This window comes from Budorcas taxicolor, unplaced genomic scaffold (assembly GCF_023091745.1).
Source record: "Budorcas taxicolor isolate Tak-1 unplaced genomic scaffold, Takin1.1 scaffold233, whole genome shotgun sequence".
In the NCBI taxonomy this organism is placed as follows: domain Eukaryota; kingdom Metazoa; phylum Chordata; class Mammalia; order Artiodactyla; family Bovidae; genus Budorcas; species Budorcas taxicolor.
Window position 1 is genome coordinate 29141 of NW_026291827.1, and position 60948 is coordinate 90088.

The 60948-nt window shown below is 41.6% G+C and overlaps 2 protein-coding genes and 1 non-coding gene across 4 annotated transcripts; 2 read left to right on the forward strand and 1 right to left on the reverse strand.

The window, feature by feature from the left end:
- Positions 1–15360: 15360 nt before the first annotated feature.
- Positions 15361–15433, forward strand: TRNAG-UCC (transfer RNA glycine (anticodon UCC)). The gene has a single exon. It is a non-coding gene; the product is annotated as a tRNA-Gly (tRNA).
- A 6223-nt stretch (positions 15434–21656) lies between these two features.
- On the reverse strand, positions 21657–36186 carry LOC128071155 (COX assembly mitochondrial protein 2 homolog). 2 transcript variants are annotated; one of them, XM_052664121.1, is made up of 5 exons: positions 35950–36186; positions 32456–32491; positions 28764–28876; positions 24572–24643; positions 21657–22034 (listed from the first exon to the last, which is right to left on the reverse strand). In XM_052664121.1, exons 2-5 carry the CDS (start codon positions 32478–32480, stop codon positions 21948–21950), a joined length of 297 nt encoding a protein of 98 aa, XP_052520081.1. In that variant the 5' UTR covers positions 32481–32491; positions 35950–36186; the 3' UTR covers positions 21657–21947. The 2 variants fall into 2 exon arrangements, with proteins under 2 accessions (XP_052520081.1, XP_052520082.1); XM_052664122.1 differs by lacking the exon at positions 32456–32491 and having other exon boundaries at positions 35950–36108.
- A 2168-nt stretch (positions 36187–38354) lies between these two features.
- LOC128071157 (centromere protein N) lies at positions 38355–60558 on the forward strand. Its single transcript, XM_052664124.1, has 10 exons — positions 38355–38525; positions 45913–45958; positions 48451–48510; positions 48783–48859; positions 53051–53227; positions 54328–54429; positions 56449–56512; positions 58018–58130; positions 60120–60246; positions 60476–60558. Exons 1-10 carry the CDS (start codon positions 38355–38357, stop codon positions 60556–60558), a joined length of 1020 nt encoding a protein of 339 aa, XP_052520084.1.
- Positions 60559–60948: the final 390 nt, after the last annotated feature.

Sequence of the window (60948 nt, forward strand, 5' to 3'; positions counted from 1 at the left end):
TCTGGCCCAAGAAGGGAGATTAGGCAACGAGGGCATTAAAAGGTCTTGTTGTTGTTGTCGCTAAGTTGTGTCCAACTCTTTGTGATCCCAAGAACTGCAGTGCATCAGCCTCCTCTGTCCTTCACTATCTCAGGAGTTTGCTCAAACTCATATCCATTGAGTCAGTGTTGCTCTCCAACCATCTCATCCTCTGTTGCCCCCTTCTCCTCTTGCCCTCAATCTTTCCCAACATTAGGGTATTTTCTAATGAGCTGGCTCTTCACATCAGGTGGCCTAAGTATTGGAGCTTCAGAATCAGTCCTTCCAATGAGTATTCAGGGTTGGTTTCCTTTAGGATTCACTGGTTGGATCTCCTTGCAGTCCAAGGGACTCTCAACAGTCTTCTCCAGCACCATCACCAAGTATCAATTCTTTGGCACTCAGGCTTCTTTATGACCCATCTCTCACATCTGTACATGACAACTGGAAAAACCATAGCTTTGACTAGAACTGAATCTGTGAGAAGTCAGCCTTGTGGTTTTGTAAAAGTTAAATCTGAGTTTGAACCAATGTCAGCCCAATTTGGTACAATATGCATATCAACATCAGCCATGGGCTTTTGAGTTATTTTTAAACCTTGATCGTGTTGCTTGACAGCTCTTTGAGTGTGGTTAAGTGATTTCTCTGTGCTTCAATTTTCTTCTTGAAAAAATAGGATAATAGTATCTACCTCGTTGGGATGTGTTTTTAGGATTAAATACACACATTTAAAGCTACTAACACCTTACCTGACATATATAACAAATTGTGGTTTTAAACACTAATGTAATAGGGACAAAAATGATTGATAATGTGTGTGAGGGGCTTCCCTGGTGGCCCAGTGGTAAAAGACTGCCTGCCAATGCAGGAGACACAAGAGATTCGGGTTCAGTCCCTGGGTCGGGATGATTCCGTGGAGGAGGAAATGGCAACCCACTCCAGTTATCTTGCCTGGACAGAAAGGAGCCTGGAGGGCTGCAGTCCATGGGGACTCAAACAGTCAGACCTGTGCTCCTGGCTTTCCCCCTTCTACTGAAGAAAAACTTGGTTAACATTTCCTCCTTCTGCCCCTCTCCACACTCTCTTCCATTCTGGGGGCTTAGTAGGGAAATCTGGCTCATCAGTGTGAAAAGAACCAGAAAAATGCAGGTGAGAATTTCTAATGGAAAATGGCTAAACAGAACAAAACCAAAATCAAGTAAACAATAAAGAAGAAAGAGAGAGAGAGGGAGGGAAAGGGAGAGAGGTGGGGGAGGGGAGAGGAGGGGAGAATTGGGCTTGGACAGTTAAAGAGTATTTGTTAAAATTTTGAAAAGTATATACTCAGCCATTAAAAAGTATACATTTGAATCAGTTCTAATGAGGTGGATGAAACTGGAGCCTATTATACACAGTGAAGTAAGCCAGAAAGAAAAACACCAATACAGTATACTAACGCATTTAGAAAGATGGTAACGATAACCCTGTATGCGAGACAGCAAAAGAGACACAGATGTATAGAACAGTCTTTTGGACTCTGTGGGAGAGGGAGAGGGTGGGATGATTAGGGAGAATGGCACTGAAACATGTATAATATCATATAAGAAACGAATCGCCAGTCCAGGTTCGATGCAGGATACAGGATGCTTGGGGCTGGTGAACTGGGATGACCCAGAGGGATGGTATGGGGAGGGAGGTGGGAGGGGGGTTCAGGATGGGAAACACGTGTACACCCGTGGTAGATTCATGTTGATGTATGGCAAAGCCAATACAATATTGTAAAGTAAAAAAAAAAAAAAAATTTTTTTTGAAAAGTATAGAAAATAAGAAATAGAGTGAGAGATTTCGGAGTTGCTGTATAATGTGAGAGAGGTGGCAACTGAGATCCATCAAGGAAGGGATTGAATTTTATCAATTGGTACATAATTGGTGGTGGTGGTTTAGTCACTAAGTCGGATCTGACTCTTGCAACTCCATGGACTGTGGCCTGCCAGGCTCTTCTGTCCATGGGATTCTCCAGGCAAGAATACTGGAGTGGGTTGCCATTTTCTTCTCCAGGGGATCTTCCAGACCCTGGGATTGAATCCGGGTCTCCTGCATTGCAGGCAGATTCTTTACCAACTGAGCTATGAGGGCAGCCCTGGTATATAATTAATTATCTCAAAATTTGGCAGCACAAAACAAAAATCTTTTATCATCTCGCTATTTCTATGGGTCAAGAATTTGGCAGATGCTTAGCTGGGCTATTCTGACTCAAGGTCTCCAGTGAGGATGCTGTGAAGATGTGAGCCAGGGCTGAAGCCTCTGAAGGCTTTTTATTTCATTTGGCTGCTCCAGGACTCAGTTGCAGCATGCAGGATCTAGTTCTCTGACAGGGAATTGGACCTGGGTCCCCTGCCTTCAGAGCATGAAGTCTTAACCATTGGACCACCATGGAAGCTCCTCCTCTGAAGGCTTGATGGACTGGAAGGCCCTCTTTCAAGACGGCTCACTCATATCGCTGTGGGCGGGAGGTCAGTTCCTCACAAGGGCTCTCCCAAGGGCTGCCTGAGCATCTTCACAACAGGGCAGCTGGCCTCCCCAGGGTAGTCCAGGAGAGAGAGCAAGGAGGAGTCTGTAAGGCCTTTTACAACCCAACCTTGGAAATCAGGCACCATCCCTCCACCATAATCCAATCATTAGAAGTGAGTCATGGAGGCCAGCTCACACTCAAGGAGGAGAGAACTGACCTCCATCTTTTGAAAGGAGTATCAAAGAATTTATGGACATATTTTAAAGCCACCAAAAGGATTTAAGAGAGTGTCACAGTGGACTGTGATTTTAATTCCCCTGAATACTATTGGGGGACTCCTTTTTTTTCTCCCTCTGACTACACAAGTTTTGTTGTCTTGGTTGCTTTAATATGACATTTGTTTCATTTTCTTTATGCCTGAATGACATCCCTTGTCATTTTTTGTAATATAAGTCTGCTGGAGATGAACCCTCTCAGCCTCCTCCTTCTGGGACTCTAATTGCACATAGATAAGATTATTTGATATTGTCCCAAAAGTCCCTGAGGCTCAGTTCATTTTTGAAAATCTCTTCACTCTCTTTTCTCTTCAGCTTTAAAAAAATCTCTGCAATAATGATTGAATCATTATTACTCATCTGTCTTCAAGTTTCCTGACTGTGTCTTCTGCTATCTCAGATCTGCTGTTAAATACATTCAGGTATTATTCATTCCAGTTTTTACTTTCACTTGTAGAATTTCCATTTGTTCTTTTTTATAGTCTTTATTTCTTTGCCAAGATTATCAGTTTACTCTAATTTTCTGATATTTGTAATAGCTGCTTTAAAGCTTTCATTTTCCAAGTCCAATATCTGGGCTACCTTGGGTTTAGATTTTAGTGCCTGCTTTTTTTTTTTTTTCTAGACTAGAAATCACATTTTTCTATTTCCTTGTATGTCTAGTATTTCTTGACCAAAAATCAGACATTGTGACTTATACATAGCAGGGTGTATACTGTAGATTTTGTTATTATCTCTGAAACGTATGGCTTCTGCTGTTCAGTTACTGGCAAACCATCTTGAACTAGTGCAGGTTTAGTTTTACGATGTTAGTGTGGATCTGTGGAAAGCCCAGCCCCTCCAACTTGGTAGGACTCAACTTACACACTCTGCCTTCCAAACTGCAAATCTTGTCAGGACATTATTTTGGGTTTTGTTACTGCTGCTGCTGCTGCTGCTAAGTCGCTTCAGTCGTGTCTGACTCTGTGTGATCCCACAGATGGCAGCCCACCAGGCTCCCCTGTCCCTGGGATTCTCCAGGCAAGAACACTGGAGTGGGGTGCCACTTCCTTCTCCAGTGCAGGAAAGTGAAAAGTGAAAGGGAAGTCGCTCAGTTGTGTCCGACTCTTCACGACCCCATGGACTGCAGCCCACCAAGCTCCTCTGTCCATGGGATTTTTCAGGCAAGAGGACTGGAGTGGGGTGCCATTGCCTTCTCTGAAAAGTACAAATTAGATCTTACCCGAGGGCAGTGTTCTCAACTATGATTCTGCCTCAGGGGACACTTGGCGACCTCTGGAGACATTTTTGGTTCTTACCAGGTGGTGGAGCACTCCTGGCACCTACTGGGTGGAAGCCAGGGATGATGCTTATACACCCGACGCGCACTGGATTAGCCCCACACAAGAAAGAACCAAGGCCGATCATACCAGCGTTGGGAGACACTGCTCTAAGCCTTTACCCCTAAGGCATGGCCTTTCTAGCATCTCAGCTGAATGCCGGGCATTCACAAGCCTTTGATGAAATCTCTCTGTTCTGGCAGGACTAATAGTCAGTGATTCCCAGCACTCTTTATCCTCTAGCACCTATATTCTTCTCTAAACCCTGTGGCTGCCGTTCTCCGTGAGCATCAGGTGGACTTGTTTGCACATGTGTCTTTCAACCACAGATTCAAAGGGGACATCCCCCCACTCAGCTCTCCCTGGATTCAAAGGGGACATCCCCCCCACTCAGCTCTCCCTGGATTCAAAGGGGACATCCCCCCCACTCAGCTCTCCCTGGATTCAAAGGGGACATCCCCCCCCCACTCAGCTCTCCCTGGATTCAAAGGGGACATCCCCCCCCACTCAGCTCTCCCTGGATTCAAAGGGGACATCCCCCCCACTCAGCTCTCCCTGGATTCAAAGGGGACATCCCCCCCACTCAGCTCTCCCTGGATTCAAAGGGGACATCCCCCCCCACTCAGCTCTCCCTGGATTCAAAGGGGACATCCCCCCCACTCAGCTCTCCCTGGATTCAAAGGGGACATCCCCCCCACTCAGCTCTCCCTGGATTCAAAGGGGACATCCCCCAACTCAGCTCTCCCTGGATTCAAAGGGGACATCCCCCCCACTCAGCTCCCCCTGGATTCAAAGGGGACATCCCCCACACTCAGCTCTCCCTGGATGGCGCCCTCCTCTGCAACATGCTGCCCCGTGGATTCCACTTCTTCAGTTGCCCTGAACTCTGACCTCTGCTTCCTTAAGTCGCTGGGACCCCTGTGCTCTGGTCAAATTCCAGTTCTTCATGCCACAGTCAGAATATTGTCCCCAGGCAGAGTGCTAGATGATTATGGGACCCAATCCTCGAGTTTCCTGCCTCTCAGGGATCACGTGACTGCTATATTTGTTGCCCACTGTCTGACAGAGGTTCCCAAAATTTTTATATTTGCGTGTGGTGGCAGGTTTAATCCACACCAGTTACTCTGTGATGGCTAGAAACTGAAGTCCAGTCTGTTTACCTTGGCCTTTCTATTTCCACTTGAAGCCCTGTAGAAACTGAGGAATCTGAAGAACTATGGTAACACACCCACGCTGAAGGTGTTCTTCATTGGCCACTCACCGAAGACATCTATAGTTCAGATCCTCATGCAACAGACATGTCCTGAGCCCCGACTATGGGCCAGGCTCTCTTGCAGAGGACAAATCAATTTGTCCTCATAACAACCCTGAAAAGCGAAAGCCGCTCAGTGGTGTCTGACTCTTTGCGACCCCATGGACCACACAGTCCATGGAATTCTCCAGGCCAGAATACTGGAGTGGGTAGCCTTTCCCTTTTCCAGAGGATCTTCCCAACCCAGGGATCGAACCCAGGTCTCCCACATTACAGGCAGATTCTTTGCCAGCTGAGCCACAAGGGACGCCCAAGAATACTGGAGTGGGTAGCCTATCCCTTCTCCAGCGGAGGGATAGGTTATCCCTTCTCCAAACAATTCCTGGTCAATTCCTGACCCAGGAATTGAACCGGGGTCTCCTGCGTTGCAGACGGATTTTTTTTTTTACCAACTGAGCTATCAGGGAAGCCCAAACCCTGAAAGGTATGCATCATCATCCCCATTTTTTATAAAATAAAGTTGTATTGGGAAGTGCAACTTTCCTAAGATTAAGGGGGAGATGAAACAGATCCAGGGACAGGATATTACTTCCGCAAGATCATATGGAAACATGTCAGTAGTGCAAATCAGGTCTGTCTGATTCCAAGTTCAAGGTCCTTTCCTTCCTTTCCAAACATCCACAGCTGTCTTTCAGAGACTTATCATCTCTCAGAGGAGATCAAATGGTCTCAAAACGTGACTAGCTTGTCCCTTCTCACGCTCATCTGTGATCTACTAATTTTATTCACACTTTTCCTTTCTGGCTAACCTGTGTGTGGTGCTGGGTTTCTTTGTTCACATTTGTCCTGGAACGTTATCTGAGGCGGGACACCGTTTGTCTCCCAGGGAGCCAGGAGTTTACAGTGTCAAGAACATGTTGTCCAACACATATATCACGCAACTTCATTTCCTCTGTTAAAATCTTTAAAACAAAAAAAACAAAAACCCAACTCTCAAATGTTAACTAAGCAGTTACCCAACTTGGATGAGAGAAGATTTAATACTTTCTATAGAACACCAGTAACTACTGATCTATTTATTCCTATTTTTTATGAATCAGGAACCACTTTTTAGGTTGCAGATAAAAGCGTGTCATCTGTTTGCTCTGTAAAATCCCAACAAACAGGGTTGAATGTTGGCACCAAAAAAAAAGTTATGCCTATGTCCTTACTCCCCAAACCTGTGGATGTAATTTTATCTGGGAAATGTGTCTTTGCAGATGTAATTCAGTTAAAGATCGCAAGATGAGACCATCCTGAATATCCAGGGGCCCCAAACCCAGTGACAAGTGTCCTCATGGGAAACAGAAGAGGAGAGACACAGAAACCCCAGGAGGAGACTGTGAAGAGAGAGGCACAGGCAAGAACGATGCCAGCAGCCACCAGAAGCAGGGAGAGCCAAGGAACGGAGCCTCCCCCTAGAGCCTTTGGAAGGAGTGCAGCCCTGCCAGCATTTTTATTTCAGATATCTGGCCCCCCAAAGTGAGAGAGAATAAATTCTGTTGTTTTAAGACACCAAGTTTGTAGCAATTTGTTACAGCAGACACAGGGAACTAATACTCCTGTTCTCAAAAAAAAAAAAAAAAAAGAAAATCACGATCACACCGGACTCTTCGAAGATCTTTTTCCATTAATATTTGGTTTCCTTCTTGTCGTGGGTTTCCTCAGTGGCTAACCTCGCTACTACTACAAATGTTTATAGTACAAATAGGAGAAAAGCTTAAAACCGAGTAAATTAAGAAACACTTAACTTTCCTGATTAGGGAACGATTGCCGTGTGCTTCCATAGCAACCTGTGTGGCACAGAGAGAATGCTTTCAGTGCAGCTCAAACCTCAAGAACATTTACTGGCTCCCGTTCTGGAAAAGCAGAGGTGGGACGGGCTTCAGAGCCAGTGTGATAGTCAAAGGATTTAATCATCTCTGCACTCTGCCATTTACAGAGGTGGTTGCTTTTTAAGGCTGTTCCCCTCACTGTTGGAGGAGGGCCGCCCTGGCAAGTAGGACTATGTGCTTCCTCTTTGGGGTCCAGGAAGAGAGTCAGAGAATGACAGAGAGGCTTCCTGTAGCCCTCTCCTTAGAGAGCGTGCTCCCCAGAAGACTTCAGGAAACCTTGCCGAGTTTAACTGAACACAGCTGGACCACATGCCCTTTTCTAAACCAACTGGTAGTTAAGAGTGATGAGTCCTTAAACTGATGAGTCCATGCCCCACAAACCTGAGGGTGGGTCAGCTTCCCGGAGGCCCCCATAGGATGTATAAAGGGCGAGTAGATCCCTAAATAAAGCGGAGGTTTTGTCAGGAAGGACAGAAGGGAACAGAAGATGGCTGGGCACTGAAGATAAATAACAACAGAATACCAAAGTGGGCACCATCCCATCCGCCTTAAAATAGAAAATACAGCCACGGGTGAAGATCCCTGCAGTCTCATGCACAATTACATTCCCCTTTCCCTCTTTACAGTTACCTGCTAATATAAATTTAGGGCTTATAATTCCCATTTATTTCATTCTATTTTTACTATCTACGCTTGCATGTCTAACCAATATGTTGCATTCTTTTGCGTGTTTTCAAACTTAATACAGGGAATTCCCTCACAGTCCAGTGGTTAGGACTCTGCACTTTCTGTGCCGGGGGCAGGGGTTCCATCCCTGGTCGGGGAACTAAGATCCCGGTGTGGCCAATAATAAAATAAACGTAATACAAACGGGACCATACTGTACATACTATTCTGTAACGTGCTTTTATTGTTCATGATCAGATTAGTGAGATGCATCCACAGGCATATGTGAAGTTTCAGTTCACACATTTTCACAGATGTACCCCAACATATGATGAACGTATTCCTTCATCCTCCTGTTCACCACTTCTTATGCTTTTTTTTTTCCTTCCACTACTGCAGAGAAAGCTGCTGAAAGGTGCCATCGGTACCTGACTGGGTGTCTTCCTAGGGTTTCTTTGGGATGCATAAGCAGGAGTGGCGTCACTGAGTCATAAGGTACGTGCATCTTCAGCTTTCGCTGTTCTCAGCAGAGGTCTCACCAAGCTGTATCTCCACCAGCTGTGCACAACGATTCGGTCCCTCCACACTCTTGCCAACCACATGTCGGGTCCAACTTTGAAATGAGTTGGTCCTATAAATCTTTTTTCAGTGGCCTGTCGCTCCTGCTGGTCTCCAAACTCCGTGTAGGCCAAGGAGTCATTCACTCCCAGCCTCCAGACAACGCATGGCACTTGGTAGGTTTCATGAGGGAGAGCTGGGCCAGATGCTGAGTTTTTTGAGGGCAGGGTCCCAGCCTTCTTCTTCTTCGCAGTGTAAATCCTTTGCTATGCTGTTCACAGAAAGGGGGGAGGCTGGGAGGGTACAGTCTGGTGGCCAGGATAGTCTTGCTGTGGGCTGCATCAATCCACACTCCAGGGATCTGGAGGATGGGGAGAGGATGTCTTTACATGGGCCCCCAGGCTGCTCATCAGCCTTATGGAGGAGTCCTCCTACCCGCCCCCCGTCCACGGTGCTCCAGGTCACCTAGCCCCTCACTGTGTCTCTTCAGGCTCCCCCTCTGCTTCTGGCTTAGGCTCAGTCACTCAGCCCCATCAGGTGTCCCCTTTGATGGAGACAGGGAACAGGGTAGTTGGTGGGAGACCGTGGAGAGGAGACGAAGGAAAAGGAAGAAAGCGGCTTCCTGGTCCCCGCCTCAGCAGCAGCTTCTAAGGCGGCAACTTCTCAGATAAAGGGATTTGGTTTTCCCTCTGCTTTTTAAATTCCACCTTCTACTGTCCTAACTTACAATGGGCCAAACTCCTAGAAAAAAAGACAAGTGTGCACCACACCCAAGACACGTACATCTAAACTTTCTCTGCTTTGTTCCAAATCCATCTTCCTTGCAGTGGTTCTCAACCAGGGGCAGCAGCGCCCTCTGGAGGCAAATGGAAACGTGCCGTGGAATTTTTAGCTGTCTCCCTGCTAGGAATTTAGTGGGTCAGGGCCAGGGATGCTGAAGGCTCTTTGTGAGCAGCACAGACCCGCAGAGAGGAACTATCTGGCCTAAAATGCCCCGTAGCACTCTCGTTGAAAACTCTGTGGGCTCTGGGAGGCTGAGGATGAGCGTGTCCCCAACACTCAGCCTGGGGCCTGGCCTAGCAGGAGCCCCATAAAGGCCTGTTTAGAAGGCACGTTGTGAACCCAGCATTCTATGCCACCGGTCCACAGAGCTCACGTGCCTGCCACGAGCACACTTGGGAAACCAGGGTGTTAACTCATCAGTCAGAGCCAGACAGGAATCTGAAGGAAAAATGCCCTCCCTGTCAGGAAGCCGGAAGTCAGTGAGATTTTCTTTAGAGGTGGGGAAAAGACTGTGTCCCCTGTCCTTGGGAAGCTATTGATACTAGCCCTTCCATAGGCCAACATGAGGACTAAATGAGATAATCCAAGTAAAGCACGCTGCCTGATACTTAAGAAATACCTCATCATTACTGGTGAATGGGACGTAATAAAGCCACTGGCCACCTGAGGGAGCAGAACAGATGCTTGTCCACTGATTTAATCCAAGGACTTAAACCGAAAGAACTCTGTGTTCTTGAGAGACAAATGAAGTGATTTTATTCTGCCTCTAAGTCATCTTGTTCCTTTTTGAATAACACAATGTTGTGACTCATGCTAAATGATAATTGTGTTTCTCTCTCTCTGTGATAATAAATATTTCACTTTTAGGCCTCTTATGCAAAAGAAAGAAAGAAAATGAAGGTCTTTCAGTCAACTTATTCTCCCTTCAAACTTTACAAATTCATTTTTCTTCCTCTGTTCTCCATCTTTTCCCCACCCCAGGCCATTGTTGGCATCTTGCTATTTCAAGGAGTATATCTGTGGTTTATTTCAATAACTTTGAACATTGATAATACTAAAAAACACTTGGCATCTGTTCTTTGTTGAAATGTGAAAGCTTCAGAGCAATATTTACAAAACCTACTTCCCTAACCACTGCTCTCGGATTTGATTAAGTAACAGTAAAACGTGATGTTCCAAATCAGTTACAAGCTGTTCCTGGGCTGTGTTAGGGCCAATCCTTTCTATTTTCAAATTTATGAGTATGCAACTAGAGAAACATCACTTACCCAGCTGATCCAACAAACGTTCTCTTCTCTCACCCCATACAATACAGTTTGGGTCTTCTTGACTCGAATTCCTGTCAAAGACCCCTGGCACCCGTTTTGGAGGCTGCTGGTGATGTGGGCATTATTTCAATATTGGTAGTATGAGGACTGGGGTATATGCATGAGTCAATCAATCTTTTATACAGTTGTTCTGGCATAAACAAATCAAGGTGGGAGCAGGGAAGTGAAGTGAAGTCGCTCAGTCGTGTCCAACTCTTTGCGACCCCATGGACTACATGTAGCCTACCAGGCTCCTCTGTCCATGGGATTTTCCAGGCAATAGTACTGGAGTGGATTGACATTTCCTTCTCCAGGGGATCTTCCCGACCCAGGGATTGAACCTGGGTCTCCTGCATTGTAGACAGACGCTTAACCGTCTGAGCCACCAGGGGAGCAGGGAAGTGTGTTTCATACCGAACTCAAGTCCCTATTCTGAAAGCTGGGACAATTTTCCCCTGGAGAGCATGTGGGCAGGCGGTAACGCTCATGCATCCAGTTACAGGGCTGCATTATTCTGATTGGAAGCTAACCCAAATTATTAAATAGTACTGTGTGTTACGCTGAAGAGCAGCCCCCCAAGACATTGGGTCCTAATACTCGAATGTTACCTTATATGGAAAAAGTCTCTGAGAATATTCAGGATCTTGAGATAGGGGGATTACCCTGCATTGTCTGGAGGGCCCCACGTGTGATCACAAGTGTCCTGATAGGGAGGCAGTGAGATCCACACACAGAAGACACGGCATGTGGCCAGGGAGGGAGAGCTTGGCGCAATGCAGCCACCAGCCAAGGAGTGTCGGCAGCTACCAGGAGCTGGTTTCCCCTCGAGCCCTCCCCTCGAGCCTCGAGACTGTGTGGGAACACAGTCCTTGCAGACACCATGGTTTCAACACAATGAACCCAACTTTGGAATTCTGGCCTCCCAAAACTAAGAAAATAAACTTCTGCTGTTTTAAACTCCTATGCCCATAGCATTTAGTTACAGAGGTGATGGCACAGTAATAATATACCATGCAAATAAAAAGCCAATCACAAGAGAGTCCAGAATTTAGCAATGAAAGAAAGAATTTAACCCAATCCTTCTGTTCTTGTTTTATAGATGAGGAAGCTCAACAGAGAGGCCAAGTACCATAACAAATCCACACACAGTGGGAGGCAGAGCTAAAATCAGGTCTTCTGAGTGATACAGCTCTTTAGGGAAATCAAACCTTTGGTGTGCATGGGTACCCTTCTAACTTTCTCAGAATGCTTCCAGCGCTGTATAATACTGTCCAATATGGTAGCCACTGGCCACATGTGGCTGTTCAAATTAATTAAATTTAAAATTCAGGCCCTCGATCACACAAACCACATTTCAAGAGTCCTATGCTCACAGGGGGTAAGGGGCTACTGAGTTGCATGGCATGCATGCTGCATACTCAGTCATGCCTGACTCTCTGCAACCTCATGGACTGTAGCCTGCCAGACTCCTCTGTCCATGGGCATTCTCCAGGCAAGGACACTGGAGTGGGCTGCCATGCCCTCCTCCAGGGGATCTTCTTGACTCAGAGATCAAACCCATGTCTCCTGCATTGCCAGGTGAATTCTTTACCACTGAGACAGCAGGGAAGCCCAGATACATAAATATTTCCATTATCATAGGAAGTTTTACTGGACAGTGCTGGGCCAGGCACATGGAAGACCCAGTGGGCTGCTCACTGAACTTACAACCTCCAGGTCTGTTGGTTGACGCTCTGTTCCCAGCACTTTGCACACTGGCCAGCATGCCCTGGGGATCCCATAATGATCTGTATGCAGGTGCAGAGTGACCCTAGGGACTGTGACTCCTCATTCCCTGTCCTTCTCGGTAGGCTTTCCTGGTTGCTCCGAGGGACACTGCAACTTGGACCAAGGACCACGTCCTGGGCAGCTCCCTTGTCTGGGCCCAGGAGCAGCACAAGGAGGCTGAGAACAAGACAGTGGGGCTAGGCTCTGCTTCTGACCCTCCCTAGGCCCAGCTCACGCTCCAGCAGCCTACAGAGTGTTCAGGCGTTGCTCCCTGCTTGTTCTGATGCCTGCTGGGATGCCAAGAGGAGCTGGACACTCTCTCGAAAATATCAGTGAGCGTGCGCATGGCACTGTGTGGTTCAAAAGCAATGCCACTGTCTCCTTTGATCCACCCAACAACGGGTGACGTAGAAAACTCCATTTCATAACTGAGAAAATTGGGGTTCAAAGGACAGAAGAGATGACTTGCCAAAGATACGCAAGAAAGCCAAGATTCCAGTGAAACCTTGACTCTAAAACTTTCCTTTCACACCATCTTCCTTCTTCTCTGAACTCACAGACACACGTTTGAGGCCCTGAGGACACAGGCTGGCCTTGCTCATCTGTGTAGCCCAGGCAGTATCTAGAAGTGCCCTCCTCAATCAAGAAAACAGTCTTTAAGCTTAGTTTTCACATCTCACTCTCTTCCCCTGGGGGAATTTGAGAAGACAAACCAAGTCCAAACGAAATGAGACAAACAAATATGTGGAACTGCACTTCTGAGTTGTCAGCTCCAGAAATAGAGGAATTTTGTACAAATGCACTTCAGAGGAATGAATGCCTTACAGTGACACAAGAAGTTATGTATTGCAACTGAGATGGAGTTATAAAGACAGACAGGAGGCATTTGTCTCCAAAGGGCCGTGTTCCTGAGTTTCTAGATTTCTAACACATAGAAACAAGCTAGGATTCTGTGGACACTCACAGCATTCCAAGAACATGATCATTTAAACTCTCCACACGTGAGATACAGTCATTTAATCCTCACTACAACTCTATGAGGTAGGTACTATAATTATTCCCGTTTGACAGTTGAAGAAATCAAGGTTCTGAGAATTTAAGTAAAATTTCCCTCTATCACCACAGTTCATAGGTGGCAGAGCTGGGTTTTGAATATAGATAGGTGTGTCTGATTCCAAACTCCTGATCATGGCAGTATTCTGATAACTCAACAAAATCTGAAATACATATTTTGGAATTATGGGAATTTGTCATGGAAAATAAAGCGCTGGGGAGGAAAAAAAGCCTTCGGAATAGTTACAAGTACGTTTCCGTGTGGACACACATATAACATTATGTGAACACATTTCTATTCCACTCCTAGCATTTCCAAGGTCAACATTTGTCTTTCTTGAAAGGCTGTCCTTGGTTTTCAGCAGAAAAACCCAGAACCTTTCAGTCAAAAAATTCAAGATAAATCTTAAGCATTTAGCAAGAACCAAAGATACTGAGTCCTTTTCTCAGAAAAGCACATATTTATGACAAATCATACTTCTTGCTGAAATTGCTTCTTGACTCTAAAAATCTAGGACTCTTAAAAACATGTTTTATCATGGAAATTTTCAAGCATTCATAGAAGAAGAGAGAAAAGTATAACACAATCTTACGACTCTACCATTCAGTTTCAATAGTACAGACTCATGATCAATCTCATTTTTACCTAATACCCTCAAACTCACTTTGTTAGCTGGTATTTTAAAGTAAATCCCACACCCATCTCTTCCACTATGAACACTTCCAAAACCCATGTATGACTGAAAAGGACACTTTTTAAAATATAATCACAATGTCATTATCACACTTAACAAAATTACAGTAATCTCTCAACATCGTCTGAAATCCAGTCATACTCAAAAGTTCTCCAACTATCCCCACAAATGGCTTTTTTTTTCAGTTGGCTTGTTCCCATCAGAATCCAAGCATGATTCATACTTTACATTTGGTTCTTATGTTTCTTAAGTCCTTTAATCTTACACCACTCACAAATACACATTCAAAATGATTTAAAACCTTAAACATAAGACCTGAAACTGTAAAGTTCCTAGCCAAACGGGTTGAGGGCAGGGAGAAAGAAAAGCTCCTTGAAACTGTGGCAACAATTTTTTGCATGCAGTATCGAAAGCATAAACAAAAGCAAAAATAAACGAGTGGGACTACACTGAACTAAAAATCTCTGCCCAGCAAAAGAAACAATCAATAAAATGAAAAAACAATCAGAATGAGAAAAAAACATTTGCAAACCATATATTTGATAAGAGGTTAATATCCAAAATGTAAATACATAAGAAACTCCTATAACTCAAAAGCTAAAAACAAGCAACTTAAAAATGGGCAAAAGAACTGAATAGACATTTTTCCAAAGACATATGGATGGACAAGTATACAAAAAGATGCTCAACAATGAAGAAACACAAACCAAAAAAGCCACAGGGTATCACCTCACATTTGTCTGAACGGTGTCAAAAAGACAGGAGACAGTACATGTTGGTGAGCATGTGGAGCAAAAGGAGCTCTTCTGCACTGTTGGGGTATGAGCAAATATGAATCCTCCATGTGCAGAGCAAACACACCAGTGAAAAATAAAAGCTCTCTATACAGCCCTCTCTAAAGCCCTCTATACAGAATGCTCCCCTTTCTCAATTTTCTACCCTGCAGAGCTGAGTAGAAAGCAAGTACCCTGAGAATTTCATAATGGCCTTGCTCCAGCATTAACATTTTGCTGTCATTCAATATGACAGTCTGTCACATTAACACTTCCTCAATATATCACCAATAGGAATGTTCTCAAAAACCTCAATACAAACGTCATTTCAGGAAAGCGTTTAAAAATTAACTGGAGAAAAAGATAAAGCCAGAGTCAAGAGTGGTCAACAAGAGTGGAAGAAGGTTTTTGACCTCAAAAAAATAGCCATTTTATGGAATGTAATTAGATCAGAAATAGTCTTAAGTCAAATTTGTATGTGCACACAAATCACCTGGAGATTTTTATTAAAACACGGATTCTCAGGAATTCCCTTGTGGTCCAGTGGTTAGGACTCTGAGCTTCCAATGCAGAGGGCATGGGTTCAATCCCCAGTCAGGGAACTAAGATCATGCTGCATGGTGTGGCAAAAAGAAAGCAAAAATAAAAATACAGATTCTAACTTGGTAGATCTGGAATGGAGCCTAAGACTCCGTATTTCTAACAAACCTCCCAGGTGATGCTGAAACTGATCATTATGGACCAGTTAAGCAGCAAGAGTCCAAACATCAATGAAGGAAGGCACCTGGAAAAGAAGGCTCTCCTACAATCCCTCTCTTCGCCATGCCCTTCTCAGTCCTCCCTTCCTTCCAACTCCTTTCACTCTCCACTCACCCTCTAGGAAAAGTTAAAATTTTATGCGTGGGATATCAGTTCTGATAACATGGCTGATTAGATCATCTGAAAACCTTCCCACATAAAAGCTATTCTAAAATACCAGAAAACAGGGAATTCCGTAGTGGTCCAGTGGTTGGGACTCTGTGCTTCGACTATAGGGGGTCCTAGTTTGATCTCTGGTCAGGGAACTAAGGTCTCACAAGCTGATCAGCATGAACAACAACAAAAAAACAGAACATATTTCAGATGAGGTTTTTAAGTATAGTTGAGCTCACAATAAAATAAAGTCTTGGGGGTTGAAAGCATTGTTAAACTGGAAAGATAAGAGCATCAGGAGATGCTGTGCATCCAGGACCAGTTCCAGTAACCTAGAAATAGGTTTTCATTCATACATAAAAAAAGATGGAAGACACTGGGTCTGTATGAGGAGTGGTGTAAGAAGTAAGAATGCCACATTGTACCAGGACCACCAAAAGGGCACTCACCTCTAAGAAAAAGGAAACTAGAATACATTCACTCAGCAGCATAGGGAGATAGGGGTAAACCCTGACATATCTTGGGTTCTGAGCAGAAAAAATGTCACCTAGAATTCATAACACTGAGTCTAAACCTGAGCAATTTTCACTACTCAAGTGACCCAGAATTCCCGACCAGAAAAATTAGCCTCTGAGTCAGTAATACCTCTGGGGCATGTAGTAGAAGCAAATACAGTAGAATATAACCTCGTTACACTGTACAAAGTTTAATTAAATAAACCCTGCTAAAGATATGCTAACAATAATGAAATTAAAAACACACAAAGGAACAATCAACAATGAGGAAGAGATAGCAAACAGACAAAAACTTCAAATAATTGACTACTGGATAAAAACTATTAAAATAAAACTATTTAAAATAATTGAAAATATAAGAACTATATTTATGAAAACAGAGTGAGTAAACCTGAAAATATACCAAATAAAACTCCTAGAAAGGGAAAATCAGCCGTTGAAATAAAAAACTTGATGGATTGTTTGAACAGTGGAGAAGACAAAGCAGAAGAGATCATTCGTAAACTGGAAAATAGATTTAAGAAAATTATCAAGAAGGCAGGACAGAGAGGTAAGGTGATAAAAATTTTGAAACAGTAAGTCAGAAGATAGTAAGAAAAGGTCTTCAAAATGATGAGAGAAAATGATAACCTAGAATTCTATACCCAGCCAAAATACCATACAAGGTGAGTACAAAATTAATACATTCTCAGACAAACTCTGAAAGAGTTTACAACTAGGAGACACTGACTAAAAGAACCTCAAAGGTTTGTTTTTCAGAAGGAAAGTAATTAAAGTTAGAAGCAGTGGGATACAAGATGGAATGACAAGCAACCTATGGCAAACCTAAACACATACTAAAGTTAAAAACCAAAACAATCACTACTTTAAGGGATAAAAAAGTTAGAGACGTCTCTGGATAGAAAATGGGAGAAGGAAATGGCAACCTACTCCAATATTCTTGCCTGGAAAATCCTGTGGACAGTGGAGCCTGAAGGGCTGCTGTCCATAGGGTCGTGCAGAGTCGGATACAACTGAAGCGACTTAGCACGCACGAATGCATTGGAGAAGGAAATGGCAACCCACTCCAGAGTTTTTGCCTGGAGAATCCCAGGGACAGAGGAGCCTGGTGGGCTGCCATCTGTGGGGTCGCAGAGAGTCAGACACGACTGAAATGACTTAGCAGCAGCAACACGATACTGCAAAGCAATTATCCTTTAGTTAAAACAAATTTTTTTTTTAAAGGGTCCATGGATAGTATGAAAACGGGTGGAGCAGTTTAGCCTCTGTGGACTTTCAAAACCCATCCTCCAGCGTTTGTTTCCAGGATAAGATCCCACCCTGGGGAGGAAATGCAGGAAGCAGAATAAAAGCTGAGCACGACAGAGCAACAGAGACATGGAAAAGTGAGGGCTCAGATAAAAATGGAAGAAGAAAGCAAAGGACTCTCAGAAAGCATAGTATTTGTTTAATATTATGCAAACGCAATAAAGACGTCATACTAAGTCAGAAAAATCATTCGAATCGAGACTCCTTCTTTAACAGTACAGACAAACTGTAATCATCATGCCAAAACCCGGGGAGTACCGTTTCCATGAGACCTTCTTGAGGAATCTGCGAGAACATGCTTCAGACAACAAAAATAACTAGAAATATATTAACATATAAGACTACCAGTGAGCATAAAACACATAACTTATATAATAAAGTACATTAAAAAGGACAGAGTGTAGTATGTGATCGCAGAAAAGTATTTACTACAAGGAAAGGTATTAAGTAACACTACTTAGCTATGGGAGGAGATGAAGAAAACGCCCTCCTCTCTCCCTTGCTCACTGTGTGCCAGCTCCAGAGCACTTTTTCCTTCACAACTCCCTTCCTAGAAGGAGCCGGAAAACTAGAAAGGGTTCATATGGCCAAGGCCTTACGTGTGCATATTACTGTACAGAAATTAGGAACAGCTGGAATATTCAGGGCAGGACATGAAAAGCACTTCCCCAGCAGTAGAAAGAAGGTTGGTTGTTTAGAGGGAAGTCAGACCAGAGAAGGAGGAGTTCTGAGCAGTACTGTGACCCTCGATTTAGCCTCCATACTCCTGAGGGATATGACAGTCCTGTGAGTAAAGGTGGTGCCTTATAGCAGTCAGAAAGAGACGCGAAGGTAGGAAGCTGAGATCTAGGTGGGATGGAACTTTAAAGGGAAAACGACACAAAACAGCAAAAACACCCTGGCTAAATTTCCCCTCACAGCCATAGCATTTTTTTAAATTACAAAACAAAGTTTTCTCCCACTGATTACTTAGTGCTATGTCGGCTTGAGGTAAACAGCACCATATACTAGTCTGACAACCTCGTTTTAAAAATAAGAATTGAAATTCAGGCTGAGCACTGCTTGAGAAGTCACACAGCCAGGAAGATCCCCAAAGTCCTTGAGATGGCTATCATGGTTTGATTATGGAGACGAGGGTTGAGGGCAGGAGGCATCTGAGCTCCTGGACTCTGTTCCTGGGACACAAACCCAACCCTCAGGGCAGAGGTGAGTCTCATTTCCCTCCTAATTCACCTGCCAAGTGGTTATTCATTCCCCTACAAAACGACATGCCCCGGACACTCTCTGGATTCCAGGAGTCTTGGACTGAAGTTACCCTGCCACAGAAGTCACAACACTCTTGCTTCAGTGTACACCTCAGTTACGGGTACTTTCAACTCACCAAACGCTGAAGGTGGGAAAGGTGACAATCAGGGGGCAATCAAGGGTGATTCCTTCTGCGGAGCAGTGGATGTTGTGGGGGTGGGTGTCAGCTCAGGAGGGACCCCAGTGCGCACCTCTCTTCCCTACGCCACCTTCAGCTAGGTCAGCTGGGTACCTTAAAATCTGCCATGGCAGGACTTTCCACCATGGAAAATGGCAAAAGCTACAAATGAGTGGTTTCATTTGTTTGTTTTTTCCTGAGAGTCAGTTATTAAACGTTTGCCAGCTTATCACTGGTCACTGGCAACCATGTTAGTGTGTCTGAGCTTCTGGTGCTCAGAAAGAACCTCTTAATTCTTTGTAGAAGAAACATCACTGCATCCTGCACAAATAGGTATTTATTGCTCTGTGAAAGGAATACTTATCATTTCCTATAGTGCTTCAAGTTTTCAAAGTTTTTAATTTGTCTTCTGGAAAAAAACGTTATCACTGTCAGCCTGAGCCCTGAACCTCATTCATTTTCACAGCCTCAAAGAACTTTACTCCACAAATGAATCCTTCTTTTCTGGCTTTCTTTCAACATATATCCATGCCCAAGTGCCACACTCCACCTTCTTTTGATTTTTTTGAAGACCATCTTTCAATACAACACTGCCCTTCTCTTCAGAGCCAAGACTTTTCAAAGGTGCTTGAATCCTCAGCTCCACCTAGGCTTCCACCCCTTCTCCCTACCCCACACTACACTGTTACAAGGTCACACAAGCCAGAGGAACCAAATCAACTGGCACCTCAGCCCTACTTTGACTCAATGAAACTCCCTCCTCCATAACTCCCTTGACAATCTGAGGCACATTTTCCTATGGTTTATCTTGTACCTCTATGCCTACTCCTTCTCCGCACAGAGCTTCTTCTCCTGACCTGAAATATCTATGTAAATGTATAGAGGAAACTCACCCAACTGACAGCTACAGAGATGTCTGGGGCATTAAGTAATATTGGGGTATAAAGGAGGATGCCTAACTTTTACTCTGTAAAACTTACAAATTGCTTGAATGCTCTATAGAAAGCTGCTACTTACACAAGTTTTAAAAAATTAAGTGACCCCCAAGGTTTCATTCTGCTCTATAAACATTCACAGTTCACTATGGACACTGGCCCACAGGGCATTAGCTGCCACCTGCATGCTGCCATCTCCCAGTTCTGCTCTAGTCTGTGATCCTAATAAGCTCTAGGTTCTAACACTCAGAAGTCTAAAAGCATCCATCTCCACCTGGATCTTACACATACATACTGCAAACTCAGCACTGCACACCACACCTCTGTTGAACTTCCTCCCACGCAGGGCAGGGACCATCAGCATGAAACATAAATCAAATGCCTGAGGCTTCCCTGGACTCTTCTTAAACCATCCACCTAGTCAGAAATGCTGGTTCTAGGTCCAAATTTCCCTCAAAGCCCTGATCCCCAAACCCTTCTTTAACTCAGGCCCTAATTTCTCATTTATGTTGGGGCAAAACCCGAATTGGTCTTCCTGAGTATAATCTCCCATCTCTTTCAATTTATGCCCCGAACCATAACCAGAAAAATATTACTGAAGTACAGAAACACATCATCCTTCCAACTAAGGGCCCCCATAAATCCCCAATCATCATTTCTAAAGCCCCAAGTGGTTTTCAGAGCACTGAAGATAAAATTGGAACAGAATTCAAAGCGGTTTGTGGTCTTCCTTTACTAAATAGTTCTCGTTTTCTGTTCAGGTTAAACAACTTTAAGTTCCTGAGAATGTATTTCATTATCACTGTTTGCCAAAGGTCATCTTTGCTAAGTAGCTTTCTTGGAATGGCTTCTTCCTGAAGGCCGGGCATGGATGCCCTGTGTTTCCATGACACCTGACTAATCATAGTACTTACTATACTACTATAATAGTTAACTTGTCAGCTTACTACAACCTTCTGGAGACACAATGTCTCACCTCTGTACCTGTACTTGGTCTCAGGGAGGCTAGGAGGGGAAGGGGTAACTAAATAAATATTCATAAACCTGAGTCTTAAAAGGGACTTCAGAATTAATTCTGCTTCTTCCTCCATATCTTCAATGAATCTCTGTTACCCCGTTTAACTCCCATGCTAAATGAATGTCCAGCCTTTTCAATGCCTCTTGTGATGGGGAAATCACTAGTAAACACTGATGCTCAACAAGGCCTCCTACCATACATGTACACAGAGTTCACTACAAGGAACTCAAGGCTCACAGTCTGCTGAAACCTTATCCAACAGGAAGTTCAAGCCCCTGCTGTGGCCATGATTGGAAGCTGGCTTCCAGATTCACAGGTCTCAGAAACACTGCATGGCCAAAGGAACATTGCCAGGATGGCTGCTAGAAATGAATCCGGAAAGAAGAACCCTGCACCCAGCAAAAAGGAAGCACACAGGCCCAGGAGATAACTGGCACCCAGGGTGGTCAACCAAATGGAGAAGGTAAGTCTGCTCAGACTTAAATCCTAGCCAGAAGCAATTTTATCAGTGTTAAACATTTAACCTTTTGGAAAAGAGCTCTTTAAAAACAATCAAGTTGGAACATTTTCATAGAGTTAACACAGCTGGGATTTCCCTAAACTCTTGCTATGCTTTCAATGTTTAGGCTCCAGAACTGCCACACTGCAAAAAGAGAAGTCTAGTGGCACCATTCAGCCCTAATTCCAAGACAGTCTAAAAGAACAGAGGAAATATGATTAGAATCAATAGTTTTATTGAAGCTTAAGGTACTCAAATGTTAACAGGTCATAGGCAAGGGGAAGAAACAGAAGTCTCAGATGCGTTGGTAGAGGAGGGAGGGTACAAACAGCTCTGCCCGACAAACATTCCAGATCCAGGGCTTCCATACTTCTCCAAGGCTTGATTTCTCATGGATAACTTTCCATTCAAAGGATTTTAGAGACCAAATGCAATAGGATTCCTTCAGTTACCAACCAAGAGTCTTTGGGTCTTCTCTCAGGCAAGGCATCCAGTGAAAATAAGATCTAGTTTTCAGATTCCTCTGGAGGATTAAAAAGTCTCTTTCGCATTGCATTGCCAAGCTCCCTGCTCTTGTTCCTCTTTTCCATGTACTAGAAAATAAAAGGAAGGGGAGAGAAAAGAGACAGCAGATTATATCGCTATTTACATACTAAGCTTATAATATATACACCAATAAAGATATATTTTAAAGGTGCAAGAGGGGTTCTTAGGTAGAGTGGGAAAAAAGTAAAAGCAGATTCAAGTTGAAAAAACTGAGTACATGTAAACAGCTGGACATCAAAATCTTTCAGCTGTCAGATATAGAAAGAAGCCAAAGAAACAAGATTAGTGGCAAAGCACTGACCAGGAACTCCAGCTTCCATTCCCTGAGCCCTGATGTTCATATCTTTGAGGTACTTACTTGATTTTCTGGGCCAGTAACCTCAAATATAAAGAGTTGGGCTTGATAATCTTTAAGAAGTTTTCTAAGTCTAAAGTTTTGACTCAAGAGTTCTAACATATCTTCTGGAATAGTAGCAATTTTCAAACGTATCTTTTTCTTCATCAAAGGGCCACTTCAAATAACAGATGAAGCACCAGGTCTCTTTAACAAAAACATTCCTTTTATCTGTCCTACATTATTTTTCCTCATAGCCTGCTAGGGGGAGAAGGGTATTTTATTGCTTTAAAAGGTTAAAGAAGAAAATTCTAGAACATTGAGGGATACCTGTTCTGAGAAAAATATTTGATATCTCTCTTCATATCATATGAAGCCTCTAAAATCAGCTTGGAAAGAGGATTCTAAAGGTAAGTCTTCAGAAGACAGTACTTTGTAGCCAATAAAATAAGTCAGAGAACAAATTGAAACAGAGCTTATATTAAAATATATGTTATGAAATCTCCAAAAGGAGTCAAGATGGCCCCTGAATTAAAAAAAAAAAAGATACAAAGGGTGACTATTATGTTATTCACAAAATGCCACTAAACAATGCAGAAACCAAACCAAACAAGTAAAAGGAACAAAAGAGGACACTGCAAAAGTAGTATTAGTGATTATTTCAATAAAAAGGACAAAAGCAGCAACACAGCAGCAAAGACGGGGTCAGAGAGAACTGGCCAGACCTTTTTTCCAGTTAAAAGCTTCAAAGAATGAAGTACTTAAATGACACATGAAGGAAATGGTAGGAGGAGAGCATCAGGAGCAGTAAATGGGAAACTGGGAAGCATTAAAAGCAGAGAGGAAATAAATGAGCACAGGTTTGGAGAACTGAAGGATGAAAGAACAGATAGAAAACAATCTATAAATCAGAAAATGAAGCAACATAAAAACCACAGAGAGGACTAGAAAGTAGTCAAGGAGAAAATCTGAAATTTATACAAAAACAAACTGGAACAAAATAAGAATCTAAAATTTAAAGGATTAAATCTACCAACATTCTTCTACCAAATAGTTCCTGACAATTCAGGACCACCTGGGGAGGAAATTTTCATATGAAGATTTAATTACCAAACCAATGACAAAAATCACTAAACTGTGAGGATAAAAAAACCTAAACTTAGGAAAAAGGCTATCTTACACAACTGAAAGCACGTAAGAAATAAATACCTATACCAAATAAAACAGTATGGGCTTACTTTTCCATAATCTTACTTAAAAAGGAAGACAGCCCTAGGTTTAGTTTCCATACAAAATACCCTTTACATATAAAGAAAAAGTGTTTCAAAAATCAGTTTAAAACATATACCCATTTGTGCACATGAAGAAAATTATCAGAACTCCAGGAAGTTCTTCAAACAGTAAAGATGCTGTAAAGGGATTCCAGGAAGGAAGGAGAAAAAAAGCCCCAAAGTAGAAACCAGGAAAAAATGATTAAAGATAGATGCTGAATGTCTTCAAATATCTAATATCTTTCAATATGAGGCTCATGGGGGGAGAAAGTTCAAAAGTACAGAAAATAAAATTGGAAGGCAGATTTTTAGTTGTTACATATTTTTAAAGGTTCTGGACATAAAATTTCTGATGAATAAAACAGAAATGGAATTAAATTTCTTTTCAAAGATTTAAAATGCACTCTGTTCAGTCTGCGGTACCTACAAAAAGACAATAAACTTTGGCTATTTGCCCAAGTCCAAGTCATAGCTTAAAGCTGTGTTCAGGAAATGAGTCTTTCCAAACAAGTCAAACTAGATCCCTATGGGCTGTATATACTATAATTATAAAGAAATTCCAAGTTTTAAGGCTGGAAAGAGCCTAAATCTAGCCTCCTCATGTTATACAAGGAAATTGAGGCCCAGAGAGTTTTAGTTACCTGCTAGAGCTAAAAGCTGATCAACAATTCTTTCTGCTGTACAGATTCAACTTCTCAAACCTTAAAATTCATCCAGAGGAGTTACAGTGATTATTTTAAGATAGTTGCTTTCATTTATGTACATGCAAAAAAATCAGCAATGTTCCAAAAGATTGTCCCCAGAAGACGCTTTCATTTCTCCTCTTGACTTTAGGGGAAGACATACCTATAAAGTCAAGTTTTGGTGTTATATGAAAACTTGCCAAAAAAAAAATTAATAATGGTAGTAATAAATAATATTGCTCCAAAACAGTCTTTTCAACTGCTCAACCATTTCCATCCTTTAATGTTTTCCTTACCTCATTCTTCAAGCATTTTCTCATCTCCCGATCAAGATCATTGCAATGACCAAAAAATTTCAGAATGCTGTGCTAAAAGGAAGAAAAGGGGTAAAATATTTCATCCCATAATATGCTAAGGTCTCTGGCTCAGAATTGAAATATTTAATGTGTCACCTTGTCAATAAGCAAATGGCTAATAGTTAATCAAACAGTTAACCCATAAGTACAAAATATACAAATAAATGGGCTTACCCTAGCATTCCTACAAAAAAAGAAGAAATGTTCTATAGGTAGAAATGAAAAATAAAAAAGACTTTTCTTTGATAAAAGAGAAGCCTATTAACCTCCCAAAACCTCAAAATGACCTAGTGAAAAGCATTTTATTACCTAATACCTCTATTACAGAGTGATGTCCAAATGCAGTGTAGCCATATTGACATGACAGTAACTTCCTTCATGAGCAAACACCCCTGTCCCATGGAAGAGTTACCTATGAAACGCTTGGTGCCAAAGCCATTTTCTCTATTTGCCTCTATTTGCCTCTATTTCTCTCATTTGCCTCTATTCAAAATGTCATCAAAATAAATTAAAAACACATAACACTAATATTACACAACCTGTATGAGCCATATAAACAAGTCACTAATTCACAATAAAAGGAAATCAATGCTTAATATTCAAAGTCTGCTCTGCTTTGCCATACTTAGTGTGTTTGCACATCGCCATTTTTAAGCGTAGGTCAGAGAGCATGGTGATCTCCTATAATGACATGCCATAAATGCTGAACTTGTAACAGTGAGCACTTTTTCCCTTTTCTTTCTAATTAAGGCTTTCATGGAAACCAGACAACACATAATTAGTAATAGTCATGCTATTTCTTTTTTCCCTGTTTCTTTACCACTTTAAATGTACTTTTCTTGTCTACACTGAGTAAATGATCAGTTTTTCTGGCAAGGATTTAAGGTTTCCTAGTGATTACCTAATGACCTTTTCAGGATAAATAATTCCTGTGCATAAATTGCCTCCTTGACAATACAAAGGGACAATGCTTTTTCATACACCTTCTGGCCAAACAGAAACAATAGACAGGATTAAAATTTTAGAATGTAACACAATATTTCATATTTTACTTTATATTTATTGATATCATCCCATATTCACACACCTTATTTTAAAAATTCAAGATAACAAAAGAATTTTTTTTTAATTCAAGACAAAAGCTAATTTATACTCTCACTTTCACCTCAACATTAAGCCCAAATGAGAATAATACTCTGTGACATTACATGAAAAACTAAACCCAAAAATGCCCCAGTGGCATTGATAAAAGAAATGTCCATGAATTTGGAGGAAAATGGATACTTGTATATGTATGGCTGAGCCTCTTTGCTGTCTACCTGAAACTATCACAATATTGTTAATCGGCTATATTTCAATATAAAATAAAAAGTTGAAAAGTAAAAGAAATGCCCTTGGAGTGTACTTCTCTTGTATACACATGACATGAGCCTCCAGTGCCTGGTGTCTATTTCTAGAGAGCAAAGCTCTCTAGCAGAGCTACTGATTGGGTAAGTGAATCAATCAGGGTCTGGAGGACAGTGTCCCAGCCACTAGGGACACAACAGTGAGCATGGGGGACCTGGGCCCCACTCTTATAGCCAGAAGGAAAAGAAAATATGAAGTGATCACTACACAGCAGCAGTTCTCAAAGTGTAGTCCCAGGACTACTCAAAACCTTTTCAGGAGAAGGTAAAATCTACCTTCCTAATAACTGAGGATCTTATTTGTTTTGTTCACTTTCATTCTCTCACAAGGGTACAGCAGATTTTTCCAGAGGCTACATGACCTGTAATATCAGCACAGATTGAGCAAAGTGGCAGATACGAGAATCCAGCTGTATTCTATTAAACCAAACATTAAAAAGAACTGCAAAACTGTAAAAGCAATGTCATTCTTTACACCCTTTTATTGTTTTGGAAAATAAGGTATTTTTTTAATGAAAAATAACCATTAACGTGTAATGGTTTATTATTGTCATTTTAAAATAAATTAATATTTTTCAACTACTCACTTTTAACTTCTAATTCAACAAATATTGATAGATACAGCCCACATAAACAAAAGTTCTTTGGGGTCCTCAATAACTCTGAAGAATGTAAAGGAATTCTGAGACTAAAAAGTGTGAGAGTAACTGCCATAGAGTTGGAAATAATACGTAAAGTATTACTGAAGTATAGAGTAATTATAGCAAGGGAATCCAGGCCAAGAAAGAAAAGGAAGAGGAAATGACAAATTAAGCAGAATAAAGCCTGGAGGATGATAAAACCTTATCAAGCAAGTGAGAAGTGGAGACAGTGAGAAAATCTTTAAGTTAAACAAAGGGAAAAAGCAAGTAAAAAAGCCTAGGAGACAGAAACACACTCCAGTACAACTGCAGACAGAGCGAGCAGGAAGGATGCGGGGTAGGAGGGTGGTCAAGCCCAAGTGTAAGTAGGGGCCAGTACACGAAGGCCCCAAAACACAAAGAAAGATAGAATTTATTCCACAGGCAAAGGGAGCCATTAAAGGGGAACAATGATTAAACTTAGAGGACTGAGAGATCAGTCTACATGCAGTACAAGCGAATTAAGACAGAGAAAAGGACAAAACAGTCATGGGATCAGGTGACCCCAGTAAGATGTCAAAATCAACTGTGTTAAGAATAAACATATAAATCAGTGGAACAGACTAAAGAGCCCAGAAGTAGGCCCATTCACATATGGGCAACTGATTTTTGACAAAAGCACCAAGGTAATTTAGTGGGGAAAGAAAGCTCTTCAACAAGTGGTGCTGGAATAACTGGGTATCCACAGGGAGAGAAATAAACCTTGACTCATACCTCACAACATACACAAAAACTAATTTGAATCACAGACCTAAATTTCAAAAACTAAATCTATAAAATTTCCAGAAGAAAAAAATAGGAGAGAATGCTTTGTGACCAGGAAATTGACAAAGATCCCTAGAACAAAAAAAAAACATAAACAATGAATGAAAAACCTAGTAAATTATTATAGACTTCATCAAACTTACAAACTCTTTGTAACACATTTTTAAGAAAATAAAAAAGGACACCACAGACTGGGAGAAAATATTTACAACACACTTTGTATGCTGAATGATAAAAAGAATTCTTACAACTCAATAATAAGACTAACACCCAATTTTTAAATATGGGCAAAAGACATTATGTGAATGTCCAGTAAGTACATGAAAAGATGCCTAAAGTCATCAGCCCAAGGGAAACACAATTTAAACTCAAATAATATACTATTACACATACACAGAATGGCTAAAGTTAAAAAGACAATATCAATTCTTAATCTAGATGTATGGTGGAAATAGTTTGCTGAAAGTGTATTGTCATCAACATTCTTTGAAACTAAATATCGGACTTCACAGGTCATCAACATTCCTTACTACTTCACTTTTAGTCTTAAAGTTTTACTCATTTAAATAAGAATCTGATATATCTACAGTTTATGAAGAACATGAAGGAAATAATGCATCATGCAAAGCTAAAGAAAAACACAAATGCTTCTTATAACTGTCTCATACACCAAATATATTAAAAAAAAAAAAAACTTTGACATCTGTAAAAATGTCAAATTTTAATGCACTGCAAAAATGGGCTTATTTTCTATTTTGGTTTTAAAAATGGAATTTTATTTCCATTCCACTAACCAGGAGCGCATGGCAACCTACTCCAGTATTCTTGCCTGGAGAATCCCCATGGGCAGGGGAGGCTGGCTGGCTACAGTCCATGCGGTCACAAAGAATCGGACACGACTCAGTGACTAAGTACACAGCAACCATTAAGTAAACCTGCTAAATGAGGCCAGTCATAATTTAAATCTAGTTAACATGTAATTGTAAAAAATATTTCAACTTCCTTTAAGCACATAATGATAGATGTCATGGAACATGGATTGTAACTACTATGTATCACTTCAGAATCTCCCTAATAAAACTACCAGGCTTGATTTCTACTCATCATAAAAAGGAAGTAGTTTCTAAAAACAAATCACAAGCATCAACTGCTAATCTTTACTACGCTAAGACCCATAATGAAGACATTATCATTTCCTTCTATTAATGGAGATAACATTTTACATTAGTGTATTGTATCTAGGTTTCATTGTTGCTCCAGGGTTATTTTCTGAACTCTTACATTTTTGTGACATTCCTTAAGCAAGTTAATCAAGACGTTGCATTCTTCAGTATGCAAGTGTGGAGATAAATCAGGATGCATCTTTAGGAGGAGATGGAACACAGCAGAGCAACCTGTGGATACAAGAGTGTCTTGAATATGTGTGACTGTATTTGTTAATGCAACCTAAAATTATTTTCCGTAAGAAACTTCAGTGACCTGTATCAGAAAAGAAAGGTGACCTTAGGCAAATTAACCTGAGCCTCACCTTCCTATCCAATGACTTAGATTCCGTGGGTTATCAGGAGTATTTAGAGAACATGCAGGTTCAGAAAAAAGCAGACTCAAGAGACCCGATCCGCGAAATAGGTGCTTAACCAGAAACAGCTTGCCTATGTTAACAAGCCTGACTTCAATTACTTTTCCCATACTTCTGAAATAGATTACAACTTATTTTATTCAGGTAAAATCCTACCAGTGAAGAGAACTGGCCTAAATGTATAAGGGTTAAAGGGCCATTAGTCAGTCTCACGTTAGTGTGAATTAATATACACTGCTTTCTTCCTAAGTAACATCTGGCTGAGAAAATCTAACTAAACCCTGAAGAGAAACAAGAAGCAGATGTGGATTTTTTTTTTTTAATTTAGCAGATCTATCCATAAAATGCAATTATTACAATGAAAACAAGAAGCTAAAAATCCCTGAAATTAGGTTTAATTGGTTCATTCACAAGAAAAGAAAATTAGCATCCAAGGTCTAAGATAAAATATTATTTTAAGGTATTTGCTATAGTTACATTCACCTATTTCTCTATTCACCCATTTCTCTCTTAAACCAATTCTTTATGACCCAGAAGAGATTACCAAAGGAAAGAACCAATTAACTACTTTAGTCTTTTAAAAGTTCCAAGAAAGAAAACCTAGGAGAAATCATGACAGTAGGTTGGGCAAAAGTGAGTCAAATGAAGTCGCTCAGTCGTGTCCGACTCTTTGCAACCCCATGGACTGTACCCTACCAGGCTCTCCCGTCCATGGGGTCTTCCAGGCAAGAGTACTAGAATGGGTTGCCATTTCCTTCTCCAGAGGATATTCCTGTCCCAGGGATCAAACCCAGGTCTCCCGCATTGTAGGCAGACGCTTTACCGTCTGAGCCACCAGGGAAATCCATTAGGTTGGGCAAAGATACATCAAAATCCATAAAAGAATAAATTGGTTAAAACTTATCAAAATTAAAAATTTCCATTTTCAAAATTAAGAAAATGAAAGGACAAGTCACCCTCTGGGTGATAATGACATGTCAATGTCAGCTCATCAATTGTAATTAGCATACCACTCTTGGAGGATGTTGACTGTGGGAGAGAGGCAGGGTATGTGTGGGCAGAGGGGGCCTAGGGGGTCTCTCTGTACTTTCTGCTCAAATTTGCTATGAACCTAAAACTGTTCTAAAAAATAAAATAGTGTGTAGCTCCTCTACAAGCTACACACTAAAGGAAAATATTTGCAAATCATATATGACAAAGGATTTGCACCTAAAACATATAAAGAAAGTTTACAAACAATCCAGTGTTTAAAATATACCCCAAAATGAGCAAAAGATTTAAATAGATATTTCACCGAAGAGGATATAGGAATGGTAAATTAAGCACATAAAAAGATGCTGAACATCACTAGTCATTAGGGAAACAGAAATTTAAACCACAATGAGATACTACTATACATCCACCAGAATAGCTATAATCAAAAAATTAGACAATAGCAAGCACTGCTTACAATGTGGTGGAAAGGGATCTCATACAACGCTACTGGGAAGGTTAAGTAGCACAGACACTTTAGAGAACTATTCAGTAGTTTCTTAAGTTAAACCCAAACTTAACATATGACCTAGAAATTTCTCTCTTAGAACATACCCAAGAGAAATGAAAACATATATCCCCAAAAGATTTATATATGAACGGTCATAGCATTATTCATAATAGTCAATACTGGAAACAATCCAAATGTCTAACAACCAAGTACTGGATAAACAAACTTGTGTATTTATTCAATGGGACACTATTTAGCACTAAAAAGGAATAAACTTATACATGTGCCAACATGGAGGAATCTCAAAAGTACTAAGCTAAATGAAATAAAGCAGACTCAAAAGACAGTACTGTATGATTCTATTTACATGCAATGTCTAGAAAAGGCAAATTTGTAGAGGCAAAAGCTGATCAATGTGGAGGTCCAAAGGTGAGAGTGAGGATTAATTTGCAAATGGCAAAAAGAAAACTTTGGGTGACAAAAATGTTCTAAAATAGGATTGTGGTAATGGTTGCATAATTGTATAAGCTTTCTAAAATCACTTAATTCACTTAGAATGGGCAAATTTTATAGTATGTAAATTATGCCTTAATAAAGGTGTGAAAAAAGTTTCAAGAAATTCAAACAGCCTATCCACCTTCTACTCTTGACAAACGAAATCCTTAAAAATGACTAAACAAATAATTGCAGAGAATTATACCTACTACTTCAGATTTCAACTTATAAAAGTACCAAATCACTGTTCCACTGAGTGACTAATAACCTCAACCCCACCCCCTGCCACACACACAAACATACCACAGCTAAAGATCACAAATCAGGCCATTGTGCCTAGTTAAAATACTTGAGTATTTGAAATGGAAACTGAAAATGCAGCCAAGTTCAAGTTTTATTTGCCTGTCACTGACTACAATCTTTTTAAATGATATAAAAATTCTGCCTCAGAAAAAAGAGGTCTCATACAGTACAGCAATTTAAGCCATCTAATATTATAACAATATTATACACCTACACTTATATATAGTAAAAGTTATCTGGCTTCTGCCTTGCTTATTTTTTCTGAAGGAAGATGTACACTGGTTTTAGTCATCTAGAAAACGTCTTTAACATTTTATTTTTTAAGTATATTTAACAAAACATTTTTGCGTATATCTATGAACCAGCCCTCAAATGTGTGCTTTTACAGTTCAGAAACAAACTTCTGAGGTACTGAAAGCCCTCTCTAATTGGCAAAGTAAATACTTAAGAAAACTCTTGGGTACTGAGATAAACACACATATGCACATTGTATATAAGCAAAAATATATGCCACGGCACACATATTTTTCCCTCCCTTGAAAGCCTACTTCGAGTAGTATGCTGCTACGCACAGCCATGGCGTACTTGCGTCTGCTTATCCCCCCTTCTCCCTGCTTTCCCTAGATGGCTATGTCAAAGAAGAAAATGGTCTCATGCATGGTCGTTTCCTTTTCTTGTTCTTGGTGAAAGCTACTACTTAACTTAAAGCTCTGAACACTTATCCCTTACCGAACAAATTCCTCGTTTTATCAATCATTCCCCTCTTGCCTCTACCCCATTTTTTAGTTAGATATTCTCTTCCTCTCCTTTCCTTCCATCTACCAGCTTCGGCTAACTGTTGGTGCATACACATATGTACTGGGGTACTCTTGGGTATAATATACAAAGTATAACTATAAAACAATAACATTGTTCTTAGAGCACATTTAAATGAGTGCTGACACCTTTCAGTAGTCATCTTTAACAGCCTATTCTAATAACACTATTATAACTCAAGTAACATTTTATGAAATGAATAAAAGTCAAATATATATTCCATATTCTTATTTTTAAAATTTGTTCAAAGCCATAATAATATATTATTAGAATAGAAATAATTTGTTGAATACTTACAATGTGCAGGCACAAGTCTTATCATTCTTCCAATAACTGTAAGAAGCAGGTATCTTTTTAAATTCAGTTAAACCATAAGAAATTGCTTTTTTGTAGGTCAAAATATGTGTTACTCAATATTTTCATAGCAAAACTGAGCCCCAGGTCACACAGTAAATAGCAGAGTTACTGCTAAGTCACTTCAGTTGTGTCCGACTGTGTGCGACCCCATAGACAGCAGCCCACCAGGCTTCCTCGTCCCTGGGATTCTCCAGGCAAGAACACTGGAGTGGGCCGCCATTTCCTTCTCCAATGCATGAAAGGGAAAAGTGAAAGTGAACTCGCTCAATCGTGTCCGACCCTCAGCGACCCCATGGACTGCAGCCTTTCAGGCTCCTCCATCCATGGGATTTTTCCGGCAAGAGTACTGGAGTGGGGTGCCTTTGCCTTCTCTGAACAGAGTTACTACCCAATGTACTACCCAACGTAACCTCTCACCGTGACAGATTTCTCCCACTTTCAAAATAAGAAAGATATGCCTTCCCAGCAGTTTGTGAATGAAATAAACACAGATAGAAAAAACTACTCCCCAGAGAACCTCTGGTTAGCTACAAGTTCAACAGGGACTAATCGCAGGCTGAGGTTCAAAGAAGTCAATGTAACACTATCCTGTATTACTAGAAACAAGAGTATCTGTCTACATCAAGAAAAAGAAAAGTATAGTGCTTGTCCTGATCAGCCATGTCCAGAACACTGACAATCTGAATATCCCTGGGGCGAATGCTCAGGAAGGAGATGGCTCTGACATTAGGTTTAAACAGGAAGCCATTCATGAAATTGGGACTATTTACTAAGGGAAACCCACAACAGAGAAAATAGATAAAAGGAACAGCCAGGTTAAGTAGGAAAAGTAATGGATTTGAAGGGAGAAGATGTGGGTCTGAAGGTAAAAACTGTGGACACAACTATTCACAAGTTGTATCACTTTGGCTACTTAATCTGAAATGTAAGTCTCTTCTTCCATAAAATGGAATTAGCTCTAGACCTATATCAAGAGTAAGTGTGACAAATGTAGTATCATTAGTAATCTGAAGTGTTCTGTCACCTGATGGGAAAGGCTGAACTGAACTGACGCTGAGATGTGTCCGAGGACAGGACTGGAAATCAAACTGGAAGTTACAGGGGCAGATGCCATTTTCCTGGAGCTGTCCAACATTGAAACAAGCTGCTGTGTGAACTTCTCATTTATCTGGCCTCCTGTGCCCAAGAGACTGGCTAAGTAAGGATGTCACAGAGTATATTCTTACATTGCATCCTTAAGTTTTTTCTCAAATCTAAGTTCACAATTAAATGCAAGCCATTTCTCAAAATAAAACTTGCACTCAAAGGATAAACACTTGTTACTGTTAATACAGAAAACAGTTTCAAAAGGTAGCACCAAGATAATTACAAACAAACACACTGTATAAAAAAAAAAGTGAAGGAAACATTTATTTGTGGTAAGATTTAGTGTAAGGGTATTCTAATGAGAAAGAGAGGGATAACTCTATTCAAACAGTTATTATTTAAACACAAAACTTCAGTTCATTTGTACACTGGCATTTAGAAACCATCAGAACAGTTTACTTCTCACAATTACAACTCTTCTCTCCCCATGCCAATCCCATCCACTTCCTCAGGTATGCACAGATTGATACCAAAATAGTCTGCTTGAACTTGTAAAAATGTTCATCTGTGACATCTGATATTTTTATAACTGTCTAATAGGTCCCTGCAAAGCAATCGTAACTTTTACTTGGGGGTGAGCTGGGAGGGCCGAAGCAATAGGGAGTTCTCCCTAAAGATACAAAATTTATGATTTTATTTTATTCACTGCTTCACCTTATTCTACCAAGACTCTGAGGTAAAATCTAACAAGTAGTCTATGATAGATTTCAACCACCAGGTGGCACAATTTTAGAAGAAAAAAAACTGAACACAAGCAATATATGAATTCTAGTGTAGAAAAGAGAGGAAACGTTCTAATAACACACTTTAGATCTATAATCACAAGAGGGAAACCCTATATTTTAATGCCACTAAGGCTTTCTTTAGAGAGATTTTGCTATTGTGTGGCTTCACCACAAAGAAATTCACACTACAGTTACAATTTCTCATGTCATTTTAAAACAAGGCCAGAAGTCTCTTGTTCAGAGCCTAAAGAATCTGTTCTCCAGGAAAAAACTGCTCTCTAAAACATATATTTTTTTAAAGTCTAATTTCAGAAAGCTCTGGAATTAGTTAAATTAGTATCTCTCTACTTCAAACCTCACTGTATTGAGCAGAAGTAGCAGACATTAGCAGGGGACGACCTTCCCCACCCACTTTTACTTATCACAGCTGCAAAATGACCAAATCTAAACAGAGGCTTCTGATTAGGTGACAAGTGCTCCGAGTACAGACCATGCCCCTACTGCTACTGAGAGCAACCTCACGTCATTTCTTAAGGCATGGGCCCAGTTGTAGCGTTCCCTGAACTAGGATTTATCCCCGCTTTCTTGGTGCTGAGCCCTCTGTCAAATCACGTGAAGTTCAGAGCAAAAAAAAAAAAATTAGTCCATAACCATCAAAGAACACACAGGCTAGTAGGGGAGGAGATATTCTCCTAAATGCACATAGTATGTGCCCAATAAATGTTTCCTGAATGCAGTACTATCACAGATTTGAGCACTGATTCAGACCTTAACATAGTTTTTCTTTTTTAAAAAAGGTGGGAAATGGATCGTTTTAAATCAACCAAACATGTGCAGCAGCCTGTATGAACAGGACTTGTGTCTCCTTTATGCAAACTTCCTTTATGCATTTAAATCACTACTAGGATTTACTTAACTCTTCATAAACTACTTACTACTTACTTACGCGAAACAAGCTCGGTCATCTTTAAACCCGATCAAAGGGATCCGCCTTTTCTTGAAAAGTCTACTGATGAGGATCTTACTGGATTCTCGCATCGCAAGACGGACTGGCGGAAATTTTCACTGCAGCTGAGAGGCGCCCTAGCAGGCTCCCACAAGCAAACCCTGAACGCCTGGATCCCCAAAAGCAATAACAAGCATACACCGTAGGGAGCGCTCACCGTGTCAGACACGTAGTTAAGCGCTTCTCACAACCTAGGCGCTGGATTACACCCATTTCTCAGGCGAGGAAACCGAGGAGGGAGGAGCCTGCCCAAGGTCACCAGCTCGAGAGTTGTGGGGCAGAGAGCGAATGTCTACCCCGAAGCCTGCGCTCAACTACCAGCGCATCCTCAGAGAATGCCCGAGGGCGGAGAGCTCAGGTCGACCTGGTCCGCCCCGGGAAACCCAGTGCGGCGGTCCCGACCCCCGAGGCCGGGGGAAAGTCCCAGCAGGACGGGACACGGCGGGGCGCGACCCTGAGGGACCTGAGGGGGGGCCGGTGGGTGTCCCGCGGCCGCCCCGCACAACGCGGCCGGGAAGAGAGCGCGCCGCCGAACGGCCCGGACCCCCGAGACTCACCCGACTCGCGGCCACAGCCGGAGAGCGGAAGCGGTATTCACCCGCGAAGACTCTGCGCCTCCATGCGCGCGGTCTGGACGCGGGAGCCGGGCCAGCTCCGGGTGGCGAAGACACGGCGCCCTCCACTGCTGACACCGCTCGGCCAGCCCCCGCCGCTCGCCGCCTCAGGCGCCTGCGCCGCCCTGCCTGGACGGGCCCATTTTCAGGCGCTGCGAGGGGAGGGAGAGCGAGTCCGCCGAGGCGCCGCGAGCCTAAACTTGAAGGGGAACCGGCAAGCCAGATTCTGTGGCTGGGATTAAGGCATTCAAAAAATATTCTCTGCTGAGAAGAGCGAGGCGGGGGGCTCGGCGCGTTTCACTTCGGTCGCTCTCCTCACACGGTCCCCTGTGCCGAGGGCACAGTTCGGAGTTGGCGCCCCCCCGGTGGGCGGGGCTCCAGGACGGCGGGAACCGCAATTGGTGGTTTTGAAGGAGCAGCGGGCGGGAACAGTCGCTGAGGAGAGAGCGGGCCGGCGATGTGGGTAAGAGAACCCGGCGGCGTGGGGTTGGGCGGGATGTGGCGGGAGCCTAGAAAAAGCCACGTCCCAGGACTCTGAGGCGACTCTCTTGTGACTGCCACGGGTCCCAAGGTGAGGGACTGGTCCTTGGTCTCGGGCCTGAGACGGGGAACTTCGGTTGCGGCTGAGGCGAAGAGGGCGGAGACGCTGGGTCGTGACGTCACATCCGCCCCGCTGGGGCGGAGCCTTAGGTGGGGCTTGCGTCACGCTGGCGCCGCCCAGAGCTCTCAAGGGCTAAACTCAGTCTTCCGTTGCTGCTTCTTCAGAGTTGGGTGTTTTGATGTTGGGGTTGGGTGTTTTGATGTTGGGGTAACCTTGGCGTCCGTCCTTTTTAGTCTCGCATTACTCCTGCTCCTTGTGGCAGCTCTTCGGCGGTGTATATTTACAGGGACCTTTTTGGTCATGCTTTCATTCAGCTGTTATATCTCATGTACCTACTATGTGCCAGACACTGTGCCACGCGCAGCGAAGTAGAAATTAGATAATCACAGGGAATCAGAAGAGTTTATTCAAGGGTTTCCAGTTTTATTGATGAGGTTGCATTCCCTCCATTTCTTCTTTCTATCATAATTCTTTAGAATGACATTCCCAAACTTTAGCCAGAATTAAGACTTTTAATTGTAAAAATGCAGAAATCTCGAGCACTTCCCCCGCATTCCCCTCCCCTAGTTTAAATCATTGAGCCCAGGAGTCTGCGTTTTACCAACCACCCCCACCTCCAGTGTTTTTGATGGGGGACGTTGGCTTGATATTGTCACTGGCTAATCCTTCCCAGGTTGTTTATCTCCTCAGGCGCAGCTTCTTAGGGGGAGTATCTAATACTTTGGGGCTTCCTATTCAACAAGTATTTCCACTAAGACAGTTCTTGGGCTGAAACTGTTCTAGATTCTAGGAAGGCAGGTGTGAATAAGACAAACATAGTTCCTGCCCTAGTGGAGATTAATCATATATCGTATAATAAATCATATGCCATTCAACAAACACTTAAATGGTAGAAATAATTCATAGCCACGATCCTTTTAGGGGACTCTCTTCTGTTTGTCCTTGTGTATCCTGTAGTCTTGATGGAAGCGGATGAGATTGACAGGCTGACTTCTGCTTCTTGTCATAAACACGGCCCTCCTCACGTCCTCCTCTGTGCCTTTTCACCCTCCTCTCTGGCCTGTCTGGAGGCCTCTTTCTCCCCTTGATGGCCCCAAGGCTTTTGCACTTGCTGTTCCATCTGCCTGCAGAGCTCCTCCAACAACCAGCCACACAGCTCACTCTTCCTCCCCCAAGAATTGGCTCAAATGCCACCTTCTCTCAGGCCTCCTCTCCATTCCCCTCGGCCCCCACCCATTCCCAGCCTGCTCCCTATTCACCGCTACTAGCTTCCTAACTTTGCTCCCTTTTCTCCTCAGCACTTGCCACTTTTTAACATTTTCTGTGATTTTCCTGTTGCCTGTCTCTCCCAGCTATGAAGGACACTTCCTACTGGCAGGAATTTTTGGTTAAAGCTCTATCCCCTGTTCCTAAAAAAGTGCCTAGCACTAATGGGTGCTTAGTAATTTGATACATGAATAGGTAAATGAGTGATTCACTTACTATTGCTATCAAAAGATCAAAATACTCTAGCCAAGAAAGGAGAGAGAACACTAATTTTTAAAAACCTTAAAACATGTTTAAATGTACACTTAAGAGAAAATCCTCTTGTTGAAATACTCTGCAGAATGCCTGAAAAATTTGGGTGTTTCACCTACAAATCATAATTCTGGCTAAAATTATGATGCTGAAAATTCACTAAGTTGTACTTTTGTGTTTGCTTAATACTTTGTTGTGCTGTTTTTATTTTTATTAAAGTGCCAAAAAGATGGATGAAACTCTTGCTGAGTTTTTCAGGAGGACCATCTTGAAAATCCCAATGACGGAAATGATGACAATCCTAAAAACCTGGAATTTTTTGTCTGAAAATCAACTGCAGACCGTAAACTTTCGGCAGAGAAAGGAATCTATTGTTCAGGACTTGGTTCTGCTTTGTGAGGTAACGTGTTCAAAGTGATTAACATTGAATATCATGCTACACTTAGGTTTTCCTCTCTCTTTCCTTTCCTTAGCCCAAAAGAGATTTAAGTAGCTCTAGGCTATGACGTGAGGAGGACTCTGTCCCACTATAGTGGAAAAGGTGCTAATTTTTAATTGGATTTTTCAACTTGCAAAGAATGCTTATAAATTAGGGAGGAAAAAAAAAAGTGAATACCAAGGGAGAAGAAACAGACGAAGAAGTTAAAATAGTTAGCAGTATTCTTTTCTTAACTCTCAGATTGTGAAAGATGAAAAGATAATACTCAGATATATTGATCAAATTATGCAGAAAGACACTCTCTTTCACATGTATTTATTTACTTATTTGCTTTTTATTTTAAAGTGATTTCACGCTTTCAGAAAAGTTGCAAGTATTGTGCAAAGAATTTTACTATACCCTTATATGCCCACTTGACTTCACATTCCAGGATGTCTGGCTCTAGGTGAGTGATCACACCATCGTGATTATCTTGGTCGTGAACATCTTTTTTGTATAGTTCTTCTGTGTATTCTTGTCACCTCTTCTTAATATCTTCTGTTTCTGTTAGGTCCATACCATTTCTGTCCTTTATCGAGCCCATCTTTGCATGAAATGTTCCGTTGTTATCTCTAATTTTCTTGAAGAGATCTCTAGTCTTTCCCATTCTCTTGCTTTCCTCTATTTCTTTGCATTGATCGCTGAGGAAGGCTTTTTTATCTCTCCTTGCTATTCTTTGGAACTCTGCATTCAGATGCTTATATCTTTCCTTTTCTCCTTTGCTTTTAAAAGCTTCTCTTCTTTTCACAGCTATTAGTAAGGCCTCCCCAGACAGCCATTTTGCTTTTCTGCATTTCTTTTCCATGGGGATGGTCTTGATCCCTGTCTTCTGTACAATGTCACAAACCTCATTCCATAGTTCATCAGGCACTCTATCTATCAGATCTAGTCCCTTAAATCTATTTCTCACTTCCACTGTATAATCATAAGTGATTTGATTTAGGTCATATCTGAATGGTCTAGTGGTTTTCCCTACTTTCTTCAATTTAAGTCTGAATTTGGCAATCAGGAATTCATGATCTGAACCACAGTCAGCTCCTGGTCTTGTTTTTGGTGACAGTATAGAGCTTCTCCATCTTTGGCTGCAAAGAATATAATCAGTCTGATTTCGGTGTTGACCATCTGGTGATGTCCATGTGTAGAGTCTTCTCTTGTGTTGTTGGAAGAGGGTGTTTGCTATGACCAGTGCATTTTCTTGGCAAAACTCTTGTTAGTCTTTGCCCTGGTTCACTCTGCATTCCAAGGCCAAATTTGCCTGTTACTCCAGGTGTTTCTTGACTTCCTACTTTTGCATTCCAATCCCCTATAATGAAAAGGACATCTTTTTGGGGTGTTAGCTCTAAAAGGTCTTGTAGGTCTTCATAGAACTGTTCAACTTCAGCTTCTTCAGCATTACTGTTTGGGGCATAGACTTGGATTACTGTGAAATTGAATGGTTTGCCTTGGAAATGAATAGAGATCATTCTGTCATTTTTGAGATTGCATCCAAGTACTGCATTTCGGACTGTTTTGTTGACCACGATGGCTACTCCATTTCTTCTAAGGGATTCCTGCCCGCAGTAGTAGATATAATGGTCATCTGAGTTAAATTCACCCATTCCATTCCATTTTAGTTCACTGATTCCTAGAATATCAACGTTCACCCTTGCCATCTCTTGTTTGACCACTTCCAATTTGCCTTGATTCATGGACCTGACATTCCAGGTTCCTTTGCAATATTGCTCTTTATAGCATCGGACCTTGCTTCTATCACCAGTCACATCCACAGCTGGGTATTGTTTTTGCTTTGGCTCCATCCCTTCATTCTTTCTGGAGTTATTTCTCCCCTGATCTCCAGTAGCATATTGATGGCACCTACTGACCTGGGGAGTTCCTCTTTCGGTATCCTATCATTTTGCCTTTTCATACTGTTCATGGGGTTCTCAGGGCAAGAATACTGAAGTGGTTTGCCATTCCCTACTCCAGTGGACCACGTTCTGTCAGACCTCTCCACCATGACCCGCCCGTCTTGGGTTGCCCCGCAGGCATGGCTTGGTTTCATTCAGTTAGACAAGGCTGTGGTCCTAGTGTGATTAGACTGACTAGCTTTCTGTGATTATGGTTTCAGTGTGTCTGCCCTCTGATGCCCTCTTGCAGCACCTACCGTCTTACTTGGGTTTTTCTTACCTTGGGCGTGGGGTATCTCTTCACGGCTGCTCCAGCAAAGCGCAGCCGCTGCTCCTTACCTTGGACGAGGGGTATCTCCTCACTGCCGCCCCTCATCACCTTGAACGTGGAGTAGCTCCTCTAGGCCCTCCTGTGCCCGCACAGCCACGACCAAGATATCTTCACCACCCAGATAATCACGATGGTGTGATCACTCACCTAGAGCCAGACATCCTGGAATGTGAAGTCAAGTGGGCCTTAGAAAGCATCATTAGGAACAAAGCTAGTGGAGGTGATGGAATTCCAGTTGAGCTACTTCAAATCCTGAAAGATGATGCTGTGAAAGTGCTGCACTCAATATGCCAGCAAATTTGGAAAACAGCAGTGGCCACAGGACTGGAAAAGGTCCGTTTTCATTCCAATCCCAAAGAAAGGCAATGCCAAAGAATGCTCAAACTACCGCACGATTGCACTCATCTCACATGCTAGTAAAGTAATGCTCAAAATTCTCCAAGCCAGGCTTCAGCAATACGTGAACCGTGAACTTCCAGATGTTCAAGCTGGTTTTAGAAAAAGCAGAGGAACCAGAGATCAAGTTGCCAACCTCCGCTGGATCATTGAAAAAGCAAAGAGAGTTCCAGAAAAACATCTACTTCTGCTTTATTGACTATGCCAAAGCCTTTGACTGTGTGGATCACGATAAACTGTGGAAGATTCTAAGAGAGATGGGAATACCAGACCACCTGACCTGCGTCTTGAGAAACCTATATGCAGGTCAGGAAGCATCAGTTAGAACTGGACATGGAACAACAGACTGGTTCCAAATAGGAAAAGGAGTACATCAACGCTGAATATTGTCACCCTGCTTATTTAACTTATATGCAGAGTACATCATGAGAAACGCTGGGCTGGAAGAAGCACAAGCTGGAATCAAGATTGCTGGGAGAAATATCAATAACCTCAGATATGCTTGAACATCAGGGAGTTCACGGTTCATGTATTACTGAAGCCTGGCTTGGAGAATTTTGAGCATTACCTTACTAGCGTGTGAGATGAGTGCAATTGTGTGGTAGTTTGAGCATTCTTTTGCATTTCCTTTCTTTGGGATTGGAATGAAAACGGACCTTTTCCAGTCCTGTGGCCACTGCTGAGTTTTCCAAATTTGCTGGCGTATTGAGTGCAGCACTTTCACAGCATCATCTTTCAGGATTTGAAGTAGCTCAACTGGAATTCCATCACCTCCACTAGCTTTGTTCCTAATGATGCTTTCTAAGGCCCACTTGACTTCACTTTCCAAGATGTCTGGCTCTAGACTAGTGATCACATCATCATGATTATCTGGGTTGTGAAGATCTTTTTTGTAAAGTTCTTCCATGTATTCTTGCCACCTCTTAATATCTTCTGCTTCTGTTAGGTCCATACCATTTCTGTCCTTTATCGAGCCCATCTTTGCATGAAATGTTCCCTTGGTATCTCTAATTTTCTTGAAGAGATCTCTAGTCTTTCCCATTCTCTTGTTTTCCTCTATTTCTTTGCATTGATCACGGAAGAAGGCTTTCTTATCTCTTCTTGCTATTCTTTGGAACTCTGCATTCAGATGCTTATATCTTTCCTTTTCTCCTTTGCTTTTCACCTCTCTTCTTTTCACAGCTATTTGTAAGGCCTCCCCAGACAGCCATTTTGCTTTTCTGCATTTCTTTTCCATGGGGATGGTCTTGATCCCTGTCTCCTGTACAATGTCATGAACCTCATTCCATAGTTCATTGGGCGCTCTATCTGTCACATCTAGGCCCTTAAATCTATTTCTCACTTCTACTGTATAATCATAAGGGATTTGACTTAGGTCATATCTGAATGGTCTAGTGGTTTTCCCTACTTTCTTCAATTTAAGTCTGAATTTGGCAATCAGGAGTTCATGATCTGAGCCACAGTCAGCTCCTGGTCTTGTTTTTGGTGACTGTATAGAGCTTCTCCATCTTTGGCTGCACAGAATAACAATCAGTCTGATTTTGGTGTTGACCATCTGGTGATGTCCATGTGTAGAGTCGTCTCTTGTGTTGTTGGAAGAGGGTGTTTGCTATGACCAGTGCATTTTCTTGGCAAAACTCTTGTTAGTCTTTGCCCTGGTTCATTCCGCATTCCAAGGCCAAATTTGCCTGTTACTCCAGGTGTTTCTTGACTTCCTACTTTTGCATTCCAGTCCCCTATAATGAAAAGGACATCTTTTTGGGGTGTTAGTTCTGAAAGGTCTTGTAGGTCTCCATAAAACCGTTCAATTTCAGCTTATTTAGCTTTACTGGTGGGGCATAGACTTGGATAACTGTGATATTGAATGGTTTGCCTTGGAAATGAATAGAGATCATTCTGTCGTTTTTGAGATTGCACTGAAGTACTGCATGTTCGAGCTGGTTTTAGAAAAGGCAGAGGAACCAAAGACCAAATTGCCAACATCCACTGGATCGTGGAAAAAGCAAGAGAGTTCCAGAAAAACATCTACTTCTGCTCTATTGACTATGCCAAAGCCTTTGACTTTGTGGATCACAATAAACTGTGGAAAATTCTGAGAGATGGAAATACCAGACCACCTCACCTGCCTCTTGAGAAATCTGTATGCGGATCAGAAAGCAACAGTTAGAATTGGACATGGAACAACAGACTGGTTCCAAATAGAAAAAGGAGTACGTCAAGGCTGTATATTGTCACCCTGGTTATTTAACTTTACATCATGAGAAACGCTGGGCTGGAAGAAACACAAGCTGGAATCAAGATTGCCGGGAGAAATATCAATAACTTCAGATATGCAGATGACACCACCCTTATGGCAGAAAGTGAAAAGGAGCTAAAAAGCCTCTTGATGAAAGTGAAAGTGGAGAGTGAAAAAGTTGGCTTAAAGCTCAACATTCAGAAAATGAAGATCATGGCATCCGGTCCCATCACTTCATGGGAAATAGATGGGGAAACAGTGGAAACAGTGTCAGACTTTATTTTTGGGGGCTCCAAAATCACTGCAGATGGTGACTGCAGCCATGAAATTAAAAGACGCTTACTCCTTGGAAGAATAGTTATGACCAACCTAGATAGTATGTTCAAAAGCAGAGACATTACTTTGCCGACTAAGGTCCGTCTAGTCAAGGCTATGGTTTTTCCTGTGGTTATGTATGGATGTGAGAGTTGGACTGTGAAGAAGGCTGAGCGCCAAAGAATTGATGCTTTTGAACTGTGGTGTTGGAGAAGACTGTTGAGAGTCCCTTGGACTGCGAGGAGATCCAACCAGTGCATTCTGAAGGAGATCAACCCTGGGATTTCTTTGGAAGGAATGATGCTAAAGCTGAAAGTCCAGTACTTAGGCCACCTCATGCGAAGAGTTGACTCATTGGAAAAGACTGATGCTGGGAGGGATTGGGGGCAGGAGGAGAAGGGGACGACGGAGGATGAGATGGCTGGACGGCATCACGGACTCGATGGACGTGAGTCTGAGTGAACTCTGGGAGATGGTGATGGACAGGGAGGCCTGGCGTGCTGCGATTCATAGGGTTGCAAAGAGTCGGACACGACTGAGCTACTGAACTGAACTCAGATATGCAGATGACATCACCCTTATGGCAGAAAGTGAAGAGGAACTCAAAAGCCTCTTGATGAAAGTGAAAGTGGAGAGTGAAAAAGTTGGCTTAAAGCTCAACATTCAAAAAACGAAGATCATGGCATCTGGTCCCATCATTTCATGGGAAATAAATGTGGAAACAGTGTCAGACTTTATTTTTTTGGGTCCAAAATCACTGCTGATGGTGACTGCAGCCAGGAAATCAAAAGACGCTTACTCCTTGGAAGAAAAGTGATAACCAACCTAGATAGTATATTCAAAAGCAGAGACATTACTTTGCCAACAAAGGTCCATCTAATCAAGGCTATGGTTTTTCCAGTGGTTATGTATGGATGTGGGAGTTGGACTGTGAAGAAAGCTGAGCACCGAAGAATTGATGCTTTTGAACTGTGGTGTTGGAGAAGACTGTTGAGAGTCCCTTGGACTGCGAGGAAATCCAGCCAGTCCATTCTGAAGGAGATCAGCCCTGAGATTTCTTTGGAAGGAATGATGCTAAAGCTGAAACTCCAGTACTTTGGCCACCTCATGCAAAGCGTTGACTCATTGGAAAAGACTCTGATGCTGGGAGGGATTGGGGGCAGGAGGAGAAGGGGACGACAGAGGATGAGATGGCTGGACGGCACCATTGACTCGATGGACGTTAAGTCTGAGTTAACTCCGGGAGTTGGTGATGGACAGGGAGGCCTGGCTTGCTGCGATTCATGGAGTCGCAAAGAGTCGGACACAACTAAGCGACTGAACTGAACTGAACTTGTATACCCAGTATACCCTTCCCTCATTCATTTTAAATAAATATGCTTTATGACCCAGCAGTTCCACTTCTGGATATTTACATATATATAAAACATTAAAAATAAGGAATTATATATGATATTATAATTGATAAACATTTTTATATATAGTTATATGTAAATGGTTACATATAAATAAAAATGTTAACTAGCATTACTTACACACACGAAATTGGAACTAACTATACTTATGAGATAAAAAATGATACATCCACTTAACAAAATATTCTTCGATCATTAAAAAGAATAAACTAGATCTTTATGTATAACATTAAAAGAAACTATATACTATGTGAACGTACAAATGTGTATGTATAGAGTAGTAGTTCTCAGCTGAGATGGTTTTGCTCCCAGAAGAGATGTTTCTGGTTGTCAAAACTGGGAGTGGGTGCTGCTGGCTTCCAGGGGATAGAGGCCAGGAATGTTCCTTACATTCTAGGACAGCTTCCACAAGACAGATGTATCTGACTCAAAATGTCCCTGAAGCCTGGTTGAGAAACCCTGGTATAGAGGAGGTCTGAAAGGATACCATTGATTGAAAAAACCAAACAGAAAGTTAAAAATGATCAATGAAGAGTAGATCGTGGGAGAACAGTTGTGAGAGCCTGTACTGGGACATGAATCAGAAGAGCGTAGTTGCAAGACATGTTGTCAGTACAGTATTGAGAGGGCCCTCATAGTTTGTCCTAAGCAACCCTAAAATGTGCTGTAGATGGAGTGGAACCAAACCTATCACCATAATTACTAAAAGTATTATTACATTCTCTTTCAGGAGAATCGTGCAAGGCTCAATGATGCAGCCCATTTAGACATCATTTGTAAGTCTTGGTGGTTTGTATTTACACTTAACCAGTCCAGTTTCATCAGAGAGGCAGTTTTGTATGTGATGGCTCAGATTTTAGAGTCAAGCTGACCTGGTTTCATATTTCAGCTCTGTCACTTAAAACCAGTCTTGTGTCGTTTGCCAAGTCACGTCACCTTTTTCTAAGCTTCAGACTTTTCCTAAATCAAATGGACATAATAACACCCTGTATTTCACAGGATCGTTGTGAGGGTTAAGTAAGATAAGACTTGAAAAGTTCTTATCACAGTAATTGGCACATAATAAGGACATAGTAAGTATTTGCTAGGCTTTGTATTATTGCTAACAGAATTTGAAAATATATTTCTGAGAATTTGTTATAATTACAGTGCCGCTTGTAAGGATAGCACTGACTGGACTTGCATGTGGTGTGGTCAAGGGGGTACTGAGTGAGAGAGGCAGGCATGGCTCCGCAGTCTGCATGTGCCACTAGAAGGAAGATGGACCCCTGACTAAGACAGTGGACACTAGAAGGGGACCAAGCTTGTCACAAAGATCATGGGTTAGTCTCAGATATGAACTATTCGAGGAAACATCAGCATTTGTACTTAATTCTTTGCCATTTATCATGAACTTCTGCATGGTGCTTAAAGGAATCATTATCCACAAAAAATGATTCCTCTCCATTATTATTATTATAACAACCTTATTCAGATATCATTTAGCAGGCCATCTGAATTCTGAAACACAGAACCAAGGAAGAATATATCAGAAAGAAACAAAACCTTTTGGATGCTATCTTTAAGGGCAGACATCACATTGTACCTGATTATACCTGTTTTAGACAAAACTAGATAATGAAGATTTCTCAGGCCATCGCCATAAACAGACTGGGATAGGGAGAGAACACCAAGGCACCAAAAAAGAAAAAAAGACAAGGGCAAGAAAAATAATAGTTCAAAGGCACAGCAGATTGGTGCCCTTGAGTGTTGGAGCCCACAGTCCCTCTTTTTGGGGTGCAGAGCACCTTGATCCTAGGTCCAAAGACACAGATGCAGATAGGGGTCAGCACAGGAACCGAGTAAAGCCAGGATGATGATGTGTTGGGACTGAGCTCAATAACTTACTGGATCCATTTTTAATCCAAGATACTCTTAAGTTTGTAACTCCTAAAGGGCGCCTTCTGTATCCTACATTCATCCATTCATTCAGTCAGTCATCAGATACATATATTTAATGCCAGCCAGTACTCTTGCCTGGAAAATCCCATGGACGGAGGAGCCTGGTAGGCTACAGTCCATGGGGTCGCAAAGAGTCGGACATGACTGAGCGACTTCCCTTTCACTTTTACGCGTTGGAGAAGGAAATGGCAACCCACTCCAGTGTTCTTGCCTGGAGAATCCCAGGGACGGGGGAGCCTGGTGGGCTGCCATCTATGGGGTCGCACAGAGTCGGACACGACTGAAGCGACTTAGCAGCAGCAGCAGCAGCAGCAGTGGCTAGACACTGGGAATAAGATGAACAAGACTAAGTCCAGTATCTCATGTGTACAAGCAAGTGTGCAGATGAACATCTAAATACATGCTGTAATGTCAGGAAGTGATAAGTGCCATGAAGGAAACTAGAGCAGGGCGGGATGTTGTTATTGTTGTTCAGTTGTTAAGTCACGTCCGACTCTTTGTGACCAGGCCTCCCTGTCCATCACCAGCACCCAGAGCTTGCTCAAACTCATGTCCATTGAGTCAGTGATGCCATCTAACCATCTCATCCTCTGTTGTCCCCTTCTCTTCCTGCCTTCAATCTTTCCCAGCATCAGGGTCTTTTCTAATGAGTTGACTCTTCGCATTAGGTGGCCAAAGTATTGGAGCTCCAGCTTCAGCATCAGTCCTTCCAATGAGTATTCAGGGTTGATTTCCCTTAGGATTGACTGGTTTGATCTCTTGAAGTCCAAGGGACTCTCCAGAGTCTTCTCCAATACCACAGTTCGAAAGCATCAATTCCTTGGTGCTCAGCCTTCTTTATGGTCCGGCTCTCACATCCTTACATGACTACTGGAAAAACCATAGTGGGATGGAGGCTTCAATTTGGGTAGAGTGCTCAGGGAGGCCTTTCTGCATGGTGGTGTTTTAGAAGAGACCATAATGAGGTGCCCAAGGAGCTAGGAGAAGAGTGCAGAATAAGCAAAGTCGATGGAAACACCAGTGCCGGGAACACGTCATCGCTGGCTTCTGGAGAGATGCAGCACTCTGGAGTAGACCTGTATGGACAGAATAAATGGTCTAAGAATGAAGGCTAAATCTCTACTATGTTGAGTAATTCATTATAACCCGTTTTATTGGAGTAAATTTAATCCATTGAAAATTTATATTTCAAATAAAAATCTGCATAACTTAATTTGTAAATTACTGTTACTTTCTCCACGTTCACATTATTAAAAATATGTACTTACAAGCCCGTTGCTTGAAAGTTCTCTGACATGCAGTAATAAGCTCTTTCTCCCTCCCTCAGATACTCAGTTTCATCGGCACCAGAAAATTTGGGATGTTTTTCAGATGAGTAAAAGACCAGGTAATGTTTCTCATTTTAAACCAAACACTTGTATTTGATATTTGGGCAATTTAAAAAGGAATAGCAGCATGTTCCTCTTAAGTCTCTTCTTTCCAAATGAAATGATTATTACTCATGTATAGAAAAGTGAGAAATATATTTGGTGAGTCAGAGATACTGGCAGTGTTTGTGTGATTCGATCATTATTGTTCTTACCTTCAGGGTCTTTGCAAATGTATTGAAGACAGTGTAGCTCCCTTGATTTTTCTTGATTTTTCTTTTCACTTTGACAGGTGACAACATTGATCTTTTTGATATGGAAGAATTCAAAAGTTCATTCAAGAAAATTCTTCAGAGAGCATTAAAAAATGTAAGAATAGAATTTATCTGAATTTCCATGAGGTTCAATTTCACGGCACCCGTGCACTGAAAATTCATCACTACCTTGTTTTTTTAATTTGCAAGAATTTCAGTTAGTAATATTCCATACTATTCTACTCAATATCAAAGACAAACTCTGCTCATTGTAAAAACGTTCTGCTCCCCTTACCTTTCAATTCAGGGGTTCTGCTTCTTCCTCAAGAGCAGCACTGCCCGGTAGGACTCTGCACTGATGGAAATGTTCTAGATCAGAAATGTCCAGAACACAGCCAAGTAGCTACATGTGGCTGCCAAGAACCTGAAGTGTGGCTGGTTTGACTGAGAATCTAAAAATGATCATCTTATTTAACAATAATGAATTTTACCTAAATGGCCCTGGGTGGCTCATGCCTGCAGTTGATTCTCAAACTCCTTGACTTGTCTCTCCATCCCCTTCAGTCCAGTTTAGTCATGTCCAACTCTTTGCGACCCTGTGGACTGCAGCACACCAGGCTTCCCTGTCCTTCACCAACTTCTGGAGCTTGCTCAAACTCATCCATTGAGTCAGTGATGCCATCCAACCATCTCATCCTCTGTCATCCCCTCTCCTGCCGGCATCAGAGTCTTCCAATGAGTCCTTTGCATCAGGTGGCCAAAGTATTAGAGTTTCAGCTTCAGCATCAGTCCTTCCAATGAATGTTCAGGGTTGATTTCCTTTAGGATTGACTGGTTTGATCTCCTTGCAGTCCAAGGGACTCTCCAGAGACTTCTCCAACACCACAGTTCAAAAGCATCAATTCTTCAGCACTCAAATTTCTGTATGGTCCATCTGTCACATCCATACATGACTAATGGAAAAACCACAGCTTTGACTAGATGGACCTTTGTTGGTAAAGTAATGTCTCTGCTTTTTAATATGCTGTCTAGGTTGGTCATAGCTTTTCTTTCAGGGAGTAAGCATCTTTTAATTTCACGGCTGCAGTCACCATCTACAGTGATTTTGGAGCCCAAGAAAATAAAGTCTCTCACTGTTTCCATTGTTTCCCCATCTATTTGCCATGAAGTGATGGGGCCGGATGCCATGATCTTAGTGTTTTGAAAGTTGAGTTTTAAGGTTTTTCACTGTCCTCTTTCACTTCCATCAAGAGGCTCTTCAGTTCCTTTGCCTTCTGCCGTAAAGGTGATGTCACCTCCATCCCCTTACCTCATCCTTTAGTCTGGAGCTGGTCCTGCTTTCTACTCAGGCACCTGTCACCGAATATGTTCCCTCATCTCCTTTCTTACAACGACCCTTCTGTGTGCTGTGCATTCATCTCCTACATCCTCATCCAACTTTTCTGCTCTGTTTTTCTTTGTTCTCTTTTGTATCTTTACTCCCTTCCCTCTTCTGCTTCCTACTCTACTGCTTATAAACATGCTTAATTCTCAGAGAAAATACATCCTTTCCCCGGGCTTATCCTCAAGCCCTGTTTTTTCTGCCACAAGACTCTTGGAGGGAAATATTTCTTCTTGTTCCCGCTGTGCCCCCCCACATGGAAGGAATCCCACCAGCCCCTCCCTATTGTCCCCTTTGCTTGTCTCCAGCAGGAGCACAAGCTTAGCCTGAGTTAGCAGCTGCCTGCAGAAAGCACCTACTCTGGTCTACTCTAGGGGCCGGCTCTGCCCTAGCAGGGAGACCACTCACAGTGGTCCTGCCAGTGACTGTGTAGGCAACTCTTCCTGCTTCTGGTTTTGGTGTCAGGGGGGCCACTTGCCTAGAGCAAACTCCTCATTCCATTAATCATTAGTTTTTAAAACATTTTCATAACCCTTAAGACAAGTCAACCCTACCCCCAGTTATTTTTCTTTGTCAGAAATGTCCTAACCATTCCTCCAGATGAACCTTAGAATCATTTTATCAGGTTTACAAAACAGAACAAAATCTTCAGCCTTTTGAGGGGGAACGTATTTAATTTATAAATTAATTCAAAGAAAACTGAACCAAAAGAAGATTTCTCTCTTTTATTATTATTATTTAAATTTTTTGAATAAGTTGTTATTTTGGATTATATTATTTGAAAACTCTTGTTACCATGAAATTGTGAACTCTGCAGAGGTTATAGGAGAGTCCTGTGTGGACTGTGGGTATATTGCATGCACCTGCTTTCTTTTATAAAAGAAAAAACAAACATAAGCCTCATAGGCACAGAATCCATGGCCACTTCTCCAGGAATGTTGTAGATATATGGTCTGGACCCTTCTGGAAGCAGCCTTCTCATGAAGCTCAGACTGACTGGCCGACTCCTCTTTCAAAACTGCAGTCAGCACACCCACCCTACTTCACCCAAAACAAAGGTAGAGAGCATCTCTCTCGGGTCCAGTTCAGAGTTTATGTGCATCTTCCTTCCCAGCACCTTCTCCTCACTTGACAGTCTTTCCTGTCCCTCTTTCAGGCAGCAGAGATTTCTGTTCTCTGAACCCTAGGCCACCCCTACCATGCAAGGAGAAAAAGCGCCTGAAACATTCACATTTCCTCCTACTTTGATGCCCTTGTATTTCAGTTGTTAGATCTCTTCTTATCTCTACCATGGTCCGAAAGGGTTTGCCTCGTGAATGAATTTCAGGCACACTAGGAGGGGCTGGTGGAGAAGGAAATGGCACCCCAGCCCAGTGTTCTTGCCTGGAGAACCCCACGGAGCCTGGCATGGGGTCGCAAGGAGTCAGACACGACCTAGCGACTGGACAGCAGCAACAGCACGGGGCTGGGGGACAGAGGAGCTTTTCCACTGGTCACATCTGTCCTGCTTGAAAGGCCAGCCGGAGAGGGACATGCTGTGTGCGCTGCAGGTTTTAGATGAGGATAAACAGGTAAAGGCCTTGGGTCTTCTCTGTCTGCCCTGTCCCTCTACTCTGAGCTGACCAGCACGTCCTCATCCCTTTCCTCAACCAACTGAGGTCTCCTGGCTTATCTTTACCTTCCTCTGCATAACTTAACTAGTGGCTAGTTAACCCCACTTTCCCAAAGGCTGAGGATGGCGACATCATGCCAAGTAGTATCTCCCGGTGCCCAGGACTGAAGAGTGACTCAGTGGCTGCTCTAGGACAGGTGTCTTAACCTTTTTGTGGCAATGATGCTTTTGCTGTTAGTGAAGCTTATGGACCACTTCTCAGAAGTGTGTTTTTAAATGCTGTAAAGTAAACTCTACAGAATCACAGGGGAAACAAATGATACTAAAAATAGTTACTATGATGGCATTAAGATGGCAAACTGATGCAGTAATGCATGTGCTTTATTAACACAATAAATAATCTCATAATGGGTCTAAAAACAACTAGCTTCAAAGTGCTAATAGGTATAATTGATATTCTTGAGACTCATGCAACAATTGTAATGTGATAAAAATACTTGAGATTTCTGTGGACAACAAAATAACATCCTAAAATTCTACTGTCTTGATGCCTACTTTCACAATTGAAGGAGATGCTAAATGTCACTTACAAATAAGGGATTGAACCCAGGTGTCCTACATTGCAGGCAGATTCTTTACTCTCTGAGCCATCACAGAGGCCCACAAGTAAAGATGAACTATCCACCCCCCCCCAAGTCCATAGATGCCCTGAATTCTAACCATTGACTTGAGGTTAAGAACTCCTGCCCAGAACCACGGGGGAGAGAAGCTGGTATGAGAGGGCACAGGAAGTGTAACTGGGGAGTGCTGGGTGGAGAGTGTGTGTGTGTGTGTGTGTGTGTGTGCACGCGCGCGTGTGTGCGCGTGTGTGTGTGTGCACGTGTGTGTGAGAGAGGATTAACTGCACATCTTATCAGATAAAACTTCAAAATAGAAAGTTCTTGGGAAAACTTACAAAGAGACAAACTAAAAACTATGTTTCAGTTGTTAAAAGTTAGCCCATTTTCTGTCCCTTTCTACTATTTTTTTCAGGACAAAGGCCAAGAAATTATTGAAAATTTGTGATGTCATACATTGATTGTGGGATTTAAATTTTTTTTTTCCTTCCAAAAGTCTTTACAAGGCATGGATGTATCTTTACAAAGCAACCATAAAACACTTTTCCAGAGATTTCCCAAATCACTGTAATGAGAAGTAGGAGAAAAACTGCCAGATTTCAGCCAGACAGTGACATCCTTCACCCCTAAAAAGCATCAGTTGTTGGTGCAACATGATATGTTAATTAGAGAACTTATGTCTTTTTTTTTAATAAGGTGACAGTCAGCTTCAGAGATGCTGAGGAGAACTCGGTATGGATTCGAATTGCCTGGGGAACACAGTATAAAAAGCCAAACCAGTACAAACCTGCTTACGTGGTGTACTATTCCCAAACTCCATATGCCTTCACTTCGTCCTCCCAACTGAAGAGCAATCTACCCCTTCTGGGTCAGGTATGGAACCAACTACTATAAGCGGTATTGTTGTTCAGTTGCTAAGTTGTGTCCGACTCTTTGCAACCCCATGGACTGCAGCACACCAGGCTTCTCTGTCTTCCACTATCTCCTGGAGTTTGCTCAAGTGCCTGTCCATTGAGTCGGCAATGCTATCTACCCATCTCATCCTCTGGTGCCCTCTTCTTTTGCCTCAATCTTTCCCAGCATCAGGGTCTTTTCCAATGAGTCAGCGCTTGCATTATCCTTATCTCAGGGCCATGTAGGTTTAAACTCCTCAGTATCATTTGATGTAAACTACCACCCATAATTCTTGATCTCTTAAAATAAAAGAGCAGGAAGTACTATTATTCTGCAAGTGAGAGCACGGCATCAGCATTGGTTTAGAACTCTCCATTAGTGTCTCGAAATCGAGAAGTAATGCATAATTGAGGTAAAAATCCAACCAACGAAGTCTCTAACCAATCTTTTAAGACTTCATACCCCTTTTTCCCAGTCCCACTCACCCAAAGTAACTGCTTTTAACAGTTTTGCTGGTTCTTTTTGGAAGATGTTTTATTACAGAAACCAGAGTGGTGTATAGGGTCTATAATTTGCTTTTTCTATTTGCATTTTTGTATGGCAGTGTCATTGTAGTATTAACAACTAATCATCAAAAATGGTAACATTTGAGTATTCATCCTTTATTCTTAACTCTCACCTTAATTTATCATAATCCCTAACTTTAAATGGGGTCACTCTGGGGCTTCCCTGGCCGTCCAGTGGTTAAGACTCCGCACTGCAGGGGCCATGGGTTCAGTCCCTGGGTGGGGAACTGACATCCTGCCTGCCGTGTAGTTTGACCAAAAAAAAAAAGGATCTCTTTTCTAAAAATGCTACAAAAGACCTTGCTTTTCTGCGGATCTTAACGCCACTAGCCACTGTTTGTGTTTCTCAAGCTGAGTAACAGAACATGAGATTTAATTGTTCTGGATTTCTTTTCACTTTTAAGTAGAAATTATTCACTGATTACAACTCCTACATTTTTTCTGAACAAGTATTATAAATAAAGGGATAGACACAGTAATGCTATTAATAATCTTGCTAATTTTCACTTCAAGGCACTGACAGTTGCTAGCAAACACCATCAGATTGTGAAAATGGACCTCAGAAGCCGATATCTGGACTCTCTTAAGGCTATTGTTTTTAAACAGTATAATCAGGTAAGCCCATCAATGACTCTATTTAAACCCGAGTCTCCATTTTCTCTTCATGCATAATTTAGAAGTTGAGGAGGTGGGAAAGTCTACCTCCAACAACAGGAGATCACATCAGATGTCCCTGAAGTGGAGAAGGTTTTCAGCAAACATGATAGGAAATAAGATAATTCCTCACTTTCATCTTTTCATAATTGTATTGTGTTTATACTGCCCATCAGTCATTGGAGTGTATGTTATAGGGCCCCTGTTTCCTAATCAGCTATTCCAATCAGAATTTATTTTCTCTTCAGAGTAACTTGACATTATCTTTTGAAGCTGATTATATTATTCTTTTATGCAAGAGAGAAGCAGAATTTTTTGTCCCACTAGTCAAGTAAGTGATATAGGAATTAAAAGAGGAAGCATTGGTTTATGAATTCCCACAGTTTATTTGTCAAAATTATTTGAGTGTATTGACAGAAAACAACAAAATCCTGTAAAGCAATTATCCTTCAATAAAAAAATAAATTAAAAACAAGGTTTTATTTACATGTTTCAGCTATTTACTTTTCACTTGGCAAACATGAAACATTTTTAATACTGAATTTTACTGAGGGCAAATTAATGGTAATTTGTTCGACTGAGTTTCAATAAAATGAGCTCTGCATTTGAATGTTAAAAAAAAAATTATTTGAGTGTGGAACTTCCCTAGCAGTTAGTGGTTAAGACTTCACTTCCAAAGCAATGGGCATGGGTTCAATCCCTGGTCAGGAAACTAAGATCCCATGTGCAATGTTGTGTGAGTCAAAAAAATAAAAAATGTTCCTGGTCAAATATCAAGGCATATTATACTGGGCCAATTTGGTACAAAGGGTATAACCATAATTCCTCATAACTTCATGAGGTGTGTCTAGTGTACTAGGAGTAAACCAAAAACCTATTAAGAAAAAAAAATTTGAATGTATTATTTTCCTTTTAATGATAATGGATCTAGCCATGCTCCAAGGCTCAGGGTTGTTGTTGTTGTTGTTGTTGTTTTTTCCCCTCTGCATGGCATCTGTGTGCTCATATGTTCAGACTCCTATAGAATTGTTAAGACTGTATATCTTTGAGCCCCTAGGTATGTTCTACTTATATATTTTCATCTGTTCTAAGTAGAAAGAAGTGATGGCTTTCTGCAAGCTACTCTTTAAGGAAAACAAGCTTAACATTAAGAAGTTGCATACATATATGTTCCCGTATGTAAAACAGATAGCCAGTGGGAACTTGCTGTTATGATGCAGGTAGCTCACACCTGGTGCTCTGTATCAACCTGGAGAGGTGGGATGGGTGGGAGGTGGGAGGGAGGTTCAGGAGGGAAGGGACATATGTATACCCATGGCTGATTCATGTTGATGTATGGCAGAAACCAACACAATATTGTAAAGCAATTATCCTCCAATTAAAAATAATTTTTAAAAAAAGTTAGGTAATGATTTCGCCCCATAGCACCTTCCCTCTTACCTACCAGCCTCCTACCAAATTGCTATTAATATCAACAGTTCTGCTATGATTAGTTGCATTTCTAGAAAAACTCGTCAAACACTTGATTATAAAAACAGTGCCTTCAGTAGGGGAAAGTGAGTGAAGAAGTCAGGGAGATTTACACTTACAGCAGGAAAGTTATTTTTCTGTAAGCAATGTCAGTGAGGTTTTTTTCCCACAGTTATAAAGACATAAAGCTGCAGCATCACATTGTAAAGGCTGCCTTTGATTTCTCTAGCTTTTGGCTCAGCAGCTATAGTTCTTCCAGATACATTTTTATGTTAACAAGGTACAGAGTTCCTCAAACAAAGCAGCCTTGTTGCTGGCCCCGGCAGTCTCTGTCAATATCGCTCTAGGAGAAATGCTCAACTCCGTCTGTATAGGGCCTCAAATATCTGTGTTGGGAAAAACGAAAAATAAGATTTGCCATACTTTTGTGCACTAAAACCAATTAACATCTATACTTTGAGGTGATAAAATTAGGAAAGCATTCACTTTTTTCTGTTTTCTTTTTCCTAGAGCTTTGAAACTCACAACTCTACTACATCTCTACAAGAAAGAAGCTTTGGGCTAGATATAAATAGTATGTGTATTTTAAGATAAAAACTGAAATTTGGAAGGACATTCCTTTTCAGATTTCTCCCACCCAGTAAAACATTTCTGTACCAGGATTGTGATTCAAAAGTATCTCCTGTTTTCAGAAAACTGAAAAGTAAATTTCTGTTGAAGTGGGGAAGCTAAGCTAATATAGGTCTCCTTTAGAATTTGCTAGAATGGCATCTAATCATAACCACAACCAAACCAAAAAATTAAATAATTTAACTGAGCATTTCTTTTGTGCCAGGCGCCATACTAAGGGGTTTATATGTATCATTTCCTTAATCTTCACAGCAGTCCCATGAACAAGCTCTTTTCATGAGAAAAGAGGGGTAGAAAACTAGGTTTCAGAGAGGTTTAGTAACTTGCTGAGCAGAATCACATAACTAGGAATCAGCAAAGCCAGAAGAAAAAACCGAATCTGAGCCTGGAGCCCAGGATCGTAATGCACTGGGTAAATTGCTTCCCAAGTACTTTATTGCACTTCGTGGGTATTTCGCTTTTTACACATTGAAGGTTTGTGGCCACCGTGTATTGAGCAAATCTGTGGGCACCATTTTCCCAGTAGCACTGGCTCAGGTCGTGTCTCTGCCACAGTTTCTCACAATGTTTCAGACTTTTTCATTTTTGTTACGGTGATCAGTGATCTTTGACGTTACTATTGTAAAAGATTACAACTTGCTGAAGGCTCAGATGATGGTCAGCATTTTTTAGCAGTAAAGGACTTTCTAATTAAGCATGTATATTGTCCTCTTAGACCTAATACTGTTGCACATGTAATAGACCACAGCATGTTATAAACATAACTTTCATATGCACTGGGAAACCAAAAGACTCAGGTGAGTCACTTCATTGCAGTGGTATAGAACTGTACCCACTTATTCCTGAGGTGCGCCTGTACTCAGAATCATGACCATATCACCATTCATAGTTGACATGAGTCCATCCATAGAAAACCCAAGAAAATAGAATATGAAACTACTAATGCAGATCAGAAAGTTCAGAAAAAGTGGTGGGGTATAATATACTATAAAAATGGAAATGTTCCTCCTCCTTGGCAGTGACTTAGCAGTAAAATGAAATGGTACAGCCATTATGAACTAAACCATGACTTTCCAATGGCATAGGAACTAATATTGATTTCATGTTAAGTAAAGAAAGCAGGGTACAAAATTGTGTCTATTTTATAAACCCAGCCTTAAAAATACATATCTTTTTATTCAGTGAAAAAAAGGGTTAGACAAATGTATTAAAATGTTAACAGTATTTAGCTTTGTGTGGTAGGATTATGAGTGATTTTTATCTTCTTTCTTATCAGCCTATATTTCTAACTTTCTACTTTGTAAGAAATTATTACAATCAAGTGAAAAAGCAGTAAATGCTATTTCAAAATTATATGAGCAAGTTAAAAGATTAGGAATGAAAGGATGATACTTTGTGGATGAAATACATTCCTAACAGCTGGTTTCTCTTAAAATCTTCCATCTATAGTGGATTCAAGGATCATTCATGAAAACAAAGTTGAAAAAGAAAGAGTGCAAAGAGTGACTCAAGAAATTTTTGGAGACTATCCTCAACCAAGACTAGAATTTGCACAATATAAGGTAGGATGTTGCTATAAACTAACTACAAGTTATCAATATTTTTTAAAAATAACTAAAATTTCAAGTGGAAAACAATTCAAAGAAACTTATGTCATTCATTTGTCACTTTAATTTTGTAAAATTTATGAGTTAAAATAGACTTCCTTATCTTATTTAGTAAGTTCCTCTGTTGCAAAGGACAACCTTTGGAAATTTTGAATTTGCCTTTCATTTCACCTTTTACATTAATCTAGTTATGTGTAACCAGCTGTGAGCTAGATATTTTTGAGGAAAAAAAAAATTGTATGCTTCTAGCCCATCCACACCTAGAATAGTGTTTGTACATGGTCAGTGCTCATAAATACTTATTGGACAAAAGATTAAAGAAATCAGTCATTATATAGCCCAGTTGGCATCACATAGGGAAAAAAACAGTCACCTGCAAACCTGGCTCATTCCAGAAGTGAGTCACTGCCCACCAGGAAAGCCATATGGGGGGCAAGCCCTTGGCCACCATTAGCAAAATTCAAGATTTATGTCATGACCACTCTAATACTCATATTCATAACACTCTCCTCCCTTCAAACCTTCCAATAAAATTCTTCATGCTTAGAATTTTCTGCAGCTACAGGCCACACTTGAAGTCTATCAGTGATCTGCTTAGTCAGGCCCAACACCTGTTTGGTTTGGTTTGTTTTTAGTGGGAAAAGTTGATTTGACACCTTTCAAGTTAAGTTCCCTGAATGGCGGGTTTTAACCCAGTTCTTTTCAATATACCCTAAGACAGTCATTCTCCAAGTGTGGCCTCTGGGTCAGCAGCATCACCATCACCTGGGAATGGGTAAGAAATGTAGATTCTTGGCCCCCGTAATCCTACTGAATAGGGGATTCTGGAGGTGGGTCCCAGCCATCTGTTCTCACAAGCCCACAAGCTGATTCTGCATAGAGAACCGCTGGTCTAGGACCCATAAGATTCAACCCACAAAACTTCCCTTTATACACATCTGCGATTGTGTCTATTCTCTAAGTCAAGGCACACGTTTATTCATGCCTGCTACTAAACTCCCCCTACCTCTTGTACTTTGAAAAGTGCCAAACCTTCAGGAAACATGCATGAAGACTTCAGTGAGCATCCATTTCCCCTTTGCTTCAAAATGCGCTCATTGTTACCATTTAGCCACATTTGCTTTCTTTTCTCTTTATTTGTTCTGAGCCATCCGAATTATCGGCAGACATTACTCACCCTCTGCATTGCTTCATGCATGAGTGCTTCAGCATTCTGCCTCTAAATTTTAAGAATCATTTTAAGCAAAAAGGAAAAAGTTGAAGTTAGAATCTAAGAGCCCAGTGCCTATTGAAGTAGCGATCCTTGGATATTTGATGATATGAGGAACTGCTATTAATTGTCTTAGGTGTGGTAATGTGGAGGTGAAGTTTAGAAAAAATCCTTTTTAGGTATATATCGATATATTTACAAGCAAGATACCATGGTGTCTTGGATTTGCTTCAAAACAATCCAGTGGATACGGGCAGTAGGGAACAGGAGGTGGGGTAGTAGATGGAACAAGACCGGTGATTGTTTCAGCTGAGTGATATGTACGGGGGACTCCTTACACTGTGCTCCTTCTGTATGTTTCTTAAGTTTTCTATAAGTTAAATTGTGGTAGTGACCCAAAACACATGAGATTTTTTTACACTGAAATGACAGATTACGAAAAATAGTGCTCATTTTCCATTCAGAATGTAAACCTAATGCTCAAGTAAAGGACATCCTGAGGGCAGGATCTCCTGCATGTCAGGCACTGTGCACCCTCAGCATTTTGTGTGCGATATTGCTGATATCCTGGTTTCCCCTAGTGTTTGCAATTAGCAATTTAAATGGTTCCCACTCCCATTCATCCCTGTGTTTCTTGATAACAAGAATTAGTGAAACACATAATCCTGTCTCTTTATATTTTGCCATTGCAATTGATGTATTTAATAGTCATTTATAAATATATTTGATGGCAGCTTGAAACGAAATTCAAAAGTGACTTAAACAGGGGCATCCTGGCTGAGAGAGAAGAGCCCCTCCGGTGCCTGGTAAAGTTCTCTAGCCCGCATCTTCTGGAAGCACTAAAATCCCTGGCCCCAGCCGGTAAGTGGTCAGCTTATTTCACCAGTGGGAATTAACAACACACTACATTTGACCCTCCCTATGCTGACTAATTGCCTCTCAACTTTCTCATGGCTCCAGCCTGCTATTCCATCATGCCTCGTTTTGAAAATACTCTGTTTCACTTAAGGAGGGTCCATGATCCACCCTCTAATCTTGGCCATTTTTAAACTGATGTTTCATTTTCTTTTCTTCTTTTTTTAAATTTTAGGTATTGCAGATGCACCACTTTCTCCACTGCTCACTTGCATACCCAATAAGGGAAGGAATTATTTTAAAATTAGAGATAAATAAGCTATATGTGGTTTTTGTTAAGTACAGCATCCTTCACTGTATTGCATGTAAATTTTAGTTAATGACTAGCTGGAGAACTTCTATCTACAAAACTTGTTTTAGAAATTCATCCTTGATATTGAAGATTTGGAAATGTTCAATGTAATTCTTGGGACTGATTCTTTCCTCCTGCCGCAAAGCATAGCAGTCGTGGGACTAAGATGTGACAGGATGTCTTTTCTCTCACTCCTGTCTCTCCTCAATCCCAGAGAGGTCTGATTCCATTGGGATTTTCTCTTAATCCTTGGATCACAGGAAGAAGCACCAAGAAACTACACCGAACTCAAAATTTTCTAAGAGAAGCATAAAATTGGTCCATTCAAAGGGCACAATTGGGCCCATTAAGTTATT

What these genes read in the sequence shown, in the direction of transcription:
- LOC128071155 (XM_052664121.1), bottom strand. Translation starts at nt 32,480, where the DNA reads ATGATAAGACTTGTGCCTGCACATT. An exon ending in AAGACTTGTGCCTGCACATT is followed by an intron (nt 28,877 to 32,455) that starts GTAAGTATTCAA and finishes TTGTATCCACAG; the next exon opens with GTTGCTCTGCTGTGTTCCAT. An exon ending in GAAAATGCTTGAAGAATGAG is followed by an intron (nt 22,035 to 24,571) that starts GTAAGGAAAACA and finishes TTTATTTTCTAG; the next exon opens with TACATGGAAAAGAGGAACAA.
- LOC128071157 (XM_052664124.1), top strand. Translation starts at nt 38,355, where the DNA reads ATGGATGAAACTCTTGCTGAGTTTTTCAGGAGGACCATCTTGAAAATC. An exon ending in ACTTGGTTCTGCTTTGTGAG is followed by an intron (nt 38,526 to 45,912) that starts GTAACGTGTTCA and finishes ATTCTCTTTCAG; the next exon opens with GAGAATCGTGCAAGGCTCAA. An exon ending in AGCCCATTTAGACATCATTT is followed by an intron (nt 45,959 to 48,450) that starts GTAAGTCTTGGT and finishes TCCCTCCCTCAG; the next exon opens with ATACTCAGTTTCATCGGCAC.